The 72,089-nt window shown below is 40.8% G+C and overlaps 1 long non-coding RNA gene across 1 annotated transcript; it reads right to left on the reverse strand.

Moving 5' to 3' along the window:
* Nucleotides 1-9,229: 9,229 nt before the first annotated feature.
* On the reverse strand, nucleotides 9,230-31,824 carry LOC140847385 (uncharacterized). Its single transcript, XR_012127362.1, has 3 exons — nucleotides 31,579-31,824; nucleotides 17,094-17,231; nucleotides 9,230-9,427 (listed from the first exon to the last, which is right to left on the reverse strand). It is a non-coding gene; the product is annotated as an uncharacterized lncRNA (long non-coding RNA).
* Nucleotides 31,825-72,089: the final 40,265 nt, after the last annotated feature.

A 72,089-nucleotide genomic window follows, 5' to 3' on the forward strand; every position in this document is an offset into this window, starting at 1 on the left:
TATCTTTGTACAGGAGTCCACGGAGACCCCTTTCAGTGTAAGCAAATAGAACCCAGTAGGTACGGAGCACATTTGTAGCAGCAGAGCGCTGTTTCCTTGGAGGAACAGCCCTACCTGAGGAGGGGCGTTGTCCTATGGGACAGTCCCTCCCCTGTCAGTACATCCCTGTCCCTCCACATTGCCCATTCCGCCAGAGGAAGCTCCATCCCCACAGCTCTCTCCCCCTTTCTGCTCTCAGGGATTTGTCTCCAATTTTTTTCACCTACTTCTATAAAATTTGTCCGTAACTGAAATGTACCACGGTCTCCCTCCCTCACTACATGCCTTTTCTACATTTTTTTTTTTTTTTGCTTATTCTTTCTCACTTAAAACCCTGGGCTGGCAGGGAGGTGAGGTAGACCGGCAAATCCCAAGCCTCGCTCTGAAGCTCATTGCGCCACCTAGTGGCCGTGTGGTCCCTGGCAACTCACCGCAATGGCACTTTTTCAGTTGAAATCTCAGGGTCACCAATTTTGCCTAAGATGATGATTTAAGGATAAAGCGAAATGATCCATGTGAAATTGTTTTGTAAATTGTCGATTGCTAATTGCATGTTATGATAACCAGGAAACCTCTCTTTTATTGCCAGTTTGGGTTGGAATTTTCTTACGTGAAAACGTAAGCACCTTAGGCAGAGCTTCGAATTGATACATTTCTCTGTCTAATTTTCAGTCACTTCCACCACCCTTTCCATCTTTTGCCGTCCAGGGCTTACTTAGCTCGGACCACGATTCTGAAACACAGCCAAGTCCCTAAATGGCAAAGATAAACCAGCAAAGTGACTAACACTGAAAACTGGGAAAAACCACCTGGTGGCATGAGACGTAGCAGTAAATCCAAAGAAAAGGTAAATTTAAAGGATTTAAGACTTGAGGATCCAGACGACAAAACACCTGACTGTGACAATAGGCATGGGAAAGATAGTTCCGAACAGACCCTGTGGTGTGTCTAACACCAGCTCCAAAGTCCTTGTTTTCCTAAAGACATCGGACTGGAAAGTTATTTAGACTCAGCTGTGGATGTTCTGTAAAAGTAAGAAATGAATTTTTACTGAGGAAGAAGTACAATTTTGTAATTGTGTTCTGAATATGTTTTCTACCCTGAGATTCCTTACCCACCAGGGAAATAGATTCTTGTACTTTGAACAGCTGGCTGAGAGTGTGATGGAAAATTTATATAAAGCTGGGGCTCTGAGGAGACCTCAGGGGTAAAGTTGTATCCCCAAGCCTGTAGTTTTATCAATTTTTATCTCTTGTCTGCTGGTTATGGATGCAACTAGCCATGAATACAAAAAGCCTTCTGTTTGGAGGTGCTTCTGGCATTTCTCATAGGAAAATTTTCTTTTCGAAAAAATGTTCGTGGCACTGACCACTCACAAAGTTAGAATCTATCCAGTCATGGCTCTAGCCATTTAACCTCAGGTCAAAGGGGCATGCTTTTGAAGATGCCTCCTTATCACTTGTGCAATGATGCTTGCTGTTTGGCATCTGATCGTTCTGACCATGTGATTAGACTTGTTTTTAAGGACATCAACACCCCTGTCTGTGTTTGCAGCCATGCTCCATGCAGCCCTGGTCTCGGTTCTTCCAGGGGAACACAGTTGTGTTTTTAAATCACCTAGGAGCTTCCCCACGGGTGGGCTAGCAGTCAATCAATAATTTGGTTTCTGGTTTAATAGGTTGGGAACAGGATGATTAAGAGGTTGGTTTTTGTGTGTGTGTGTTTTTAATCAGAGGATCATAGCAAGTCATTTGCAAAGGCATCGGGTCTATCTTTCTTAAAGAGAAGTATAAATGTTTTCGGATAACAATACTATTAAGGTCTGCTTGGATAAAAATCCCATTTTCTGTCTGTATAGTAAATGTAATTTTGCTTAGAGTTCTGGCAGTAATTTTGGTATCTAGGCCCCCCACCCGGAAACATGTGAGCTGATGGAGTGTAAACATCTTAAAAATATTAATTTACCCTTAAACATCCACATCCTATGCTAACCTTAATGTTAGGTGACTTCAAATTATTTATCTTCAATCTGAACATGTGGAAAAGCATGAAAAGGACAAATAGTACAAAGATCAACTGGACGAGAACAAAACCACCTAGTACTTGCCAGACAATTTCTCTTGAGGATAATATCAGGTGATAATAGTTTCCACTATACCATCAGCCTGCTCTTCTCCTTCACGTATTAAAACGTGCCCTTGGGCCATCCAGGAATTTGTTCAACAGATGATATGTGGCCAGTATAGGAGAGGAAAAAAAAAACCACACAGTCACTATTCTCAATGAATGTACAGCCAAGCGGACAGCCTTAACTGTGCCTCACCTGTAAAGTGGGGATAATAGCTGCTTTAGCAGTGTTATACACAGCTAAAATAAAACAATATAAAATGTAACTAAATGAAATAGTGTGAATAAACAGAATATGCACTATGAAACTAGCATGACATCTTGTGAATTCATTAGCTTAACAAGCTTAACACTCCACAGCGTTGGGTATCACCGTGCCTGCGAGTGGGTGATGCACTGAAGAGACACAGCCGGTGTTCCGGAAGGGATCATGGATGGCAAGGGTAGGCATTTATTCTCTGCTGGGAGAATCTCTCCTTTGCTTGCATCTGTGAAGCTGTGATGTATTCGAAGTTAGTGAGCTAACATTATTTACACTGAACGAAGTTCCAGCTAGATGTAAAGGATTAAAGGTAAAACGAACTGACAGACCCCAGCAGAACGGGGAAAGGACTAGAAGAAAATAAAGGTGTATATTTTCACTCTTGGGGTGGGGAAAGCATTTCTAAAAATGACATAAACTCCAGGAGGAGATACATGAATAAGGATAAATTTGCCTTTATAAAAATGTAATGCTTCCAATTATCATTTAAATTTGAAAGAAGGATTAAACAATTTTCAGATAAGCAAAGGCTGAGAAAATTTACCTCCCACAAATCACCTCTACAGTGCATTTTGGAGGGACTGCTATAGATGGAAGTATTCCTAAGGCTAAACACCTGTCACCAGGGGAAATAAAACCACAGCAAAGAAAGTAGAACAATTCATTACTAAGGAGATGCAAAATCAAATGAACTACCCCCAAAGTCAATCAAGGGATAGAAAAAGAGTACAGAATGTGATACATAATATATAAAGAATGCAGGAGGAAGAAAAAGGAGGGAAAAAAAGAACCTTTAGGTTCTGTTTATAATAGCATACTAAGTGAGTTAAATTAGACTGTTAGACAGTAAGGGAATTGCCCTTGAACCTTTGGTAACCATGAATCTAAAGCCTGCAATGGCAATAAGTACATACCTATTGATAATCACCCTAAATGTAAATGGTCTGAATGCACCAATCAAAAGACAGAGAGTCACTGAATGGATAAAAAAAACAAGACCCATCTATATGCTGCCTACAGGAGACTCACTTCAAACCCAAAGACATACACAGACTGAAAGGGAAGGGGTGGAAAAAGATATTTCATGCAACTAATAGGGAGAAATGAGCAGGAGTTGCAGTACTTGTATCAGACAAAATAGACTTCAAAACAAGGAAAGTAACAAGAGACAAAGAAGGACATTATATAATGATAAAGGGGTCAGTCCAACAAGAGGATATAACCATTCTAAATATATATGCACCCAACACAGGAGTACCAGCATATGTGAAACAAATACTAACAGAATTAAAGGGGTAAATAGAATGCAATGCATTCATTTTAGGAGACTTCAACACACCACTCACTCCAAAGGACAGATCAACCAGACAGAAAAAAAGTAAGGACACAGAGGCAATGAAAAATGTATTAGAACAGATGGACCTAATGGACATCTACAGAACACTCCATCCAAAAGCAACAGTACACACATTCTTCTCAAGTGCACATGGAACATTTTCAAGAATAGATCATATACTAGGCCACAAAAAGAGCCTCAGTAAATTCAAAAAGATTGAAATTGTACCAACCAGCTTTTCAGACCACAGAGGTATGAAACTACAAATAAATTACACAAAGAAAATGAAAAAGCCCACAAACACATGGAGGCTTCATAACATTCTCCTAAATAATCAATGGATCAATGACCAAATTAAAACAGAGATCAAGCAATATATGGAGACAAATGACAACAATAATTCAACACTGTAAAATCTGGGGGACACAGCAAAGATGGTGCTAAGAGGGAAGTATATTGCAATACAGGCCTACCTCAGGAATGAAGAAAAATCCCATATGAACAGTCTAAACTCACAATTAATGAGACTAGAAAAAGAAGAACAAGTGAGGCCCAAAGTCAGTAGAAGGAGGGACATAATAAAGATCAGAGCAGAAATCAATAAAATCGAGAAGATTACAATAGAAAGAATTAATGAAAGCAGGAGCTGGTTCTTCGAGAAAATAAACAAAACAGATAGACCCCTAGCCAGACTTATCAAGAAAAAAAGAGTCTACACACATAAACAGAATCAGAAAAGAGAACGGAAAAATCACTATGGATACCACAGAAATACAAAGAATTATGAGAGAATACTGTGAAAAATTATATACTAAAAAACTGGATAACCTAGAAGAAATAGACAATTTTCTAGTAAAATGCAACCTCCCAAAGCTAACCCATGAAGAAACAGAAAATGTGAATAGACCAATTACCAGCAATGAAATTGAATTGGTAATCAAAAAACAACCTAAGAACAAAACTCCTGGACCAAATATTTTCACTGCTGAATTTTACCAAACATTTAGTGAAGACCTAATACCCATCCTCCTTAAAGTTTTCCAAAAAGTAGAAGAGGAGGGAATACTCCCAAACTCATTCTATGAGGCCAGCATCACTCTCATACCAAAACCAGGCAAAGACACAACAAAAAAAGAAAATTACAGACCAATATCCCTGAGGAACGTAGATGCAAAAATACTCAACAAAATATTAGCAAACTAAATTCAAAAATACATCAAAAAGATCATCTATCATGATCAAGTAGGATTTATGCCAGGGATGCAAGGATGGTACAACATTCGAAAATCCATCAACATCATCCACCACATCAACAAAAAGAAGGACAAAAACCACATGATCATCTCCATAGATGCTGAAAAAGCATTCAACAAAATTTAACATCCATTCATGATAAAAACTCTCAACAAAATGGGCATAGAGGGCAAGTACCTCAACATAATAAAGGCCATATATGACAAACCCACAGCCAACATCATACTGAACAGAAAGAAGCTGAAAGCTTTTCCTTTAAAGTCGGGAACAAGACAAGGATGCCCACTCTCCCTGCTTTTATTCAACATAGTTCTGGAGGTCCTTGCCACGTCAATCAGACAACACAAAGAAATACAAGGCATCCAGATTGGCAAGGAAGAAATTAAACTGTCCCTGTTTGAAGATGACATGATATTGTACATAAAAATCCCTAAAGAATTCACTCCAAAATGACTAGATCTAACATCTGAATTCAGCAAAGTTGCAAGATACAAAATTAATACACAGAAATCTATTGCTTTCCTATATACTAACGCTGAACTAGCAGAAAGAGAAATCACAAAAACAATTCCATTCACAATTGCATCAAAAAGAATAAAATACCTAGGAATAAACCTAACCAAGGAAGTGAAAGACCTATACTCTGGAAACTACAAGACACTCATGAGAGAAATTAAAGAAGATACCAATAAATGGAAACACATCCCATGCTCATGGATAGGAAGAATTAATATTGTCAAAATGGCCATCCTGCCTAAAGCAATCTACAGATTCAATGCAATCCCTATCAAAATACCAACAGCATTCTTCAACGAACTAGAGCAAATAGTTCTAAAATTCATATGGAACCACAAAAGACCCTGAATAGCCAAAGAAATCCTGAGATGGAAGAATATAGCAGGGTGTGGGGTGTGGGGGCTATATGCTCCCTGACTTTAAGCTCTACTACAAAGCCACAGTAATCAAGACAATTTGGTACTGGCACAAGAACAGACCCATAGACCAATGGAACAGACTAGAGAGCCCAGCTATAAACCCAAGCATATATGGTCCATTAATATATGATAAAGGGGCCATGGACATACAATGGGGAAATGATAGCTTCTTCAACAACTGGTGTTGGCAAAACTGGACAGCTACATGTAAGAGAATAAAACTGGGTTATTGTCTAACCTCATACATAAAAGCAAACTCAAAATGGATCAAAGACCTCAATGTAAGTCATGAAATCATTAAACTCTTAGAAGAAAACATAGTCAGAAATCTCTTGAATATAAACATGAGCAACTTTTTCCTGGACACATCACCTCAGGCAAGGGAAAAAACAAAATAAAAAATGAACAAATTGGACTACATTATGCTAAAAAGCCTCTTCACAGCAAAGGACACCATCAGCAGAACAAAAAGGCATCCTATAGTATGGGAGAATATATTTGTAAATGACATATCCTGTAAGGGGTTAACATCCAAAATACATAAGAACTCACACACCTCAACACCCAAAAAGCAAATAACCCTATTAAAAAATGGGTAGAGGATATGAACAGACACTTCTCCAAAGAAGAAATTCAGATGGCCAACAGGCACATGAAAAGATGCTCCACATCGCTAATTATCAGGGAAATGCAAATTAAAACCAAAATGAGATATCATTTCACACCAGTTAGAATGGCAAACATAGAAAAGACTAGGAACAACAAATGCTGGTGAGGATGCAGAGAAAGGGGAACCCTCCTACACTGCTGGTGGGAATGTAAACTAGTTCAGCCATTGTGGAAAGCAGTATAAAGGTTCCTCAAAAAACTAAAAATAGAAATACCATTTGACCCAGGAATTCCAGTCCTTGGAATTTACTCAAAGAATACAACTTCTCAGATTCAAAAAGACATATGCACCCCTATGTTTATCGCAGCACTATTTACAATAGCCAAGAAATGGAAGCAACCTAAGTGTCCATCAGAAGATGAATGGATAAAGAAGATGTGGTACATATACACAATGGAATATTATTCAGCCATAAGAAGAAAACAAATCCTACCATTTGCAACAACATGGATGGAGCTAGAGGGTATTATGCTCAGTGAAATAAGCCAGGCAGAGAAAGACAAGTACTAAATGATTTCACTCATTTGAGGAGTATAAGAACAAAGCAAAAACTGAAGGAACAAAACAGCAGCAGACTCACAGAACCCAAGAATGGACTAACAGTTACCAAAGGGAAAGGGCTGGGAAGGGTGGGTGGGAAGGGAGGGAGAAGGGGAATAAGGGGCATTACATTTAGCTCACATAAGGTTGCGGGGGCACAGGGAAGGCAGTATAACACAGAGAGGACAAGTAGTGACTCTAATGCATCTTACTACGCTGAAGGACAGTGACTGTAATGGGGTATGTGGTGGGGCCTTGATAATGGGGAGAATCTAGTAACCACAGTGTTGCTCATGTGATTTTATATTAATGATACCAAAATTTAAAAAATGTAATGCTTCCACATGTCAAAAAATTGGTTATGTTAAAAGACAAATGACAGGATAGGCAAAAAATATTTGCAACATATATAAAGACAAAGTTCTTTCAAATCAAGAAGGTAAAGACAGCCAACCCAACAGTAAAAACATCAAGGACATGAACAGAAATTCACAGAAGAAAACTCTAAGGTCCAATAACATTTGAAAAGATGGTTAAGCTCACTAACAATGAATAAATTGGAAATAACACTGAAGAAGTAGAAAGCCATCTATCAGAAGGAGACTTTAGCTTTATCTATAATGTTCTAACTTTCTGAATAGAATTACCTATGCATATTCTATAATTATAATAAATTTAACAAAAAGATGTTCATGGCATATTAAATGAATAACCAAGTTACAAAACCAAAAAAAAATAAAAGGTTGCCAAAGCTTAAAAAGTGAACTATACCCAATGGAAACTGAAGAATGGGGAACCATACACCCTCACATATTCTTGGAAGAAATGTAAATTCATATAACCTTTAGTAGTTCAAGTTGACAACATAAATAAACTCTTTGAGGCATAATCTTTGACAAAGAAATTACCCTTCAAGGTATTTATCCTAAAGTAATATTTGGAATGAAGCACATAGATTCTTGGATATTTACTGCTTCTATAGTAGACAAAATTTGGAATATATTCCAGATGTCCACCAATAGAGAGTTTGTTAAATAAATCATGGTACATCTAGTTTCAGGGTTTCTCCACCTCAGCACTATTGACCCTGGGGCCAAATCGTCTTGGTGGAGAGCCATCCTGGGCACCGTAGGATGCTGAGCAGCCTCCCTGGGCTCCACCTACTGGGTGCCACTAGCACCTTCTGCCCAATTGTGACAAACAAAAATGGCTCCAGACAATTTCAACTGTCCCCTGGGGAGCAAGGTTGCACCCCGCCCCACAGGCTGGGAACCAGTAGTTTAAGTGAATATAATGTGGTCTTTAAAGGTAGTATATGAGAGCCACACACGTGGACATGGAAAGACAAGCACAACATACTGTTACATTAGATAAGTGATTGCTGAATGTTCTGTACTTTATAAGCTGATTTGCATAGATAAAAATAATTTTGTATAATTATCTGTGTATAAGGCTAATATGTCCCTAGGGAAAAAAAAATCAAGAAAAGTACTGGTAAATCACTGGTCAGCAACAATGATCCTGAACCTCTAATCTTGGACATGAAAGACTGTTTAATACAAGCAAGTCATGTGACCTCTCCGATTCTCAGCATCTCTCATCTCTACACAATGTTTATTCAAATAATAAATGATTCGTGAGGAAGACATTCAGAGAAATGATAGAATCACTTTATGAAAATATTCTGTCTCTGAAAACAATCTAACTTTTGCTTTGAGGCTATTGCGTTTAAACTTTTGCAAAATAGATTCATAATGATTTGTCGAAGAATTTTTTGGAGTTTGAAATTCCAGTTTCTGAACCCATTAACCAGTATCTGGTTCACCCCTCTCCCCTGCCTTCTCCATGATCCCCTGGGCGGAACTTATGTTGTATTTACTTGGCATTTCTCTTTATTGCAATTCATTTATTTTTGCACTGACCTTTCTTTTTAAACAAAGAAAATATGACCTTGAAACTCTGGAGACACAAGCCATTTAAAACACGAAGGTCTCTGGTTGTTTTTTGTCTTACACTGATATCCATCTTACAGACTCTGAAGAACTTCCCAGGCTTTCATTGTTTAAAAATAGGCAATGATGATCAGAGGTCTTAGATTTTAAATGTCTAAAGCTCAGAGACTGATGAAGGTTGGGCAGCAAATATGAGTTGTCTCTAAATGAAAATAGAGAGGGTGACCACATTAGCTGTCTAATTCTCTGGGCCTTCAGTGTCAAGTGGAAGAATTTATTTGATTGAGAGCTTTCTGTAACAGGAGACCCCATCTGTGGTAGAAAGAACAAAATTAACTGTTATGCTTCATTTGTTTCAATTATTCACAAAACAGCATGTCTCTGAGATCAAACAGATTGCGTTCTTTTCTTCTTAACGCAGCTATAGCAAGTGTCGCTGAGGACAGGAAAACGTACTGTCTTGCAGGCCGGAGAGCCTATAGGAAACAGGGAGTGCATCGGTTTCTGGATTTTAACACAAATTAAGTAATATGATCATATTCAAAGGAGAAAATGTTCGACGGACATCACACAAACTTCTAGAAATATCGAATGTAGAAGAGGCATTGCTGGAAATGATGAAAAATTAGGATACTGGATGGAGGAAGATTAGACAAACACTCCAATTATGCTCAAACCAGGAGAGCTGTCTTCTGAATTACATGCCCTTTGTATAAGCAATTGGGAATTAATTTCAGAGTGCCTCCCTTCAGCGAGTTCTGTTATTTAATGCCAGTGGCAACTCTGAATCATTCCAAAGTAAGTTATAAAATAAGTCACAAACAGTAGTTTTTTACTGAGAGTAGCCCCTTGGATAATAAGCAACAGTAGAGGGTCTGATCGGACAGCCTGGCTGAAAGGCCACTCTGCCCTGTGAACAGCCGCATTCCGATCTTCACCTCCATCCCAGCCACTGCCCCACCCCGCGGCATTGAACTTCCTGTGCAACCCTGTCCACTCATTGTCCTGCAGCTCCTCATCTGCCCAGGGAGGCTTTGGGGTTTTCCACCTCTGGTTTTCCAGAAGTTCAACTCCATGTGTTAAACTCAAAATGTATGATCTGATGGTGGCACCCTGGTCTCTTCCCAGAGCTGCCCTGAGTTTATCATAATTCTTAAAATTCATCTGACACATCAGTGGAATTTTCATCAGCAGGAAAGGCTGAAATTCACCCTCTGGGCACAGAGGTAACAGATCAGCATTTTGCTGAACGCTCACTTTCACGGAATGGACAAAGTCGATTGTTCTTTCCTGCTCTCCATAAACCCACAGAGCTATGGTAAGCAGGCCCCACCTACAGTTAAATATTTAGTATCTCTTTGTTCATTTATTTCTTGTCCTTTTTGTTTTCTCCTATATGAAAACTTCAAAATCCACTAGAATACTTTAATTCTGAAGTTCTTTCCACTGGGAAGAGACAGTCATCTGTGTAGATTAATAAATAATGCACACAACTCTAAGGATATTTTCTACTAATCTTTAGCAAAGCATGAACTATTATCTCATCTGTGTTATAAACTTACAGAACTGATGAGCTCTGACCGTGGGGCCACATAACAAGGCATTTGACTCTATAAGACATTATTCTGTGTGAAGAGTTTCCACATTAATTTCTGAAATACGTGGGTTAGTGATATTTCATTAAGAAACTCTTAACGAATGCAAAGTGTTCACTGTCATGGAAGGATTTAGTGGGAACTTAATGGATTTATTCTATTACTTTACCCATTTAAGAAATATTCTTTAATTAGATGTTACTATTAATGGACCTATTACACACATTTCAAGGAGTCTCTCCAATTATTCAGAATTTCATCACTAAAATTTATCAAATCAGATGGAGAAAGCAAAGATGAAAACAGTTATATATTTAGATAAGCATCCTCAGCTCTAAGACATGCTACAACTGAACAACTAAGATCTAATAAGGAGGGGCGTTCCTCAAGTATATTTGAAAAATTGATCATCCAAATTTTTCTCTTATACACAAGAGTTCATTCATTTATTAAACAAACATGCTTATTACTAATAATGTGTGAGCTATAGTGATTTTTGTACAAAGCAGAATTTCAGAATCAAACAAAAGCAGAAATAGACAATCAGACCTGTAACTACACTAGGACTTGGTGTGTGCTAAAGTGAGAATGAGAATAGTGTGCCACGGAGCCCAGAAGGGAAGTTCACCTGACTCAAATGTGAAGACAGGATAAGGCTTTAGAGAGAAGGTGACATTTGAATTGCATCATAAAAGTTGACTTAATGCTAATCAGGCACATGAGAAGAAGCAGGTATCACAAGCAAAGAAAATACTGAAACATGGACCCCTGTGTGCTCAGGAGGCCCTGGAGCACAGGGGGAAATTGCAATAGCTGAAATTAATGCAGTGGCAGTGAGGATAAGGAGAAGAGGATGAATTAGAGAACTATTTCTGAGAGGTTGATGTGCCTCGGGTAACTGGTCATAGGCACAATGGGTGGACAGAGCAGTCTAGGGTATTTACCAGATTTCTGACTTGGCTGACAGTATGTATGGTGGTGCCTTCCACCCACATAGGAAATACAAGAGTAAGAATGGGTTTGTGCAGGTTGGGGTGTCAGGGACTATGATGAATACCATCTTAGACAGGCTTTTAGAGAAGCCTATAGGAAATCCAGATGTCCCAGGCAGCCAGATATTTGATACCCTGGAAAGAGAGCTATACTGAAGATACAGAGTCGAGATAGTTTTTATTTCACTGTGGGGTATCTCCTGATTATATCATGAAAGCAAGTTGTTAGGAGAGGTATGAATTTATTTTAGTTGTCAGAGAAAAAATTAGCTATTTTCAAAATTTGCATCTGGTATCATCATCTGCCATAAAGCATGTAGACCTGGTGTATAAGTGAAGCTTGATCTCCTGCACACACTCCTGAATCAGGAACTCCAGTATTCTGCCAAGGACTAGGCATTCCTGGAACGTGGGTTATGGAAGAGGATTTGCTTGGGGTTGGTATGATTGGAGAAAAACCAGTCCCAAGAAAGAAGTCAACAGGTGATCAAAAAACTGGGGTTAAAAAACAAATGATATACATGAATGTTCATAGCAGCCTTATTCACAATAGCCAAAAAGTGGAAATAACCCAAATGTTTCTCAACTGACGAATGTATAAATAGAATGAGGTATATCCATACAAAGGAATGTTATTCAGCAATAAAAAAGGAATAATGTCCTGATACATGCTATAGCATGGATGAACCTTGAAAACATGCTAAGTGAAGGAACCCAGTCATAAAAGACCACATACTGTATGATGACATTTATAGGAAATGTCCAGAATAGGCAAATTTATAGAGACAGAAAGTAGATTGGTGGTTGCCTAGGAGCTGGTGGGGGTAGGGATTGGGAAGAAATGAAGTGCCATTGCTAAAGGGTACAGGAATTCTTTTGCAAGTGATGAAATGTTCTAAAATTGATTACATGGTAGTGATAGTTGTACAGCTCTGTGAATGTACTAAAAGCCATTGAATTCTACACTTTAGGTGAATTGTATGGTATGCAAAGTATATTTCAATAACACTCTTATAGGAAATGAATTTTATAGTCTTATTTCACAAATAAGTTTCTGTAACTATTTTATGAGAGCCTACCAAAAAAAAGCAAATAATGTCCACATGACAAATTATTGAGGGAAAAAAAAAGTTGCAGATTAATGCATATCTTAGGAATACATTTTATCAAAGTGAACACCAAGGAAAGCCCAAAATATGTGTATTTCTGTTTCTGAAAGCATGTTAAAGTTATGGAAGGATAAACACATTCCTTTCAATAAAAAAACAGGAATGGAGGGAGAAAGAAGACTATTAACTTTTAAAATACATGTCTGGATATTTTTCTGTTCTTAAGGTGAGCAGGTTTAATACAAAAATGTATGAAGAACAAAAACGAATGGGGTACCAGGCCTTGAGCCTCCATACAAGGATGACAGCTCTGTCTCTCTCTTGCCTGTGTCCTTCATTGTCCACCCACTCTGATGCTCAACCCAAGATAGGTCAACTCAGCCCTTCCTGACCCAACCTTGTATCCAGGATAGGGATTCATCCAAGCTTAAAGATGGAGGCAGGGCTGGGGGGAAGAATGGATGGTAGATAGGTAGGTAGATAGAGAGGTGGATAGGAAGATAGATAAAAGCAATAATGGGGTATTTGGAGATACTTTTGTCAAGCACTTAGTCTGTGTCTGGAACTTTATATCCTTCCTCTAAGTTATATCCTCATGAAAAACTCAGGAAATAGGTATTCTTATCTCCATTAAACATACAGAGATGCTCCGACTCAGGAAAGTTGATTCAACCACAGTCACATCATTATGGAATTAGAAAGGCATGTCTCCCTGGCTCCTTCTAAAATCTCTTCAAGCTTTGTGTCCATTTGTCATGGAGATTTGAGTCCATCAGTATATTCAGAGAAGAGGGACAAATCTAGCCTCAAGAACTGAATCAAATTGTACAGGGGTAGTAGTGTCCTTTAACAATAAAGTGGGGTCCTGGCCAGAATCTTTGAGGAAGAAGCTTGGTAGAAACGCCTATGGGCTTGGGCCAACATGGGGGACTACAGAGTGGAAAGATCAAAGGCCAAGAGGGAAACAACCCAACTCTGAAATAGCCTAGAGTCCATGAGGATCTTGAGAAACAGGAAGTTTATCTTCAAGGGGCTGTACCTTTGGGAGGTGTCTGAGTACTTCTGATTTTTCTGAGGATATTGAGGCTTGGGCCCACTTTGCAGTAAAAGCAACTTCTCAGAAAAGTTTTTGAGAGTCCCACAGTCATGGCTGGAGTATCAGCGAGTGCCTGGTAAGCCAGGCAGCTTGGCTGGACAAAGGTCCTGAGGAAGAAACTACTGAAAAATGGAAGCTCCTGACTTTTATGGTCAGGAGCTCTAGAGACCTGAGAAAGGATGAAATTCAGATGATCAGGCTGCTCGTTAACCTCCAGACACTGCTATGCTTGTTGTCCTCTATGAAGGAGAAAAGAAACTAAAGCAAAGCACAGGGAAGCTTCTGTGAGGACCAGTGTTTCCTTCCTTCTATAGAGAAGAAAACCAAGCAGCAGGGCAGGTGCTGCCCCTGAGATGCTGAGACTAGCCCACTAACCACTGAGGAGAACTTCTGTCCTGTAGTAGCCACATTTCCTCTGAGAACAGCCAAGTGGGTGTCCTCAGTGGCAGGTGCCAGTGAGCATCTGTTGCTGGCCTGGAGGCTCAGAGGCAGGAAACCCTGGGAACCCCCACTTGCACAGAGCACACCTTCTCTCTCTGAAGCAGTGCTTCTCGGTGGTGCAATTCTGCCCCCTTCCCACCCCTGGGGATATTTGATTGTCTCGCCTGGAGGCGGGAATGCTACTGGCATGGCTGGTGGGTTGCCGGGTGTTGAGGCCAAGGATGCTGCTAACATCCTGCCGTGCACAGCAGAGCCCCACCACACATGCTAATCTAGGGCTGGGAAACCCTGCCCTAGAGGACAGTGTGCTGAGTCACTGACTCAGACAGCCCCCCACCACCCCGACCCGCTGGGAAAGAGGCGCGGGGGTCAGAGGCGGGGACAGATCCATGAGGGTAACAGCAAGTGTCAGGGGCACTGTCCTTTGGTGAAACAGGGTCCTCAAAATAGCCAAGATGGATCGATGAGGCCCTAAATTGGTTTCTATCTTAAATTACTGGTTCCATGTATTTCCTAGAAAAAGCAGTTATCTGGCTCATAGCTGGATCCAATAACTGAGACTCATGCCAGGAAATTTAGTGTAAGCCACCTTTCTTCCCATGCCTGCAACATCCTTAATCAACTATTACGATCATCAGGCTCCTCATAAGATGCTCGGACATCCATTTTTCTGGTTCCTAAGTAGACACAGAAATATGGAAAAGCTGAGGTGCTTCATTATTCAGCAACAAAATTGATTCACTGAGAGCCCACAAACATAACCACTTTAACTTAACAGGTGCATTAGTATAATTTGAACTGCATAATAGCAAAGCCAAAAAGCCACTTGGTCACTGACAGATAGAAAGAAAACCAAGAAATTTTAAAAAGAATCGCCTTCAAGAATGCAACCTAAACCTATGCTGGAGAAAGAAAATAATCCTACCAAGTAAAGATGCCTCTGATCAGTCTGGAAGACAGAGGGGACAGATCATTGAAGAGAAAGCACTACCAGATTTATGGGCATGTAGGGAGCTCAAAAGTATTCGCAAAGTCCAGACAGAATTTTATTCAAGTTGGTATAGTGAAGTAGAAGAAAGAATGAATACTTCAATCTTCACTTATCTCCTTCAGAAATAATGGGTTCACCTCGTGATAGTCTCCTGTAGACCTCAGGAGGGAGTTCATTTTGGAGGTATGTGTATATCATGCCAGGAACAGAAGACTCCTGACCTCTCATTGCAAAATAAAAGGTTGGGCCCCTCATTGGCCCTATTGTGTTTTCAAAGAAACACTCTTCAGAGAGGAGGGTGGGGAAGCAGCCACCCCTCCCCTGTCAAAGAAAAGCCATCATTTTACCCTTATGCATACAGAGAGAAAAGAAAGGAGTATTTGTTTCACTCCAACTAAGTAGCAGGCATTTAGAGTACAGACAATTCTCATTATTCACCGTAGGTACGTTAGCTGAAGTCACCATGGACATTGAACTAGTGAACACTGCACCAGTGCTCCTGGGAAACACAGGGTTAGGTTTCTGTGATCATCTGTTCACATTTTCGTCAACCGCTCAATACATAACCTTGTTTTATGTGTTTCTGTGTAAAGACATTTTATTTAATATATACTACTGATTCATTAATACTGAACTCACAACCAAGAACACTAACTCATGCTTTGAACAAAGCTTATCCAACACACATATTTTCTCTGTAAGGCACATCATAGCCTTCTTGAACTTAGGAAGACTAGACAGTTCTTCAGTCCTGTGCGTGTGGGTCATTTGAAACAATGAAATCACCAACAAAAAGTACAAAAATGCAAAAAACATGGCACTAAGTAGACCGGGAAAAGGACACTTGTTTTCAGTATGAGAGCTGGAACAGGAAGGCAGGGCGCCGGCTTGCTCAGCCTCAGCTGGGGATGTGTGCTTTGGGCAACTCAATTTTTTTTGCCATTCTGCACGTCTGTGAATGATTGAGAAAGGGACAGAAGTCTTGGTTCTGATTACGAACAAATTTAAGCAAGTAGGAAAATTCACAAATACAGAACTGTATATTACCCTGTTTAAACCTTACAGTGACCTTGCAAAGTAGGCAACGTAATCTCCATTTTATATAAAGACAGTAGGTTCAGAAAGGTTAAGTAAGTTGTCCAAGATTACCAAACGAATAAGTGATCAATTAGTTGAACAATTCTTGAGCTTCCATTGCACCATGCTAGGACGTAAAGTCCACTGAAGCTCATCCACTAGCAGCAGTGGAAAAGATCAGGGGACTTAGAAGTCAAGACACATTCAGGAGCTGTCCGCTCCTATTAAAACCCCTTCTCAAGTAATGCAGCTGAACACACCCTCTACTTACCCCCTTCATGTCCTCTTCTGTATCAAAAGGAGCAGCTCTGCGGGCACTGCCTTCTCCTAAGTGGGAAAGGTGAGGCCTAGCCCGAAAAGACTCCTTCACAAACACTGTAACTGTGGGGGCAGAAACGTGTTCCCCCTTAGCCAAACCTCCAAGTTACCTTATACAGTGACTCTGAAAATTTCCCTGTTATTAGAAAGAGCAGCTGACAGAAAGGTAAGCAATGTTCTCCTACTTAGGGCTTCCCCTGCCTCCTACAAACGGGCCAGTCCTCAGTCTGAAAATGGTATATTTACCCTGGTCTGACTTTTCTGAAACTTCCGTTGGGATTTGCAGATACCTCAGGGAGCATTTTCAAAGACCTTGAGTTTCCACACCCGATGGTTCAGTAGCCCAACAACTGCTTTACCTTGTATGTGGAGCTCAGCCTCTCCTGCTCTGAAGGTCAGTCCCTTGGTCTTCTGTCCTCTGCAACCTTCCCGTCATCTGTCCGCCCACTGCACTAACTCTCAGGCATGCAGAGCCCCCGGAGACCTCCTGCCGAATCCTGAGGGAAAAAGCAGGGAGCTGTCACTCTGACACTAGCTAGCATGCTCCTGGGCTCCAACCTGGCAAGAATCACTGCCCCTGTGCCCACCCTCCCTTCCTCCTCTCAGCGAGGCAACCACTGGGCCTCCTGGCCCCCAGCTTGCAAAGACTCACAGTTAACCAAAGCTGGACCCTCCCAGATCAGAACAATGGGGAACTTCAGGACAGCAGTCTGCAGCCCAAGCAGTCATCACTTGAAATGGCAAAGGAGAAGAATGCTAGAAGGCCTATGTTTGTGAGCACGTAAGGGAAACTCCAGGACTTTCCTGAGTTCTTCCTGGGGTAGCAGGAAGGACTTGAGGGAAGAATTGGTTTTGCCAATTATGGGGATGGGATGAAGAAACACTGCTTTAAAATTATTATTGAGACCCTATTTTATGACCAGGCCTCGTGAAACACAGAACACACATATTGGGTCAATAATATGTGCCCAAGTGCTCACAGAAGGGCATTCTGTTTACTAAGTCTGAATATGACACCCTTTCTTTCCTTCCCTCTGGAGAAGGCACGGCTGTGTACATCACTGCAGAGTTCTAGGAGTGATAGAGTCCCATGGGCACTGCTTGGGGATATCTTCAAGATTATAACACCCAGCCTTAGTTTCAGGGAATAGAAAATACTTAGTATTAGTCCATATTTGATGCCTACATTTCAAATGAGATTTCTTCTAACTTACAAAAGCATTAGTAGTAAAAAGGAAACTGGGGCTGACAGAGATGACAAATGAAAGGAGTAAATTCAAAAGAATTCTCAATGTCCTTCAGATGTTCTCATTTGACGCCTGGCTGAGTATAAGTTACACTTTTTATTATAAACTCCGTAATTTAGAGAGTACAAAGTTTCCATAAATGCCTAATGCATATCTTTAAGAATGTTTTGAAGCACCTTCAGTGAAAAATAAAACCCTTCAGAATGAACTGAATGAACCTTACTTTTTCAAACGTTGATGTTTCCAACTAGATCACTATCTAGAAATTTTGAGCTTAAAAAGCAGAAGGCTTAAGAAAAGAGGCTTATTTCTCACGTTTTAAAGAAATCCATTTGCTTCAAGAGTGGGAATAAAATGAAATATTTTTAAGTGAGCAGGGTTAAGTATCACATAATGGTTTTACCATAATACACAGTGGCTCCTCTTAGGTACCATCCTTTGAGGAAGTGCCATAATTGAGATCACAATAAAATAAGCTGGGTTTTGGGGTTTTTTTTGAGACTAAAGCAACTAACTTTAATGGCTCCCAAGGAGCCTTCATGCCTTTGAGTATCTGCCTGTGAGCTACTTAGTTCCATTTAAAGAGTTGTAATCAATAGAAAGAGACCTGTTCCCTTTTGTCAAAGCCAGATTGTAAACTTGCAAATAACACAGAGTGGCTGGTCAGGAGACAAATTGCATAAAGCTCTAACTCTGGCTTATTAGGGCCTTGTCTTACTTATGAATCAACCATGGTGCCTAGAGCAACATTTGCTCCTTACTGGTGCCTTATAATTCTTGCTGAATGAATTAATGAATGGGTGATTGCACTTGTGATAGTGGGGGTGGGCAGAGGAAGCAATGAATGACGGTCTCACCCATGATAACCCATAGGAACTTGTTGCTCAGTAAAGTTACTACTCCCTCCTTTGAATCTGGCCTTTTCAGAAAAATTCCAGTTCACCTCTTCACTTTCTTGTACTGCAGATTTATTGTCTCTTTTCTTAAGTGGATATACCAATAAGCCAGATTCAGTTTTTATCTGGGTGAAGGATACACCATACAGGAGGTAAGAATAGGGCCAGGAAATATGTTAAACTCTCTTCCTGTGGTAGCAGTGAAAAATCTCAGTATTGCCAAGTTATCTTAACCAAGCTGGTCATGTGTAGCTGTGGAATGTCATCATATGCTAGGATATTCTACCATGGTACCAATGTTTACTATACCTGAATACAGTGACACCGTTACCTTATCACTACAGGCCACAGGCGCTCAGGGAAGGAGTTTAAGACCAATCCTTCTATGGTGTCCTTATGTGCCATAAATCCAACCATAAGACTGGAGGTCCATCTTGACGTTTTCCCATTTCTAAGCTTTTAAGCTATGGTGGATAAAGTTCCTTGTGCTCTTCTAATTATGATGGCTAACCCTTGGAGGGGATTCTACAAGCCAAGAGAAGAGCATTGCTGCTACCCACCCCCCACCCCCATGGATTCAGCAGACATTTGGGGCCCCTTGTATGTGACTGGTTGTGAGCTGGGAGCTAAGGATACAGATGTATAAGCTATGGGACCCACTCATAAGCCCTTTTAGTCTGGGAATCATAAACATCTGCGTAAGTAAATAACTGTATAAAGACAGACATAAGCTGTGATAAATGCATGTACAGTGTACAGACAGACCCAAAAGAGACCATCATCAATTCTGCCCAGAAGATTAAGGAAAGGCTTCACAGAAGAGATGAAATTGAACCAAGCCTGAGTAATGAGTTGGTAGCAAAGTAGCTCGACCCCTTACAGTGAAGTGGTATTTTTCAAACTTGAACAATGAAATGATAGAAAAAAATGGTTTGGCCTCCAGAATCTACTTGCCATATTTTTTTATTTGAGTGATATTTTTAAATGCCCACTCATAAACCTGTGTATAAAATCCTTATGTTTTTATTCTATTATAAAAGCAAAACAAATTCACAAAATACATATGATCAAAGCTACAATACCAATGGAATACAAATCAGCCACATTTCAGTTACTGTAATGGATGGTGGTGCTTTGCTGAAACCAAGTTGCTGACGTTGCACCTTCGGTTTCTCTGGCTTATCAAACAGATATGCGCAAAAGTAATAAACTTAAAAACAAAATAGTACCAAAGAGCTTATGATGAGAAACTGCAGTTGCCTCCCCTAGGAGAAACCACTATTTCTAATTTTGTTTCTCTGATAGAGACTGGTTTATTTCTCAATGATTTGCTTATATTGATGTATTATGTATGTATCAACCTTAAGCATTCTGGATCTATTTCTTGATTTTTAGATGTGGACTTAACCCACTTATCTGCTTCTTGCTTCCCCTCTGTATTGTCCCTAATAGAGGGACAAGAGTCTTTACCTCCGCAACATTCAAGAGCATTTTAAGTCTCCATGTCTGGAACTATCAAACATACGCCCTTCCTCTTCTCTCTCATTTTGTTCGACAAAGACAGTACTACCCCATTCTGACGTCTGTGTCTCCTCCGTACGTGTCATCTCCCAGCCATTGTCAAATACCTTTCTTTGCATGATAGCATTTATATCCTGACTTGTAACCATAGTTAAGTTTCTTGTGATTTGTCTATGGGTTGATCCTAATGGTTAAAACCCGAGAAGCTTTCCTAATATCGGTTTGGCCAAATATTGTTCACCCAAGAACCAAATGATATTCTCTGGAGGCAGACGGCTGAAATCCCAGCTCTGCTTGTACCATCTCTGTAAACTCGGGTAAGCAACCTCCCTGTGCTTCTGTTACCTCATCTGAAAGAATAGGGAATAATAACTTCACCTACCTCATAGGGCTGCTGTGAGTACCTAAGTGAATCAGTATATGTAAACGCAGAGTACCGTACCTAGTAACTCAATAAGCATCAGCTGTTATTACAATACATTTCTTTCCCATGCCTTTCAGAGGAGAATGTCCCTAGTATCACGTTTAAGTTGATTTATCTTCTCTTATATATTTGACTAATGTCCTTTCCCTTCTGTGTCATCTCCAAATCGTTCCCATTCTTTCTTCTGCTGAGTCCCTTTATATCTGGACAGTTTTCTCAGAGAGTCCTCCATCCTCGGGCCCCTCTCCTCCGAGCTGAGCTCACACCTTGTTGGCTGCAGATTTCTCTTCCCCATCACCGTGGAACTCCTTTCCACATCTCCTCATTCTTAGATCCTCTATTTCCTCTGTTCCTTGTCTTCCTATCTCTTGGCTTATTTCACCATATTTTCCCATCTAATATCAACCTCTCCGCCACTACCAAAACGTGGCATGTCAGATCACACAAACAATTTTGGCCAATAGCCATAAGCAGTGACTTTACTAACTGGTTGACTGATGAAGTTTCTAGTTCTATGAGTAACTTGGTTTTTCTTAATTTCTAAAAAATTTATATTATTGATTCTATTTTATCTTTTTTTAAAAAATATATCCTTCCAAGTAATTTCCCAAGGAAAAAATGCATAGGTGCCCAACTTTCTGAAAGTCCATTCTATCCTCACACTGGTTTCATAGCACCTCTATTTATGGGATTTTAGGTGAAAATCACTTTTCCTCAGAATGTTGAAATTCCTCCTTTAACAGCTTTTAGTAGGGTGCCCATGTGTCCCAGTGTACCTATGATAGTCATGGCTGATTCCTGTTACCCCAGAGACTGATCCACGTGTCAAGGGTGAGATTTCCTGGGTTGGACAATAAATGATATGGTCCTTGTAGCATTTAGCGTCCGAAGTTGCTGATGAAAAGAAAGATGGTGGTTTAATTCTTGTTCCATTCTAGGTAACATGCGTTTTCTTCTATAAAGTGTTTAGACTTTTCTTTTTATCCTCAGTGTTCTAAAAAAAAATCATAGGCCGTGTAGTGTTGTTCTTTTATTGTGATGGCCACCTGGTTGTCCCTTTCAGTTTGAAGCCATTTTCTTATTCAGCTATAGCAAATTCCCTTTCCTAATTTCCTTGAAAACTTCCTCCTCTCTATTTTCTCTATCCCCATTTTCTTTAATTCCTAAGTTTCTGATTTAGGTGTCTGAGAGGATGTTTGGGCCACTTACCCAAACAGGGGATACAAAGGGAAGAGCCGATGTAGTAGTAAGGAAGCCAGTTTTGGACAAACTCTTTGCCTGTGGGACATCGAGGTACGGATCAAGATTACATGTTCTCTTTTCAGAAAGTCTTCCTTTCCCTTTATCTATAATTCTAAGAATTAGGCGTATGTCTTATTTGTTGTGTTGTGGGGATTGAAACATTTCACTCGGGAAATTATCTGGGGAAAGTATGTTTATCAAAACTCCCATGAGTCAAAATATGGCTTCTCAATGATGCCAAAGGTCTCAGTGTAGGTTACCATTTTCCAGTCCCTGGAAAGAACATCCATTGACAGACAGGGAGGAGTTCATACGGATTTCAAAGGCAGAAAACTGATAGCTAGGGGATTAGAACCGAGCAAGATGTTTTAAAAGCAGGTCTCTTCCACCCTTTTCCTTTTCTTTTCTAGTTTCTCCCTTCTTAATCACACATTACCTGAGCATTTCAGCTCTCAGATTCCAGGGTAACTTATAAGGCTTGGAGTATGGTATAAAAATACTCCAAGACCATTAGACATTTCCAGTTGACTATGCCACTTGAGAGAGAGAAGAGGCTTGAGAAAATGGAGTTAAAATGCCTCTCCTGAAACTCTCCTGGAATCCTGTGGCCGCCACTGTACAAAATGTTTCCTTTTAGTGCAGGAAATGGGAGCCTTGGGGCACCTGGCAGTTGGTTGTTTAGCTCATTTAGTCATTTAGCCCACAGGCAGTTTAGGATGGTTCCTAAGGGATTCTCCTTAGTTTTTCCCACCTTTATTTCTTTGACACAGTGTCAGCAGACATACATGCTAGTGTTTAAGTGGTTCCAATGTGGCCAAGGAATCTATGTATGGGTATTAGGAGGCCTTAAAGAATGGGCTGATTCAAGAGACTGCTGAGAATCAAAAGTAGGATACTAATAGCAGAACACCACCTATCTTGCATGAGACTAAACTGCTGACCCACAATAAAGACTTAGAAGTCAAAGTGGTACCTAGAGAAGATATGATTTCCTGCGAGTGATGGAAAATCCTCTTACCATTGATCCGCAAGCATCAGCAATACTATGGTGAACACTATGGTGAATTTCCCAGATGCCCCTTCAGGAATGAAGGACTTACACCTCCAGCTGCTGGGAGCCCTCATCAGGGACTCCCTCAGCTCAATCTAGCAGACCAGGCCAAGCTCAGGCAACTTTGCTTTCCAGAGCAACTTCATCAATGATGAACAATGCAGGGGACATAAGGCCTAGGCCGTGGGACGTCCCTGGACAAGTCTGAAGGGCCACTCCAGCTCTAATGTCTACAAGGGATGAGATGATGCCTTTGTTTAGAGTGCATCCCAGCTCGACTTCTCCCTGGCCCAACCCTGCTTCCTTCCTCTCCCTTCCATCGGGGCTTATCCTAATCACTCCCTTATAAATGCACGGCCCTTAACTCCAAGTACCATCCTGTACCATGTAACCCAGCTTGTAACAAATGGGAAGAGCCTAAGTGCAAGTTCCTTGCCAAAAGGCGTCATGATACCTCCAAATCTACAGGAGCCACTTCTAGATGTTTGTGGTGCTGCAAAGTTTACATAGCACTTTCATCACGTTAGTCTCAAATCTCCTCTGTGAGTTAGGGATAACTTCATCTCCATTTTATGGATCAGAAATGTGAATCTCAGATGAGTTAAGTGACTGGCACATGGCTCAAATCACTAAAACATTAGTGGGCATCCTAATGACAGTGATGCAAAGAGTGGCCTTTAGGCCTCTAGGTTGGAAGCTGCTAAGTTTTTTTTGTTAATTAAGGTATCAGTGATTGACATACACTTTTATGAAGTGTATTTTCACATGAAAAATGATGTGGTTACTACATTCATCCATATTATTGAGTCTCTCCCACACACCCCATTGCAGTCACTGTCCAGCAGTGTAGTAAAATGCCACAGTCACTACTTGTCTTCTCTGTGCTACATTGTCTTCTGCATGATCCCCCCACACCATGTGAACTGATCATAATACCCCTCAATCACCTTCTCCCTTCCTCCCCACCTGCTCTCCCCCACCCTGCCCCTTTGGTAACTGCTAGTCCCTTCTTGGAGTCTGTGAGTCTGCTGCTGTTTTGTTCCTTCAGTTTTGCTTTGTTCTTATACTCCACAAATGAGGGAAATCATTTGGCACTTGTCTTTCTCTGCCTGGCTTATTTCACTGAGCATAATACCCTCTAGCTCCACCCATGTTGTTGCAAATGGTAGGATTTGTTTTCTTCTTATGGCTGAATAATATTCCATTGTGTATATGTACCACATCTTCTTTATCCATTCATCTACTGATGGACACTTAGGTTGCTTCCATATCTTGGCTATTGTAAATAGTGCTGTGATGAACACAGTGGTGGGAGCTGCTAAGCTTGACTGTTCCCTCCTATACAAACTGATACACAGTTTCCTACTGCTGCCATAACAAGTCACCACAAACCTAGTAGCTTAAGACAGCACAGATTAATTATCTCACAGTTCTGTAGGTCATCAGTCCTGGTGGCCTTAGCTGGTATCCCAGCTTCATATTTCACAAGGCCAAAATCAAAGTGTTGACAGATTGGTTCTTTTGTGGAGACTCTAGGAAAAGTCCATTTACAAGCTTAATCAAGTTGTTGGCTGAATTCAGTTCTTCATGGTTGTAGGACCAAGGTCCCTATTTCTCTGCTGGGTGTCACCTGGGGCCAGTCTTTGCTCCCAGAGGCTGCCCACATTCTTTCTTATATTCCCCATGTGCACCCCCACCCCCACACCACCACCACCAGCATCAGCATCAGCAAGCCAAGTCCTTCTCATGCCTCAAATCTCTACAACTTTGCTTCCACTGCATCTCTCTGAATGCATCCTTCTGCCTTCTTCTTCTACCACATCTCTCTTCCAACTCTGGCCAGAGAAACTTCTTTGCTTCTAAGAGCTCATGTGATTAGATTGGACCCATTTGAGTAATCCAGGGCAATTTCTCTATTTTAAGGTCCAGTGACCAGAATTACACTGGCAAAATCCCTGCACTGCAATATCTACTGTTTGGTTGAATAACTAGGGAATGGAAATCTTGGGAGGACATGTTGGAATTCTCCCTACCACATTTCATGACTTGTGTCTCTAAAGCAGATGGCAGCCCCAGGGCCCAGTGAGTAGGCTGTGTCTGATACATTTGAGGTTGCTATCTTTGATCATTGCCACTGAAATGAAGCACCATGAAAAACCAACAAAATTACACCACATTCTTTACCCTCAGCCTCCATCTCCTTGCCCACCCTATGGTCCAAATATCACTGACAGTTCTTTACGGGCAGGGATTCCCAAATGCTCCTAATGATACATTCACCTGGTTCCCAGGATTTTCCTCTCTAAATCCTGACTTGGTGAATCTTATCCTAAGGGAAGATGGAGATACTCTGTCATAAGTGTCATACACTCAGGCCCTTTCCTGCCACCAGACGTTTGCATTTGCTGTTCCCTCTGCTTGAGCTACACCTCCTCCCGGCTCTTGGCAGGTCCAGCTCCTTCCCATCCCTCAGGCCTGTTTCCACCTTCTCTTCTCAAAAGGACGTCCCTGAACCACCCTATGTACTTGAGATTGCTTCTCCCTGGTTCTATTTCAGTCCTTGTTTTCATTTCCTATACAGTGTTGATCATAATCTGCACATATTTTATTAAAGAGTTTACTTATTTCTTATCGACCTAGTTTCCTGTCTACCTAGTTTAGGCACCAGCATGTCATACTGAGCAAGGCAAGGACCATTTTGCAATCTCTCTCTTATGCTGAGCGCACTGCTTGATGTTCAACTGGTGTTCACTGAATGAATGAATGAACGAACTGCAGCAAACTCAACAAGCACGGTGTCACACTCCAATAAAAGCCAAAGTCTACAAGGACAAAAAACATTCCCCATTTTCTCATTCTGTGAAAAACTAAAATATTTTTGTGCAATTTGAACAGATTTTGGAGATGTGGATGCAACTGTCAGTTAACTGAGCAAAGATCTGTGTAACACCAATATTTCAAATATTAAGGAAGACAGAAACCATTTTATTCCATGAGCACTTATTGATAATAATCATGTGATAGCAATCATCAAAGTTCTCTGCTTAAATATGTACCCAAATGTGTATAGACTTTTGCATAAATGCTAGTGGATAATCTAAACTTTGGGCTAAAAACTACTTCAAGTGTTCCTCAATTGGTTACTGTAAGTGCTGGGTCTAAGTCCTGTCCTTTGGGGAGCTAAGGGCCCCTGAAACTGCTTTGCTTATGTATGTTTCAGATCGGATTCACGAATCAGTATGCAAAGTGAGGGGCTCCTGCTTCTTCTCCAGACCATAAATCTCTTCTCCATCTTTCTCTGTCCACTGTGCCCCAGGAGGCTGACTTCTATAGACTGCATCACGCAAACCTCTGTACCTCTGGCTTCTGGCTTGGGCTTAGCTAATAGGAGTCACCTGGAGAGTGATGGACGCACAGGAGATTTAAATAAGGTCAAAGTACTGATTCCCCCCGGCTCCCTTCCAGCTGCCTACCATTCCTCCACGATGACAGTTCCCATGGGGCCCCTCTTCAGTGGTTCCAGCTCTCACTTGCCTGCTAGCTGTTTTCTCTTTTGCCTCATCAGGCCTAAGGGTGCTAACAGCTTCCTGATGTTGCTATACTGTGGCACCCCTACATCCCTTAGTGATTCCCTTAACTCTACCCATACTTCTAAATAAAAAGATCACTAAAAAGATCTCTTCAACATTCCCCACTGACTGTATTGTTTTCCTTGGGGACTCTGACCTATACATTCATTTCCCTTAACCCAATTTCCCATTTCACCTGTGTGATGACAAGACTAGAGAAGCTGAGAGGGCATCTTCTGCTCCTGCCTATCTATAATTTATGACCATCCATGAGGCTAGGTAAATTTCCTCCACCAGTTTTTTCTCTTTCTTCATATTTCTGGTGTTTCAAAAGACTGAAAATGGCAAAATAGAAGTTCACAATTGGACAGGGATTTTCTTTTCTGCTCAGTTGAAAAATCTAGCTAAGACTTGAAAGCTAATTTGAATTTTTTTTTAAATGACGAAGCCAACCTTGAGTACTTACATTTGAAAGCTTAATTGTTCCGCTTTTGAGCATTTTCATTGATTTGTGAGTGATAGTAAATCATTTGAGTGGACTATTTTGCTTATAAAGTGCTTCATTTGGCTGTATTTCAAGAAATGCAACGTGCCAAAGCAATACTTATAATATGAATGGTTCAGAAAACAAACAAGGAGCTAATAAGCTCTCAGTCTTTGAATCACTGTAAAAGGGTCCTAAGCGCTTGAACAAAGCTCACCTAATGAGTATTTACCATTTTGCCTATAACTGCAAAGGGGCCACTTTCATAAATGGTTTGCAAAATACCCAATGTCTCTCTATGCTGCTGAACTTTCGTACAGATAAATGCGGTATTGTGTGGAAAATGGTTGGGATCTTAGGTGGACAGGTGACACTAGTGTTGTGGAAGCAGTGGACCAGGTTCTATTCCTAGTTATGACACATTTGAGAAATCACAAGTCATTGTGACTTTCGACAAGTCATTTCACCTATCCGTGCTTCAGCTTTCTCATTCTTAAAACAATAATAAAACCTTCCAACTTTAAAAGAAATGAGGAAATGTATCAGTTTGTGTTCCCTCCAAAGCAGAGCCCGAGACAAGCACTAGAGTGCAGGCTCTCTGTTTGGGTGGTAAGCCCCGTAGAGCAGGAATGAGCAGGAAGAACGAGAAAAATACAAGAAAAAGCTTCCTGAATGAGCTTGTTATCACCATGAGAAACTCGAGCTCAAATCCAGTGGACTCACTGACCCTCCATGTAGATTGATCCTGGGAGTCATTTCTCAGAAGGAAGTGGTAAAGGGTGGTGGCGAAAACATTTATCTAGGAACTCTCACTTGTGGAAGGTGGTCACCGGATGCCAACTCCCTCACACTTCCAGGTGTGTCTCCCAGAGAGTAAAAGGGCCTCTGGGCCCCAGGGCAGAAAAGACAAGCAATGCTGTGTGTCCTTGAGGTTGGATACTTTTAGGGTGCATGAAACTGTCCACCTCAGTGCTGCTGAGATGAGAGGATGCAACATGGGACAGAAAGGTGTCTGTTACAAGAAATATACTTTACATGTTTTTTGTTCATGGCCTGAACTAAGGCAGTTGTGGTGGCGGTAGAGGGGGTACTAAGATTTCAAGAGACACCTGAGATAGAAATGACAAGGCTTGTGACTAGCCAAATAGAAAAATCTAGAATGAACTTGGTACTTCTACCATGGAATCCTGGGTAGATAATTAAGTTGATCACTGCAGTGGTAAATATGATGCCAGGACTGTTTGGCTGATGGAAAATAAAGAGATCGGTGTTAGGCCATACTTGGTTGAGGATAAGGAATCTGTTCGCTTTCTAGCTTCCACAGCGTTCAGCAAGGCAAGGCTGTCACCATCACAATGTCACTACAGGCTAGTAAGTGGGAAACTAGCGGAGCTCCCTTTTCAGCAGCGCAGTAAGTAGGCAGTAAGATGGATCAATGAATGGATTTCACACGGGGTGATGGCAGGGCTGGATGTCCTTAGTCCTCTCCATGGCTCATATTTCCTTCCCCATGGAGGGATAGCCACCGGTGGGGTCCTTCGGGCCTCGCCGTCTGAGAATGAGTACCCTGTTTGGTACAGGATTATAAAAGGAGCTTTCACAACTCTGCTCCTCTCTCCTTCTGTCTTCAGTTGGTCTGCCTGCAGAGAGTGTAGGTTTTTTATTTCTCTCAACCCCACCTGTGTACCAGAGGCTTGTGGTTTTCCAAGGATGCTAGTGATGTGGTACAGTAAGTCTGACTGATTCTGGAGACCAGTGTTAAGAAGCCCACTTGTTCACAAATATCAACCACATTGTCCAATACCCTAACATTGGGTATCTGTGTGAGTTTACAGCACAGGTACTAAAGAGTGATGCTATTAGGGTTCCCTGAACTCCTACAAATGAAGGCCATTCAACTAGAAATAACCACCAAAGTCCTGCCCACAAACTGCAGCTCATTCCAGAAAGACCTTTGTGATAAACAGAGAGACTTAATAATAACTTTGGAATAGGCTAGGTTTCAGAAATGAAATAAGAAAGTGCACATTTCCAGGAATTTAACAAAGGGATAAGCCAGAAATATGGGCCAAGCTTTGACCTTGAATGACCCCAACTGAGCAAACATTCAATTATGTATGTAATCATAATGCATAAAAGGAATACACTGGAATCTTGGAAATACAATGAGAGAACACAATTAAGTATTTCCTTTTGGAATAGAATGTCTTTATATGACACACTGATCTAATTTACCAGAAAGGACAGCATTTTCTGGCTATTTCTCTTTCAGGGTCAGAGTCAGTTTTCCCTGTTACCAAGCATCTTGGCAGAATTAATCTCTTTGTTCTTCAAAGGGCCTTAAGAAAATTAATCCAGCTCCCTTATTTTTTGCTCCCTCTAAACCAGGGTGGACAAAGGCTTTCATAAAGGGCCAGATAGTATTTTGGGTGCAGAAGGTCTCCGTCACAACTCAGCCCTGCCCTTGTAGCACTGAAAGCAGCCAAAGGCAGTAGGTAAGTGAGTGAGCCCAGCTGTGTGCTGAGCATAAGAACACTTGGTTTCCAAAGTCACTGGGCCAGATTTGACCTGTAGGCTGTAATTTTCCCAGTCCCTGTTGCACCCCAGGGCTACTGAAAATGTAGTCCATGGACCAGCGTCCAACTAAAAACAAATGTTTGTCATGAGTCCACATTGAGAGAGGTACAGAAATTGACAGTAAGCATTAACAACCTTGCACTGCAATTAGACATCATCAACCCCCAAGTACCTGAATTTTTTTAGTAATACACTTTTACTATATTTAACAAAAGTATCAGCTGCTGATGAATTGGAAACAAGACACCTGATCTTGAGCCAGACCGTCAAGAGAAGCAAGACTCTAAATTCCATGCTCATCCTCATTTTACAGACAGGTAAAGAGACTCCGAAACCGAGCTGTTCAGTGTCATCCAGTCCGTTAGTGGAAGAACCAGAATATGAACCAAGGCTTCCTTAGGCCTGGTCCGGTGATGTTCCCCCGTACAGTACAAATTTCACGGTCTATGTTAAGGACTTCATGCCTTAAAAATTTTCCTGCAAGGCCACAGCTATAGCTCTGAGCCCTTTCATCTGCTCCAAAGATTAGATGACGCCATGCCAAGTGATGTTCTTTTAACATAGAGAATAGAAGCCTTCAGCTTCTGAAGTCCTAAATCTGTGTCTGGTATTACCTGGGCCCAGGCTGTTGCTCCAGTCTGCCTGTTCTCAATTATTTAATTAAGATTCTGTAACTTCCAGGGTAAAAAGCAATGAGACAATAAAAATTAAGTCCAGTATCCTTTTTCATCTCTACCCATGCAAAGCTGCTGGGTTATGAAGATGGTCCCATGGTTCTCAAACAAATAGCCACATAATTCCACATATTCTGCCACCCTCCTATTCCCTACCACCCACCTAGAAGATTTTGAACCTTCTACATAGAAACAAATAGCTACTTATATACCCAAAAAGAGTCCAGATAGCTATTAAGAGTACAGTGAGTAAGTAATGAGGGGCAAATGCCTTGTCTCTTGGAAAATGGAGCAGCTGACACAATTTGCGGAGGCCTGTAAAAGCCTGAAAATCTAAACAATGCCAAAGATTCATCAACTGTGTCGGCAAGACCAGCTTACAGAATGGTTACTGAAAAGTGAGCAAAAAATATTGACAGAAATGAAGATGACACCTGCTAACATAATTCAGCCTGTGGGGGAAAAAGGCCACCCCATGGTAGGTCAAGGATCTGTTTCAGACACCATGGTTTCAATTTCATTTAGAGTACATTCTGAACATTCACAACAGTCTTGATTTCGGATTCCACTGAGTTAACATCATTGGTGAATGATTTCAGAGGTGGGCTAAAGTTTCCTTCTTCTGAATAAACTCTGCATAGACTGGAGATAATATTAGACTCTCCTTCAGCACGTGATGCTTACAGACTTTATTTCTGCTTCTACATCATTGTTCTCTGTCCCTTAAAATGGAGTCTTGAAGAGCCTTTGCTAAGAAATATGGTGAGTTTGTTTTATTTTGTTTCTAGATATCTGCATGAAACAAAAGACATAATTCATATGTTCTAATGGTTCTGATGGGCCTTTTAATTAGTCCAGGGTAACACTGATGGGGACTTGGAGAACCACTGTGTTGTTAATCTATGTAGGGCAATGAAAACATTCAGGCTGACATTCATTCAAAAATGCTCACGAAGAGGGAATGTAAAATGGTACGGCTCTATGGACAGCCGGATGGAGGTTCCTCATGTGAGTGGAATAATACAGTCTGTATGTAACTGGCTTATTTCCATTATATAACCTAAACAAGACTGAACCACGACCTTAAAAATTGTTCACCTGATAAATTGTGTGTGTGTTTTCACCACAACTTTAAAAATTAACTTAAAAAAGTACTCACTGATCATTTCCTGTGTCATCATGGAGGCTGGAGAGGCAGTGCCGTAACAGGAAGACAGCGTGGACTCCGACACTGGCAGACCAAGGTTCACACCCAGCCCTGCCCTCTGCCAGCTCTGCTGTGTCAGGCAAGTTAAGGTTCTAAGCTGTGGCTGTCTCACATGTGATAGCTCAGCTTGTAAGATCGGGGATCAGAGCAGAAGTTATCATCACTGTAAAGCTTCTAGAATGCTCAGAAAATAATGGCTCTGATGATGACAATGATGGTGATGAAGGTAGGATGTTGCACCATTCTACAGGAGAGGAAAAGAATAAAAGAGAATCCCCAATCTTAAGTGCCTTTTAGTGATATTTAGGTTTTTCTGATTTATTTCTATCTAGAAGATAAGGGGAACCCTCCAGTTTTCCTTACACTGCTGTAGGAAGCCAGGCCAAGTGGCTAACTTAGCCCCTTATTTTACAACAGAGTCATTTCAACAAAGAGCCCATGACCTCCTGTTATTCCAAAGCCTTATTTCCCAGAAGCAAAATAACCTTCTCAAATAATGACCTGCACCCGGCTGCCACTAAGCTGGGTGGGCGTCGGCTATGAAAGAGGCAGTCCGCGTGCAAGAGCCAGGAGGAAAGCGCTCCACACCACATTTCATCCATTCTGTCCTTGGAATTCATCTCCATGCGCATAATGTTAGCTGTCCTACAGCCCAGGTGTTTTATGACTGGTAGTCATAGATTACAACGCCATGTATCACAGTTACCCCAGCACTTGTCAGCCGTGTGGATTATTTTTAGGGCCTTCCTTTTGAAATTTTTATCTTAGGAAACACTTCTCATGGGGGATCATGATTTGGGCTGTAAAGAACTCTCCATACAGTGTACTGCATTTGCATGAAATGTGATTGAGCAGAAAATAAAAAGGGCCAGATAGCTAAAGAGTGGTGGAGGGCTTTCACCTTAAGTGATCAATAAACACAAAGTTCTTAAACAGGCTTCAGATTTTGATTCTCTAGACCAGAAGCTGGCAAATGTTTTTGTAAAGAGCTAGACAGTAAATATTTCAGGCTTTCCGGGCCACACTGCCTCTGTCACAACTATTCAGCTCTGATGTTGCAGCATGAAAGCAGCCACAGACAATACATAAATAAATTAGTGTGGCTGTATTTATGGGCACTGCCTTTATAGACACTGAAATGTGTTCCAATAAAGCTGTATTTATGGGCACTGAGATGTGAACTTCAAATAATTTCCACTTACCATGAAATACTTTCCTCCTGTTGGTTTTTTCTACCATTTAAAAGTGTAAAAAAAATCATTTTTTCTTACCTGCAGGCTGTACAAAAATAGGCCACAGGCCAGATTTGACCTGTGAGCTATAGTTTGCTGACCCCTGACCTAGGTAAACTGTCCTTTGGAATGTTGTCAATACCAAGAGAGGTCCTAAATGTCCACAAAATAAAATCCAAGCATCTTAGCCTAGCATGTTGAGGCTTTTGTTATTTGAGGCACTCCTTTCCCTAGTCAGCTCATGTCCTTCCCGTTCAGAGCCTTTTTTGTATGTATGTGATACATATGTTAATGTCATATACCATCAGGGTATTTTTGTCTATATTCTAGCCAGATGGTCATCTCTGTGAGGACAGAAATGTGCTTCATTCATGGCTGTGTATATTCACAAAGCTGATTCTTAACACAATGCTTTCTGTATAGCAGGTGTTCAATAAATGTTTGTCGATGAATGGATTTATTAATGCATCCAGACACAGTATCTGAGCAGCTTTAAAATGTGCTACCACACCTCTGTCCTTGTTCCCATTGAGCCCTGATGGGGAGGGGTTGGGGAAAAGGTTTCCTCTGGAAAGAGGACAATTCCTGACATGCTGCCAAATATTTTAGACCACGTGCCCTTGGAGCCCTTATGCTGGCAGCAGGCAGGCAGAACTTCCACGGCTCCTGAGATGAGGGTCACATCACAAAGGAATATTTCATAGAATCTTAGCAATTAGAGCTTTAAGTCACCTTGGAAATCACCTGATCCCACCAATCCTTGTAAAATGAGATGGCAGAGCTCAGAGAGAACAGAACCCCCTGAAACCTCTTTGGAGTCAAGGCTGGGATAGAGCTGTGGGTCAGCTTGTTCAACTCCACTTTGTTGAATATACATTTTTATTCCTTATGGAGAAATAAGTAGAAGTAGAATTCCTGGGACAAGAGTAAGGTGTGTGTTTAACTGTATGAGAAAATGAAACTGTTTTCCCAAGTGTTTGACCTGTGGGCTATAGTTCTACCTGTAAATTCACATTTCCACAAGTAAAACACAAGAGAATTCACTCTCACCACATCTTCACCAACACTTGGTGTGGTGCGTGTTTTTCATTTTAGCAATACTGATGGGTAGTGGTACTCCCTGGAACCATATCAGAGGTTCCAGGGAGCTCCTCACACATTTTTAGTTTGCATTTAATTTGCATTTTCCTGTTCACTGATAATGTTGAAAACCGTTCATGTGCTGATTGACCATCGTATAGCATCCTCAGCAAAGTGTCTGCTCAAGTCATTTTCCCCCTCTTTATGGAGCTCTGTGTCTTTTCACTGGGCTATAGGAGTTCTGGAGCCTGCCATATTTTAAAGAGAGCCTTGCAAATGGTTTTTAGAACATTTGACCAGAATAAATGTATTTTGGTTCACAGTATTTCATTAATGCCTCACCAATATATACTATTTATACCCCACATCATATTCCTAAGCAGTGATACAACTTACACTTCTTTGTTTGCTAAACTGACATACTTTCAACTTGTAGCTGAAATGCTCAATTTCTGCCTGATTTCCACAAAAGCCACAATATTTCAAACCAATATATGAAAGTAGATGTGGAGTAAATTGAATTTCTCATATTGTCATCAGGCCTGTTGACCAAACACTATTTGATTCACAAAGCTCTTCCCAGGGAGATGGGTCAGTGTTTATTTTCCTGGGTTTTGCCTCTTCTAAATCAAATCAACCAACCAACAGGCCTTTCTTGAGTGCTCTAAGTCATCTCTGTAAGACATTTCATGCATTACGTATTAAATTCCAGTCCACAAATCAAATTCCTTTTCTTTGACCTAAGGTTTATTTGCTTTTTTTTTTGACAGCCTGTTTTAAGCCTCTTCATCATTTTTAGCAGCAAGATACCCAATTCGGAAAGCAAATTATTTCCCTGAAACTTGACATCATCATAATTCCAGTACAAGTAACAATAGTAAAGATAACCCTAATAAAACCCTAAATTTTTATAATTCATACCATGTGCATTCAATTCAGTTATATCTTACTAATACTCCATAGGGTGGAAATCACTTTTCTGTTTCACTGATAAGGAATAGTTTCAAGGAGTAAGGAAACTCATCTGAGGTCATGTAGCTGTTGACTAGTAAGGAGAAAATCTGAACCCTTGTCTCATAAAAGAGCCCACCGGTCTTTCCACATTGTGAGGAATATTTTCCAAAATGAAAGTCTACTCCAAAACAAGACATGAAACAGGAAATGGAACTCCTGCCAAGTGCTGCTATAAAGCCAGTAGCCTGGGAATTTGGTTCCTTTTTCAGTCCAGGCACAAATATTTTAACAACATATTCTCACTATTTAAAAAGAAAAGTCAAAGAATCAGAAAAGCACAAAGAAGAAATTAAAAATCAGTTGAAGTCACAGCACAGTTAACTACCTGGAACATTTAAACATTCTTCCAAATTGCTTGCTCCCAATTTCCCCTCCACTTTGCCTCTCATGGCCCACACACATGCATGCACCCCCTGCCCTATATGAGATATTGGTATCATGCACCTATATACTTTTATTGCCAATGGTCCTCCACCAGTCTTCTCAGAGGTTCCGGAGAGCACCTCACTCACGCTGGGGAGTACATTCCACTCCAGTGCCTCTGATACCTGGCCAACCTGCTGCCTCCCCTGTTATGGACTATTGAGAGCTGGATCCTGGATCTGCAGGGCACTGCTTTCTTAGTCAGGTGACTGCTACTGCTTCCTTACTTGAAATTTTCACAAGAGAACACTTTAGCCCACCACTATCTCCATCACAAGTGAGGGATACACACTCTTCCATATCTCTCACCAGCATATCTCAAACCAGGCTAAGCCTTTTCACAGGACTTTCCTGTAAAGCTGGAAATAATCAAAAGAAAGTAAAAAACAGGATCTTTTGACAGTAGTACCCAAATGGAGACCCATCTTTAGGGTCCCACAAGAGGGGAATTCTCAACCTTGTTCCCAGCCTCCACGTGGAAGATTAACCACCATCCCTAGGAGCTCATGGGGCTGCACATATCATCCTGACCCTATATTCCAGAAAAAGAGGGACTCCTTACTCCATTATAGTGGCCACCTGACCGGGCCTCATGCTACATATCAAACTGACCTTTTCACAGGATGATCAAGAGGGAGAATGGCATGCTATCTAGATACAAGGACTTATTCAACCAAGGATGTGGTCCAATCTTACGGCCTCAAAAGAGATAAGATGACACCTATTAATGGAAAAGCTCATTAGGCATTGATCATGACAAGAGGAATGCATCCACAGATTGCCCCCAGGCCCTAACAAAATCTGAACCCTTGTCTCATTAAAGAGCCCACCAGACTTAAGCAGCCCATCCCATGCTTGTTTGAAACCAGCTCCCCACCATCAATGACACAAAATCCAAAGGCAACTTACCACAATGAACCTGACTCCTGTGCCACCAGAGAATTCCACTCATGACTTGCCTTATTCGGTTGATTTCCTCCTTTTTGCCCTGTATCTCACCTTCTTAATTTCTATTCCAAGACATGATGACATCAAACCTGAATGACATAGCTGTCATTTTACAGGCAAACAACAAACTGAGTTATATAAGAACTACTTTGATTTTTTACTATTTATCATATAAGTTCAATTCCCATCATCATGTAAGTTCATTTCCCAAAGATCCCAACACTCGGTCTTAAATAATATCACACGGAAGAACAAAGAACTCAACAGCCCGTTTGTGGCTTGCTTCACCAAACTTCTCAGCTGAGTTTTCTTTTTAACACTTCCTCACTGGGAATTAAATACACACATTACATACATATGTTATTTTACTTAAATGGTATCATACTACAAAGCAATCAATCTACCAGCATGTGAAGAAATATGACATCATAACCAGCTTCATCCTTTCTAGGAATTTTAAAGTTTTTTCCAATATTTGCATATCAATCATTTAAAATACAATTACCCTAAGTCAAAAAAACAAAAGAAGATATTAGGTCAAGGAGGAGGAGAAAATCATGACAGAAAGATTGTCATGACAGAAAATCATGACAGGAAAGAGTCCTAGCCTCCCACCTGAGTCAATTTCCTTTAAAAAACATTCCAGGGAACCTGGAACCCATGTTCACTGGTGGTGGGAATGAAAAATGGTGTGGCCACTATGGAAAACAGTATGAAGGTTCCTTGAATAATTAAAAATAGAACAACTATGCGATCCAGCAGTCCTGCTTCTGGGTATATCTCCAAAATGAATTGAAATCAAGATCTCAAAGAGATTGAGCACTCATTGTAGCACTATTTGTAATAGCTATGATGGGGAAACAACCTAAATGTCCATCAACAAACAAAGAAAATGTGGTATGGACATACAAGTCTCAGCAAAGGGATGAAACAGGAGGCTATTAGATTACAACGGCAAACTGTAAGCAAACTGAAACCCAAGCCAGAGTCAATTCCTGTAAATGCCTTGAGGTTAAGAAATCAAGACTTAAGAACCACCAATCACAAACAGCCAACTAGACCTTCCCAAATAAGGTAACCACTTAAGCTGTAGCCAAATAGTTTCCTTGCTTTGCTACAGCGCCTGCTCTATAAAAGCCTTTCCCTTGGCTCCAGCTGGTGGCACCCCGGCCACTTTAACTCTGATGCTGTCTAATGTAAATTGATGTTTGCTCAACTAAAATCTTCACGAATTTAATGTGTCCCTGTTTAGCTTTTAACAGCCTTAAAAAACAAGGAAAGTCTGCAATAGGTAACAACATGGACAGACCTGGAGGACATCATGCAAAGTGACATAAGCCAGCTGCAGAAAGACAAGTACCACACGATTCCATTCCTATGAGGTATCTAAAATAGTCAAATTCATAAAATCAAAGCCTGGAATGGTGGCTGCCAGGAGTTGGGAGGAGAGAAAATTGGGGAGTTATTAATCAAAAGACATAAAATGTCAGTTAAGATGAAGATCTAGAGATCTGCTGTACATGGTCATGTATGTATGGTCAACAATATTCTATTGCACACTTGAAATTTGTTAAGAGGATAGATCTCATATAAAAGTATTCTTACCACAATAAAATAAAAATTTAAAAATTTCCAGGAAACCTGACCCAATCATTTCTGCTTACCGCTCACTGAGGCTTCCTCATCTTCAAGGAACACTGAACAATTTATTTGAGTCTGGGCACATTAGTGCTCCCAGGAAAAGGGGGGTCTGTTAGTAAGACAGGAACACCAGGCAACAAGAGGTGGCTGCCCTTAATTTCTTTTCATGCACTTGATCTGTCAGAGAGATGTTATGCTCTGCCACTATTATTACATTGTGTCATAGTTCCTAATATTATGTTAATTGGGATATAACGATTTCTGACAGTTACATCTTTGCTGTGGATTTTACCCTTCATTGTTTTAAAGTGACCTTTCCTGTCCTAGTTAAAGCCTTTTAATCTCTAATTAAATCCTTGTTTGCTTTGTATTTGCCTACTGTATTTCCCACATTCTTTTATGTCTAATCCTTCTGATTCTCATGCATAAGTTTCTCTGATATTCAGCATATATTTGTATACAGTTTTCTTGTACAGAGTATGCACTTTTGTTTTTAAATACCTGTCTCAGAGCTCTAATATACAGATGTACTCTTTTCCTTTGTATGATAAGACAAATGTTTGCTTATAAATCTTTTCATGGTATTTATATTTTAAACACTTTTTTGACATTTCCTTCATTTTTTCTTTTTTTTATGTAATTGCTGGTTTTGTCATCTCAGCTCCTGTCTGGTAAATTTATAGTTCTGTATCTTATTTTAAATTATGATTTCGACTAACATACACACAGATCACCTAATTAAAATATGTTAATTTTTAAATGGAAATGGAGCACCTATTAACAGTTTTATGGGCAAGGAGAGAAAATTCTGACCCCCCCCTCACCTCCCAGTTTTGTGACTGCTTCTGTGATTTTTAACCCAATCACCTTTATGAAAATTGTTTGTTTATATCATTGTATCAGCTGCAAACTAGAGGCTCTCAAACAATGGCTTAAACCAATAACATTCCTCATTCTTGCTGAAGCTATCTCCCACCTGCAGCCTGCCCTGGTCTGGTCCTCTGAACCTTCTCTCTCATATCCAAGAATCGTGCACCAGCCTCACATACAGAAAAGCTACTGTTCCTCCAAAGTCTTCTCAACATTGACTAATTTTATTACACCTGGTCATTGTTCCCCAGAGACAAGACTTGGCAAACATTAGGTTCTTTCCTAGTTCCCATGTCAGCTTTTGAATTAAAATTGTGTTGTGTACATTTTTGTATGTATAGATTGGAAGGTAGAAATATGTACATACTTATTCTAATGCATTTTCTAAAATCATCCCCAATTTACTTCTTATACAGTAATGTATCATTATTGTTAAAAATTTGGAAAATACTAAAATCATAGAGAAAAATCAAATCATTTTTGTGTGTATATTTCTTTCCATTGTATTATATTTGTGTGAGGGAAGTAGGGGGCGGAATGTTTGGTTTTTGCATTCTGTTTTTGTTTCCAAAATTGTGACCATAATTTGTAACATCTTTTTTCACTTAATTCAATATGAACATTTCCTATGTCATCATATAGTCTTTCAAAATACTTAAAAGCTACATAAGGTTTTATTATATAGAGGTACCATAATTTATATAACTACTTCCTGTTTTTAAATATTTCTTTTCTTCCTAATTCTTTGCCATTAATAAGTAAGTAGCGCTACAGTGAATATTGTTTTCCATAGCCTCTGCTCACATCCCAGTTACATCCTTAGGATATATCCCTGGGAAATGAATATCTAGTTTTTTGTTGTTCATTTCCAGTCTGCCCTCCAGAAAGGTTGACAAATGTGCACTCCTAACCTCTATTTTGTTACTATTTACCCACACCCGTAACACTACCAAATATCATGTGTTAGGGGGGAAAATTGCATTTTGGATAGGCAAAAGAATTCCCCATTATTGCACAAATGACACCGATAGCACTCAGCTACAAATGATGTATATGTTTGCCATTGTATTTGTTTTCTAATTTTTTTCTAGTGCCTCCATTTTTCTATGGAGATTTTGTTTCATTGATGTGTTTCTTTGGTCTATTGCACCTTCACTCTCCATTCATCCAAACTGCATGTTGGAAGAGAAATTTCAGTATTTTAGTCTATAATCTAAAGAGGAAAAAGGCAATCAATTTTTCAGCAGCAACTTTTCTTATTCTCTTCCAGAGCCAGAGGCACATTACCATGAAAACTGTGTTGTCTTTATGAAAGTAAAATGTGTGTTCCATCAATGGACACAAGGGAGAAGCTAATTAGCTTGCACTAGAAAACTATATTTAATCTTCTTGGATAAAATTATATGAACTAAACTCAATCAGTTCAGATTTGCTCAGCAACTCCTTGTGAAGTTTTTAACCACGTAAGTTTGTTCTTCCTTATCTTTATCAAAAGAAATGCCTACGTGGACAGGGATTGATTTGGGAAATGAAATCTTACACCTTCAAACAGGAAAGATATTAAAAATATTTCATAACTAGTCAGGCATGAGAACTGACTGATCAAGATGGATACCAGCTATAAAGAATGTTTCCGACCCCATGGGTGCGCAGCAGCTAAAAAAGAGTCCTGCCAATGAGATGACTTCTCTCAGAATGAGCCATATCTAGGGGCCTTAGCTCCTTTCTTCTTTTAACTCCTAGGATTCTTCTTTCAGTTGGTATTCTACCATCAGTTCAAAAGCCCCTCAGTATAGTCAAAGAAAAATAATTGCAATTGGTAGGGAAGAAACTAAAAGGGGTGGAAATAGAGAATATAATTTCAGAAAGGCATCCTAATTCAATAAATGTCTAAATTGAGAATTTAAGTGTATAATTACTATACAGGTTTACACAGAGCCCATTATCTAGAGACAAGAGAACCAATTCGAGGATTAGAGGTTCTGCGTAAAGGTTAACTAAGAGTTGGCTAAGAACGTAAGCCCATAAAACCTATTGGTTTCCTAATTTTAAAAAAAGAAACATCTCAGAATGTCAAAAGAAATCCTAATATTGCAAATAAACCAAAACAAATGAAGCTAAGTGTATACCAAATTGGCAATATAACCAGAGAAATTAATTCTAGTGTCTCTAAAACACGGTATTTTGACTTTGTAGCCCCAGGGCATCCATGATAAGGAAAAAAGAAATGCAAAAAAAATCTTAAATTTCATTCAGTACTTTTATGACTAATGGGATAATACTGTCTTGTTATTTTGAACCCATTTTTGTATATTAACGAATAAAGTAAATAAATGATTAAATACAAGAGTTTTCAGTGTAAAGGAAAAGTGCCATAAATTTAAAACCAAGTAAGTAAGAATACTGTAAAAATCAATATAAACTTGGTGTGTGTGTGCGTGTTCTAAGGCTGGCCACTGATAGCGGCTGGAAGCAGTAACATGCCAGAAACTGTGATTCCTGAATGCCATACACTACTGCAAAGAAGCAGGGCTCTTTAGGCAAAGAGTTGTTTCTAGGTATGGGATAGGGGAAATGCTAGGTGAACATGAGACAGCCTGTTGAGCCAGAAAGCAAGAAGTACTCAGCGACTAATGACATTGAGTCAAAAGGAGCTAGCTCAAAGACGTTCCTGCTAGCCAAACATGCAGCCAGGCATCAAACAGTGTCATAAGGGTATATATCTGAAGAATGCAAACTGATTTTCATAATATTCTAATCAAAATTAGCTGGCAAGTTTATAAACCTCTGCTGCAGTAATGAAAATCACACGTCTTCCAAAAAACATGACAACCACTGATAGAAACACATGAACTATATTAACATCCATGAGTTTCTAAGAGGACAATAAAACACACATTTGCCATCACTGGAGGAGCTTATTACACCTACCCCTTACTTTGGAATTTGTATTGAAGAAAAAGAAACTGATTTATCCTTATTTGGGATAGGTATTATATGTTGCAGTAATCAAATTGACACAGCTGATGAGAAAGCTCTTTCTCAAACTAGAATGACAGCTGATAAATGTAGAACAAATGATAGATTTAGAAAACCACCAATTGGTAGCCTCTTATGTAGTCCTTCATTAGGGCAAGGATTACCCACAGATGTTAAGAGCATTAGTAAATTGTTGATGGGGAACTGGATAATCACTTGGTATCAAAAAATCGGGCCCAGAGGTTACAAACTGCTTGCCAGAGGGAAAATATATCTCTGCAAGGGAGGAATCAGGCTGTCACCACATTAACCCAGCAATCAATCAGCATTTCAAATAATAATTCAACGATCAGACTTTATGAGCCCCCTAAGGTGATGTGGTAGGAATACATACCACACCTTATGAAGTGTTCCTTAAAATAAATTTTTAATGTGAATGAATTCAAGCCTAAAGATCTGACTTCCATTTTACAGGAAATACAAGGAACAATGGGACATGTAAAATGACCCCACGAGGCAAAACCTGAAAAAGTCCAGCAAGTGAAACTATTACGGAACTTGTTTTTGAAGCTGACCTTCATCTTGGGTCCCACTGATTGTCAAAGGCTTTGGACAAACGCGAACAGTCGTCGCACAGTGTAGGCTGAACTCACAGCAGAAGGCTGTACAGCAGGATGTGCGCACTGCAGAAAGCATCATCGGTCATATTACAAGAGCGACCCCCTGTCATAAGTGGGCTTACAAGCAGAGGCAATCTGGAAATCCTGGACTCCAGAAAGGGGCAAACAAGTGTTATGTTGTTGGACCTGTCTACTGAGCGCATTGGGGGAGGTTGAGGCCACGTGCAACACCATCTGCTGGGGGAGGGAGAGCTGCAATCCCAGCGGGCAGAAAACCAGGCAAGAGCCACCAAGTGCCTTCAACAGACATTTCCACATGTCTCCTTGGGAGATAATCCCCTGTGGGGACTTCTGTCCGATCTCTTCAGCAGGTCAGTGGAGGGGGAAAGAGAGAGAGATGGGACTCCCAGTTTGTGGTTCCATGTATCCATCCTAACAGGCAAAACCTGAACCGAAAAATCAACAACTCTTCTGAGCTCCCTAGAGCAGTAAGGTCACAGGCCAAGCTGCTGCCTGACAAAGTAGAGAGACTGCCAAGCGAATACAGAGAATCACAATTTACCAGAGCACAAATTTAGGAGCTGCAGCCTCGCCGGCAACCAGTGTCACCGCAGGAAAACCAGAACTGTAATTGGCCAATCGCTGGAGGCTCCTCATAGACTAATCTGGGAGTTAAAAACTCTGAGGGACCCAGTCATAGGGGGCTCCACAATTGTCTTGCTAATGGGTTTCAGCCCTGGGCAAGTTGACAGCAAAATGTTCTTTGGGGTGAAAGGGTTTATTACCTGGCTTGTTCTCCTGGTTGTAGGTCGAGCACTAGCATCTCTGCCTCCTCCCAGAGGACTGGGCCGAGCTCTCTATATAGTGCAATGATAGTTTCTTGCCTAAAGGTGTGGAAGCGGTAGCCTAGCAACAGGCCAGTTTCATCATCAGGTGCTTTAAGTTCAGTGAGGATCCTGGCCATAGGAACCCCAACTTCCCCACAATGGGGCTGTTGTATGTTGTTCATGGATGCCTAGCTGTGCAGGAAAACATGAAACATGGACTGGGAGGGTGTGCATGCCTCTGTGCCGGCAGCAGGCTCTGGAGAGGGTGGGAGATGGGACTAGAAAGGAGGACAGAGGGGATTTCATCTTCATCTGTAATCTGCTTTTTAGATATGTGCAAGCACAAAAATAGAAATAGCACACAGAATACCAAGTGTGCTCATTCTTGTTAGTTGGTACACAGATATTTCTCTTATTTTTCTCTCTCTCTTTTTGCCTTCTGTGTTTAAAGTGAAGGTTCCTGTGACCAGGATTCTCACCTGGCCCTGGTCGGCTAGCTCACTACACATGTGTGGGCAATGTGTTGTTATTGACTCTATATAAAGAGCCCTGCCCAGTGTTCTTGGTGACACGGTGGCATGGCTGCAAGGCTGCAGGACAGCAGAGGCTGGAGTGGTGGCAGCACTGAGGACAGAGGCCCAGAGGATGACTGTGTGGCAGAGGGGCCCAGAGGCAGAGACCAGCTTGCTGCATGCAGACTCAGAGTGGACGGGATTTTAGTGATTGATCTGCCCCATGGAAATAAAGTTGGGTATAACCCTTTCACCCCAAGAATGTTCTACTGTCATTTCTTTGGTCACATGGAATCCATAGTGAACTTGCCTGGGGCTGAAACCCATTGATAAGACACCTTCCTTTCAAAATACAAGCATAAAAACCAAAGCAATGGACATTAAAAGGAGGGTGATCATATTGAAATTGTTTAGAACCAACCCTGGGTTAAAACTTACCCTCAAAACTCATCAACTCAGTCTGTCTTTCCAAACCCAGGAACATCTTGATTCATTACTGCAGACGTAGTGTCTTCAAGAATTTTTAAATAGGTATTGAAAATTGACATATATATATATATATATTCATAAAGGTTTAATGAATAAATCAAGCCTGCAGGTTTAATTATATATTTCAGTTAATATATCAATATGTGATAAAATATTTTAATTACATTTATATTTATTTCTTGCCAATGGGCTTCAGCCCTGGGAAAGTTCACTATGGATTCAGTGAGATCAAAGAATGACAATGGAACGTTCTTGGGGTGAAAGGGTTTACACCCAACTTTATTCCCACAGTGGCAGGTCCATCACTAGAATCCCATCCACTCAGAGTGAGTCTGCAGGCAGCAAGCTGGTCTCTGCCTCTGGGCCTTTCTGCCCCTGCAGCCATCTCAGTCTCTGTCCTCGGTGCTGCCACCACTGCAGTCTCTGCTCTCCTGCAGCAGTACAGCCCTGCTGCTGTGCAGCCCTGAGCACTGGGTGGAGCTCTTTCTATAGAGTCAATAAGAATGCATTTCCAACACGTGTGTAGTGAGCTAGTCAACCAGGGCCAGGTGAGAATCCTGGCCATAGGAACCTTCACTTTATCCGCAACTTAATTATATATAAATATAAAAGACTAGAGTTTATTATCATTTCCTACTGAGTACTAAATGATTGCAAGCAAGCTGAAGACTTTAATTAACATGTCAGTACAAGTCTATGCAGGACCTCTATTAATAAATGTGCTAATTGGATAGCCCTGTTGAGAACCTTCATTCATTTGGAATTAACTGTAGCATACATTATTTCCAATAGGAGATTGAATATTTGGACAGCACTTTTAGCTTTGTTTTAAAACATTATCAAGATATTGAAAAGTAAGATTCCTTCTATCCTAGGCCCCCATTAACCCTCCCAAGAAAGAAAACATCAGGTTTTTTCCAGAATTTTTCTATGCAGATTCACTGTTAGATTTCTCCGCTTATGATTATCCACCTGGCTTTGTCACTTTTACTTTTTGTTTGGTTTGATTTTTAACTTTTTATTTGAACATTTTTAGCTTTAGTTGAGTCATATACTTTCAATTTTCCTGTTTTACCCATGAGACTACTAAGGTGCAGAAGGCAGGGTGGATCTAAAACTCAGAATTAAGGTTTGCAATATTGGTTGTCCAATTGCTCCCAGTTGCTGAGGGCAGAAATGATCTGCTAGAATTTAGGGACCAACTTTGTCAACATGGTACCGGCTTATCCTCCAGTCTATGGCATGACTTGGAGACGTTATAAAGAAGGAACTCTACTTGAACTAAGCCTTAAAAATTGGGGGATAGGTATGATCTGAATTAGCAGAGAAAACCAGGAAGGGCCATCCAGGAAAACTAACATATGGGGGATATGAATGTTAATATTTAACAAGTGACTAAATAATTAACTTCAAAAATGTGATTCACTGGCTTTTTTAATTGTTTAGGAATAGTGGCCCCAGACTTTCATGTCCATCTCTAACAGATGTGAGCAGATCTAACCCATCCTTAACAGATCAAATCCATTCCGGCTAGCCAAAAAAACCTGAAGTCCACATCTTCTTCCTGAGATGCAAATTCCCAACATGTGAAGACATGAGTTACTGGAAAGAATTAGTGAAATTGTTTGGTATCTTTATCTGGGTGATGGTTCCATGAGTATACACACATGTCAGAATTAATGGAGCTGTACATTAAGATGTGTGCATTTTATTGTATGTATCTTAATTTACAATTTTTTTAAAACTAAGGAACAAAGAAAAATATACAATGCTATGTCAGTGGTACAATTAAGTACTTACCTAAACAGTATTTTTTATAGATGTTTCAATTTTATTAAAATCTAGTTATTAGTTACTGGTCAATTGCATACATAATTTATATAAATACAACTTTCAATAAAAACAATTTTCTCTGAAAAAAGACATGGGATGGTATGAGTAGTTGAAGGTAGAGATAATAAAATGTGAAACTGAGTCCTTCCTATTTTGAACTTCTCAAGTGAAATTAGAGTCTTCACGTAGAATCTCCTCAATAAATAGGGTCTAAAAGTTTAAATGAAATTAGCAGGTTAAAGTCCTTCACAATGCAATCAGTCTTATCAATTATAGCGGCAGCAGCCCTGAGCACCTTGTGAAGAATTGCCAATAAAAATACTAAAATAAGCTTTGCACAAGATGGGAGCATCATCACATCTGTTTTCAAAATTACTGTGCTGTAATTGTGGAATCTCATTATAGATGGTAAAAACCATATTCGTTCACCTGGGATAAGAGCATGTGATTTTAAATAGCATCACTTCAGAAACGACGACTGTGAATCCATGCTAATTATACTGTTATGCTGTGCGTGCCATAAAGAGAGAATTTTTACCATGATTTGTACCAGTAAGGATGTTTATGGCTATGAGCAGCAATGAAGCCTACCTCAAACTGACTTACGCAGGAAGGTAATGTAAAATAACAGAAGGTAGGATGAGCTTCAGGGATTCACTAGTGCCATTACGGACTTGAGTTTTTCTGTTTCTCCCCTCTGAGATTTGAAATTTGCAAAAAAAAAAAAAAAAGAACTTCTTCCTTCTCAAGGCTGTAAGGTTGGCTTGCTCCTGAGGCATGCCTGCTCTGTGATTGCAGATGGCCAGCAGTTATCTACCCCCATCCAACCTTGCTCATGTCTATCAAATAAGGGAAGGCTTCTCCCAGATCTCTCCTAAGACTGAGGAGGCTTCTTTCCCAAATACTCTGGGCAAGTTTCTCCTAATGTCTGTCTTTGGTCCAAACTGGCTAAGGCCTGTTAGCCCTGAACTGATTACTAGCAACAGGGGTGGAATTTCCATGATTAGAATGGAGACAACGTGGCTGGGGTGCAATGGATTCTGGAAAATTAACTACAATATCCACCCTACCATAATATTTTTTAGTTCAATATCAAACCTTCTTAGGACATCAAGGAAGCCCTCTCTGAAAAACTGAAATAATCCCCAGAAATACAGTTTAATTCAGCCGAGTCTGTCTCCATCAGCACTAGAAGAGGGAGTATCTGCCATTCCATCATGTTTCATGGTCCCAGAGATTTTTGTGACAAAATAGGCCATGCCCTGAGAAGTAGCCGCTTAAGAAAACTTCTGTACATAGGTTCTCTGACCTTATTCTCTCTCTTTTTGTTTGAAATTTGCAAAAAGGAAGGAGTAGCGTCTTCCTAAACTAGACTCCTCGGTACATAAGCTTTCTCTCCACTCTGGTGTCCAGCAATACCACGTCCTTCACCTTCACCATGATCCGCTCTGTCCAGGTATACAAGTAGATTTTATGGTAACTTTGGAAAATTTGGGGTTCAAAATAATAACTTCTTGTTGGCTGGTTGCTGTATACAGTTAGGCTAATTTACAGATACAGTCCTAATTTGGGCCAAGATTACAAATCCTTAAGACAATGCATCTCCAACTTTAGTGTTCCTGATGTTGTTAAAATGCAGGTTCTGGTACAATAAGTCCTCAGAAAGGATTATACTAATGCCAGCAAGGGGACCTCCAGGACAGCATGCTGAGATGATGGCTCACTAGGACAAGGGCAGGAAGAACAAAATAAGCCTTCTAGGGAGCGGAGCTGCAACTTGGTATCATATTCTTAGAGAAGATGGAGGGTCAAAGTGGGCCTATGGAATCTGCTCTCTGTTGTCCAGAAGACTTAGGCCAGCCTACTGTTCTTCCCACACAGCTTCCTTCTGATGTAACAGATGATCTCAGCTGCCCAGGCTACTGAGACTTATTGCTCTCTTGCATTTCCCAATCTGGATCTTAAGTAACATACTGATTCACAACACTGCAATTAGACAACCGATGTGCCAGATCCTGCGCACACTTTCACCTGACCTAAATTCACTGTAACAGTCAACTTGCTTGTATACGTACCTGCCAAGCTCTGGAGTCCCTGTGAGGGATGATACCCACCTGCTCCTGTCTTCCATGTGACACTCTGAGTCACATATCTGACCTCACAAGAGTAGGTTTGAATGACAAAACCAGAAGGCACATCCCTTAAGTGTATCTTCTCTGCTCTCCCTCTGAGACAGATACACACGCTCATGATGTTTGTGAGATCTAGAGGGACTCTCTGCTGCGACAATGCCCCTTGCTGGAGGGGCCCCCAGAACTAAGCCGGTGGATTCCTGCTTCCCCTTCTTAGACCAGTGTTAGGGAGAATGACTGACAGAGAATGATTCTATTTCTGTCATCTCGTTCAGTGCCTCTCCCAAAATAAGCATTTCCTTTTGAGCATTGCTGAAACCCATTCATCCAATTTCTGCTTGAACTCTTCTGAGGCAGCCCTTTCCTTTTTTTTTTTTTTGACAGCTCTATATTTTGGAAGTTCTGTATTCGTAGCTGAGAACAGGTATCACTGCATCAGTTCCTCACTTTGGCTTTGGTGCTAATTTTTTTCATTCCTCTTCCCCTTAGAAATCCTTCAGAAAGTTAAAGGCAGGAACCACTTCCCCTGAGGTTTTTCTTTCCCCAGTGAAACATGACTGGTTCCTTTAATGATTGCAAACTTCACATGATTTCTGTACTTTATTATCTTAGCAGCTCTTGCATGTTTCTGTCTTACCAATTTCCATCTGGACACTGTTTGCCCAAGACTTCACCCAATAAAGTTGAAACATTAGAGCAAGTCCCTCCTTGGATGTGAACACTGTATTAGATGTTAACCCAGAATAAGAATCATCTGCTTGTTTGCTTGCTTGCTTGAGCAGCCAGTTCACAGCATGGAGTTTTATGGCATTTAGGTCAACTAGAACATCTAGAGCTTTTTGGGTTTCCACAGAAACAGCCATTAAATCAGCCATCTCTCATCCCAGGACAAAAACATGGCACTTAGAATCAGAAGATGTAATCAAGTTTCTGGCTTTCACCATTCACCAACCTTAAATTAGTCAGTGTCCTGTCTAGGCCTCTATTTTTCACCTGGAATATGGGACTGTTCAAAAGATCCACCTTTACCTAACTGATGGGGTTCTTTGGAAAATCAATTGGGACAACACATGTCAGATACTTTTCTTGATTGAAAAGCAATATCAGTTTTAGTAATGCTCAGTTATTATTCCATGCCTGTGTTAAGCCATTAATCCAGCACCCATTCCATTATCCCATTAATCCAATAGCTATTTCATTTTTGAAGCTACTACATCTACAGTATGTCCTGGGTTTGGAAAGACAGACTGAGTTAATGAGTTCTGAGCCTAAGTCTTAACCCAGGGTCTGTTCTAAACAATTCCAATATGATTATTCTCATTTTAATGTCCGTTGCTTTGGCTTTTATGCTTGTATTTTGAAAAGCAGGCAAAAAGAGAGAGAGAAAAAACAAGAAACATCTGTGTACCAACCAACAAGAATGAGCACACTTGGAATTTTTTGTGCTGTTTCTGTTTTTGTGTTTTCACATATCTAAAAAGTAGAAGACTACAGATGAAGTCGAAATCCCCTGTCCCCCTTTCTAGTCCCATCTCCCACCCTCTCCAGAGCCCGCTGCCGGCACAGAGGCATGCACACCCTCCCAGTCTGTGTTTCATGTTTTCCTGCACAGCTAGACATCTATGAACAACATATAACAGCCCCATATGTGTCTAAAACAACACGAAGGCGATCATAATACTGTGTGTGTCTTACTGCAAAGTGCTCTATTTACTCAATGCCATGTTTTGAAGATCTGTGTTGAAACACATAGTTTCTGTATTCATTCTTTTTTAAACTAAATACAGTGACATACAATATTATATTGGTTTCAGGTGTATCCTGAACCATAGAGATCCAACAATTATTACATTACAAAATGTTCACCACGGTAAGTGTACATACACGTATTCATTCTAACCAGTGTGTTCAACATATGCACATAGTATAATGTATTTATAGATTCCTCGGCCAGTAATCGGGGTGTTTCCCAGTTATTTTATAATTACAAATGATACTACCGTGCATATAGTCCTAGAGCTCTCCTGATGCTCCTATGGCGGGCCTTCCTCTGGGATTTATCCCTCAGTGTGGAATCATGGAGTTCCGGGCCATTTTTAATAATAAACACTGTCAAATTTCTCTCCAAAGTGGGTATGCCCATTTTCACTCCCACCAGCAGTGATGAAAGTTACTTCTACCCCACATCTTTTCTAACACTTGGTGTTGATGAGTTTGAAATAGCACCTCATTTTATTTTCCAAGGGTGAGCTTCTGTTATATATATTTATTCAGCATTGATGTTTCTTTCCTGTTCTTTAAATCGCCTGTTCTTATCTGTATTCGTTTCCTAACACTGCTGTAGCAAATCACCAGAAACTTAGCGGCTTAAAACCACACAAACTTATCTCATAGTTCGGAAGGTTAGAATTTCCAACATGGGGCTCACTGAGCTAACATCAAGATGATGCCAGGCAGTGCTTCTGGAAGCATCAGGGAAGAATCCATTTCCTTGCTGTGTTGCAGGACATTTAGCAACACCCCCGGCCTCTAACCATAGAGCCAATAGAACTCCCCTCCTCCTCCCACCTGCCACCAGTTGTGACAACCAAAAATGTCTTTAGACATTGCAAAGGTCCCTTAGGGGTGCCTAAGGGGTGGGAGGTGCAAAATTACCCCTGGTTGAGGACACTCAATCTGGAGCTTTCTACTCTGAGTCAGTCTCCTTTTCCTCCTATAATACTAACTGAAGGTTCTGCCAGAGGTAGAGCTGGATACAAAGACGGCAAAGAAAGATCCTGAATTATCCAGAAGTTTGAGTCATGTAAGTTAGACAACTACACCTGAGATCTGAAATCTTAGCAAAACGAGACAACCTGGCAAAAAAGGCATAAAGGCATAAAAAAGTTAAAAAAATGTGTTTATATCTAGATCACATTATATTTGAGAACATGAAAGGAGGTAGTTCTGGTTGTAATATGCTTGGAAATAAGGCTTCTGCTCATGTTTACTAGGTTATTTATAGGTGTACATTATTTCAATATGTCATATATACAATCAAAATGAAAACCTCTCTTCTATTTTAATCTCCTCTCATTTTATGTTAAAAAGAAACCACAGTTATGAGGCAGAGTGGACTAAAATAGGTTCTCTCAGATTTCACCATGACCCTGAAAATTATCTGAGAAAATAATTGAGATGTGAACAACAATTTCCATACGATTGTAGAATATTTCTATAGGCTTCACAGTTTTTCCTTTTTCAAAAGTCCCAAACCTCAGCTTGGTGTTTATTATTAAATTGCTCTGAAGATCCAGGATGCTTGCAGTTAGAATTCTGACTTCTGTCCATTCATTTCCTCCCACATTTGAAAAGATCTGAAGGACCTAGATTGTGTCTCCCAGATAAATCTTTCTTGTCTTGCTCACACTGATGTAATATTTTATGATGGTAAGATGTGTGCCGATAAGCCACAGCCAGTGTAGTCACACACACCGCTCGTGAATTCTTTTGCCATTCCTGTCGATCACAGACACGAATTAACCTGCGGCAGGGAGGCAGGGCGCCCATAAGGATGGGAGAGCGGGGAGAAGAGCCCTGGGAAGGGTCACAGGCCTTGGCTTACGGATGAAGCTGGCAACTCCAGCTGCCCTTGCTTTCCACTCTTGAGGAATGAGGGAAGAACTTAGGCCACAGAAAGGCATGGATTCCATCCCGTTAGGCTGCGCGCACAGCCCTGCCTCAGGACAGGAACGCAGACGGCAAATCCACCCAGATGTACCTTCTCTGAGAACCAGAGAAGCCCTGACACTGGGGAGGGGATGAAGGAGCTCGGGGAGCAGGCATCTCTCTGAAGAGCCTTTGGTTTTCCAAATGACAAAGGGCACAGGGGCCTCTCTGAAATGTTGGCTCCAAGGTTGAAATTTAAACAAAAGTCACTGGCAGAAAGCATAACTCTCACAAGGCCAATTTATAGCATCTAGTCAGAGCAATAATGTTTAATACATATTAAATATTAATTATAGCTGATTTTCCCAGGCCTTCTGTCCATTTCATTGCCTGATAAAATTACCCATTTTTTGATGTCCAGAGGGCCAATTACAATATGATGTGTTGAATGCTGCAAGAAGGTTCCACGTAGGGGGCAGGAAGAAAAGAGACCATCATGCATTAGAGAAGGTTCAAATATACATATATTTTTATTATGGATTATTTTAATTTTATCATGTAAGTTGCTGTAACTTACGTTGTGATTTTTAAATAGACTTTACATTTAGAGCAGTTTAAGTTTAGAGAAAAATTGAGAAGGCACAGAGAGCTCCCATATATCCTACATTGACACACCATAATCACCCAAATCCATCATTTACATGGGAGTGTACCCTTGGTGTTGTACAATCTATGGGTTTGGACAAATGTATGACATATATCCACCATTACAGTATCATACAGGGTATTTTCACTGCCTTAAAAATCCTCTGTGCCCCACCTACTCATCTTCCTCCCTATAACTTTGCCTTTTCCAGAATGTCATACAGTTGGAACCATATAATATGTAGCCTTTTCAGATGGGCTTCTTTCACTTAGTAATACACATTTCTGTGTCTTTTCATAGCTTAATAGTTCATTTCTTTTCAGTACTGAATAATATCCCATTGTCCGCATGGAACACAGTTCATTCATTTACTGAAGGACATCTTGATTGCTTCCAAGTTTTGGCAGTTACAAGTAAAGCTGTTTTAAACATCCGTGTGTGGTTTTCTGTGTGGACATAAGTTTCCAGCTCTTCGGGGTAAATATACCACAGAGTGCAATTGCTGAATCATATGGTAAGCATGTGTTTCCTTTTCTAAGAAACCACCCAACTGTCTTGCAAAGCGGCTGTGCCACGCTGCATTCCCACCAGCAATGAATGAGAGCTCCTGTCGTTCCCCATCCTCACTAGCAGGCAGTGTTGTCAGTGGTCCAGATTTTGGCCATTCTAGTAAGTCTGTAATGGTGTCTCATTGCTGTTTTAATTTGCATTCCCCTTACAACATATGTGGAGTAGGTTTTGGTTAAAATATATTTCAGCATGGAGGGCGATTAACAGTAGTAGGGAGAGGCTGGTCTTGGGAAGGAGCATGGGGCAGAACTGAAGGACCACAACTGCCCTGCAGGAGGCTGGCTTCATCTGGAGGGGAGGAGTCACTGAAGGGATGAGGGTAGAGGTAGGGATTGGAGCAACATGATCAGACTTGTCTCTCAAAACAGTCATGGCTGCATGCAGAGCATGAACTGACCAGTCAGAATATAGGACTCCAGGTAAGAGATGATGGAAGACATGGAAGGGGGTCTGGAATTAAGTGAATGGATTCCAGAGGTCTTTGGAGGAGGAATAGAAGGGACTTGGACTGATACTGTCTCCCCACAGCCTTCCGTGACAGCCCGTGCTGGTGGGACATCAGGCCTCCTTCTTCTGTGCTCGCCGGAACCCCGCCTGTGCTTCTACGGTCAGGCCTGCTGCAGTAGCCAACAGCGGGGAGTGGAGTGGGAGGGCAGAGGCACAGAACGGGAGTCAGAGTGCCCGGTTTTCAGTTCCAATTCCACTACTCATCAGCTCGGCTACGTTAGGCAAATTGCTTAACTTTTTCCATTGTATCTCCAATCCTGTATCTATAAAATGGGAATTCTGTTTACCTTATACATTAAAGTTGGTTTGAGACTCAAATGTGATAGTGTATAAAAGTGATATAAAATAATATACAACTACATTCTGCTATTACTGTTTTCGTGTTCATCACTTACCTCCCCCAGTTACACGCACACACACATACACACATGCACAGACACATGCACAGATACATTACATGGAAAAGCACAGCGTGACATAAAAGAAAATGATGTGAACGCAGAGTCCAAGGCCTAACCTTGCACCTGGCTGGATCTCTGACACTGGACAAGTCACACTCCCCTTGAGTCTTGATTAATAATAACAGCTAATATTTCCTATGTGGAATTAAAGCTAACATTTTCTAAATAGAACAAAACAGAACTGCTGTGCATGCACTAACTTATTTAATCCATATAACCTTATAAGACAGGTACTGCTATTATTCTTCCCACTTTATAAATGAGGACACTGAATACAGAGAAAGTAATATGCTCAAGGCTACACAGTTAAGAAGAGGTGGAGCTGGGGTTCGACCCCAGCAGTCTGTTTCAAGAGCTCACCTCCTTAACTGCTCTGGGTCCCTTGCAGCTCTGAGGGTATGAGTCCGTGTTAGCACCTTGCAGTGTTATTTGCCCTGCAAGGTACTAAGGATATTTCACTCTTTTTTAAAGAATGGATTATTTGCATTCTCCATTTGCATCGTTAGCTGTCTTTGGAAATTTGGCAATGTGTACATTTATTTCATTAATTTCTCTTCCTATCAGTATTTCAGGGCTAGACCAACCCTCCTAAGACACGCTATGAGTCACCCTTCCCTATTTCAAATGACTTGATGCTCGGTGACTTCAGCTATTTCTCTAGGGAGCCTCAGTCCACATTTCATATTCCAGTAATTCTTTAAATGAAAGTCATTTCTAAAACCATTCACTCAATTTCCTTTATTGCTTCCTTGTGGGCACCAGTTTTATTAGTTTTATTTGGCCCTTCCTACTTGTCCTTAAATACGATCACATGACCTCCGTCAGCAGCTCTTCATCTTGGTAATCCACAGCATTCCTCAATCCCTGTTCTAATATCTAAAGGTAAATAGGAAAAGTAAACTTGACTTTAATGAATTTTTCATTTAAGGAATATTTATTTTTTCATGCTCTGTCACATGCACAAAATACACTGAATTCAGAGACCTTGCCAAGCTCTTTAACAACGTACATCTTGCAGTGTTCTCCCTCCCTCTCCCCACCCCTCTCTTTCTCTCACACATACACACACCTATTAAATTCTTTCTCCCTCATCAGGGACCAGTGAAAGATTTTCTAAAACTCAACAGGCACCTCTGACATTGCACCCTTGTGCTCACTCACAGCTTCAGCCATGGCGGAAACCACAGGGGACCTATCTGGAAGTCTTCCTGGTGGGAGGTGTACAGCCCTGAACCTATTTATAAATAGTCTATCTTCCAACTGGGCATAATTTTATAGGGAAGAAACAGTTACAAAGTGTCTAACAGTCATTTCAAAGACAATGTTTAGATAGTATCTAAACCCAGCAGTTCTCAACCTGAGGTGATTTAGCACCCACAGGGAACTTGCAATATCTGCAGACGTTATTTGTCACTACTAGGGGGAGGGCAGGAGGGGACTACTGGCTTCTAGTGGGTGGAGACCAGAGGTGTTGCTAAACGTTCCACGATGCCCAGGAAGCTCCCCACAGCAAAGAAATCTAGCCCAAAATGTCAACAGAGCTGAACTTGAGAAACTTTCAAAACCTCTGTCAATATTTAATACAATTCAGCTTCCTAAAAACATGCTCTCCTAACAGTCACATAACATTTTAGTCTGCAGACAACCTTGATCCACTAGTTTCCCTCGAAAGTCATTCATTCTGGAAATAAAAGCATGGATCCATTGAGTTACAAAGACAAGCCAGGCCCAAACCTTCGGTAACCGGCAAAATCAGCAATCCACCGCCCATTTTTTAAGTGTTTCCAAAAATTCTTCATTTTTAAAACCAAATAAGGCAACTTTAAAAAGCAAGCCAACTTTCTTCTTGTAATTTAATTTCCTGTTCTGAGAATTTCAAGTTTCTAAGACTTACTGTCATCTAATCTCACCTCTGCCTTCATTTTGTTTCCTATGAGAGGCTCTGTGATCTCAGCCTCCTTGAGTTTCTAAATGAGAGACTCTAATGTTCTGACAGATGACGTAGCCTCAAAGTGCACCTCCAGACGCGATGCACATCTGAATAATTAGAGCGACGTGATGCTGGAAAGGGTTGTATCCTTTTAGTCCTCATACAGAAAAATGGTATTTATTCTTATCAACCTCATTTCCACAGTGAGTCACGACTGGAAGCCACTGGCACCCTCTCGGTCACTCACGGCCCCAGCCTTCCAAACCCAGCCTAATGGCCCTTCTTTCCTCAGCTCAGTGCCACCAGGGACTGTTGGCTCACCCCAAAATCAATCCTCTCAGCTACTCTCTAACTTTCTTTTAGTAAATTTAGAATATTATGATGAGCCCTTCTAACCCCTCTCTGGGATAATGTCCAGGAGCCACTTTGCCTAAACAAAGTCATTGATTTTAATGGAACCAATGAGAGCCCATTTGTATATAGCATGGCATCCTGACAAAGACGGGAAAATGCTGGGACTCATTTGTCCCAAATTCTATCTCTAATTATAATAACAACTCTGCAACCAAAGCGATCTTTTAAAGAAGCGAATCACATCATGTTATTCCCAGGTCAAACCTCTTACATAGTTTTCCATTCCTGTTAGGATAAGATCCCAAATCTGCTGTCCAGCCCGTGAAGCTTTTTTTAGGCCCTGCCTCTCTCACCAGCCTTGGTGCGCTCCCTTCCCATTGAGTCCTCGGCTCCCTCTTCTGGAGCTCTTGAAATACTCCTCCCTCTTCCTGGAAAGTTCATATTCTCCCACCTGACCCCTTCCTTTGCTTAGCCAACCTCTTTTCACGTTTCAGATCTTGGCTTCATTTCCTTAAAGAAATCTTCTCTGCTTGAATAATGTCTGCTAAATATTCCACTTTCATATGACCAAGTCCAATGTCAAAAGGTGAGGATATGTACTATGATAAGGAGAAGGCACGAGAATGGACATAGGGGAGGGGGAAGAAAGCAATCGCCACATTCCTCTTCCAGGTGTGTACGGGTGGCGCCTGGGCATGTGCCCATGCCCGTCTGGACACGAGCAGCCCATTTATAGAGCTGAGAAGTTGTCTCAGGGGTCTCACCTATGCTTGTCCTCCACCCGAAGCCCCATCACACCAGGGCCAGGGCCAGGTCTTAGTGCTGTCCTGAGCAGGGAGGCAGTCGCACACCTCAGAAAGTGAAGAACAGCTGTCCTGGGGCCAATCCAGATATGCTCAACTAACCATAGGCAAAGCCGACCAAAAATGAAATGTGCTCAGTAAAGGCCAATCCACAACCACAAAAACGATTGAGCACCCCTCTCATGATCAGCATGAGCCACTGACTGCTCCCTCTTCACCGATGACCATCAAGACTTGCTTTAATCCTCCCCCTCCTCCTAGACAAACATTATTGAGATACCCAGTCCCCAAATCGTCCCAGCTGTTGAGAACAGGCAAGATAGAAGAGGCCCTGATTTCTTAAATTCTCCTTAGAGGATTGAGCACAAGCCTGAGCCTTCTAAGGAGGCCCTCCCAGGTCCCTGTCATTGGGACGACTGTAGTTCCTCTGGGAGATGGTATTTCTTTTGCCAACAAGCTCAATAAAGATGACTTCATCTGAGTACAGGGGTGGTATTGGGGTGTGTGCTCAGTGGGCCTCAACTCACTCCTTTTGCTAATTATTCCCTATTCAAGGGGTGCAGTGCTCTGACATAGGCCTGGTTTGAAACACTGAATTTCAAGCACAGCTCAGCAGCATAAAGGAGGCTTCAATAATATCACCAAGTGAATCCACGATTACCCAGGCCAGGCAGCGTGGTAGGTACTAGATGGATGCAGGAAGCAGTCACTGATCAGACACAGTGGTGCTCTTCTGTAAGTCCTGTATGGAATGGTCAGTAACATATCAGAGAGACTGAATTTATTCTTCCATTAGTGCCTAGACTCCAGCAAGATCAGGAAAGTTTCCATAGGATAAAATAGGGTTTTTTTCCCCCAACATTAGCTCCTTATCAGACTCAAACCTGCACAGAGTAAGCAAAACCAGTTCTCACAGGGACCCACGGACTCATTAGTGTGGCCCCAATTCCTGGTTCATTTACCTTCTGCATTTTTCTCAATAAGTATTTTATACTTCCATACATAGCATTGCTTTCATTTGCAGTCACTGAAGACTGGAAATGAGCAGTAAATTTTCACTTCTATCAATTTTCCAGATGCCATCAAAATCATACACTATCATATTACTAGAACACACATGCACCCCATCACAGAAATACCATTGATCATAGTATTATCAGTAATTGGTATACTCTCTTGAAACAAAGTATTATTTGGAAAGAATATAGATATGTATTCAGCATCAGCCTGAATACTTCACCAGTTAAGAAATGTTAAATCTTATTGAAATATTTCCCCAGGTATTTAACCAAAATAGCTGTAGAAGCAACAACCTACTTTTTCAACATATCTTAATCCTTCAATTCTATAAATGAAGATGACTGCGTTTACTCAGATGAGGAAGCGGGTAGGTGAGTGACTTTCCAATATGGACTAAGCTTCTATGAATGTTGCCATAGAGGCCTAGGCTCCAGTTTTCCCACTTGGCTTTGCCTTCTTCCTTTCATAATTAAAGAGATAATTATGCAAATGCAATAGGTATTAGACTGTATGCAAATCCTCCTGTCTCTGGGCTCACGGCCTGTTTGTATTTCCCCCCTCTCTTGGATGGCCAGCAGACACTCCTGGCCAGTGACATTCATAAGGAGATATGTGTTCATTCCTTCCAGGAGAGAGGCTTTGAGCTGCCCCTGCAGACCCTGTGACATCTCCCCACGTGCCCTGGTAACCGGTGAAGCTTTAGTGTGCAGGTTTCTGTCAAGTTCATTTATAAGCTCAGTGCTTTCCAACTCAAAATTCCAACAAGAAATTTTAAAAAGAAGTTGAAAGCCCAAGCCTAAAATTCATATGAAAGTGAAAACGTATTAAAGAGAACCAAGAGAATTTTAGCAAGACATGGAGCAGACCCACCCGCCAACTCATGATGCATGTGTATGCTAATGACAGAAATAAACATTCACTAAATCATGGAATTTTTAGGTCAGTTCCTCTTCATAGCATAAGCAACACCAAGCAGAGGTGGGCATTTTTACTATTTTAAAAAAAAAGGCTTTTTTTCAAACAATACAAGACACTATAGAGCTGCACTGTCCAACGCAGGAACCACTGGTCATATGTGGCTATTCACATTAAAAATTAAGTAAAATGAAAGATTCGGTGCCTCTGGCATACTAGCCACATTTCAAGTGCTCAACAGCCGCATGTCACTAACAGCTACTCAAGGGGACAGCACAGATACAGAACATTTCCCTCATCATAGAAAGTTCTAGTGGACAGCACAGAAGGGTTAAATAGCGAAGTCCTCCAATCGCTACCCCTTCACCAACCGCTCCTACAGATTGTCATGCGTCATTTCCGCCCTCCTTCTCTCTTTATTTTTTCTATGGTTCTACATTATAAATACCATATATCTGCATATATACACGTACACACTGCTTGGTGACTTGCCTTTTTAATTCAGCTAACATGTCCTGGACATCATTCCGTGTAAGTAAATATACATACCCTCGATTCCTACTTCATGGCTGAACAATATTGCTTTTAGGGAATTGTCATACTGCATTTAATTATTTTTCTCCTGCTGGACATTTAGGTGGTTTCTAGAAGTAACCATGCTTAGCATATTGACATGGACCCTTGTACTTCTTTGAGATTCCTAATTCATGCCATTGTATTTTTTATATATTTTTTCCCTATTTTGACATAAAATATGGTTTTTTTAAAATATGGTATGTATCATGTTGTGATTTCTCCTTTTCCATTTAAATAACAGTGAAGGTTGGAGATTATCTTACATCATTTGTATTCTCCTAAATCTTTTCTATTAATTCCATAATTCTGATTTTACATTTAGCTCTTGAATTCAACTGAAATCTATTTCTTAGTACAAAAAGTAACCAACTTAAATAAATATATATAAAATACAATGGTGTGAATTAGGGATCTCAAGTATTGGTTTTTTAAAAAAATAGCGAATTCTATCTATTTTATTCTCTGACTAGTCCATCTCTGCCTGGAAAATTTAGTCATCCACTAGTCACAAATAAACATGCATCAACTTTTGAATTCCCTTTTCTGTTTCTTTAGTCCATTTTGTTAGTTTTAAATACTATTGTGTCTCATTTGAAGCGCTGTGGCTCATAGAGTACTTACAAAATATTTTGTTTCTGATGTGCCAAGTTATCCTCACTAGCCTTTTTTTAATGTCTCTTGGTTCTTTTTAATACATTTTCACTTTGATATGAATTTTCAGGTTGGATTGTCAACTTCCTTTTAAAATTGCTGGTTGGAATTCTGAATTGGAAAACACTGACCTTATAGATGAACTTGATAAAAGCTTACATCTTCATGTCACTGCATTTCACCATCCAGAAACATGACAGAACCATATTTTTCAGATATTATTCCATATCCTTAAGTACATATTACTTTTTTAAGTTTCTTCATCTAAATCTTACAAATGGTATAAGACTTAGTCCTGGCTTTGTTTTTTTATATGTATTTGCTAGTGTTGATATTGTGAACATAATCTTTTTAAAATTCCATTTTCAAAGAGGTTACTGCTGCTATAAGAAGGCTATTAATGTTTATATTTTCATTTTATATCTCCTTAATTATATTAGCATTACTCATAATTTCAATCATTTTTCAGAGAAATCTTCTGGCTCTTCAAAGCAGATTATCAGTATTATCTTTAGGTAAAGACGCTTCTCTGATATTTATGCCTCTACATCTTTTTCCTGTCTTCCTGCTTTGGCAGTACAGTGCTGAAAATGGGCATTTTGTATTCTTTATGGATTTAATAAAAATGTTTCTTACATTTATCTATTAAGCACAAGAGAAATCCATCTTAAATTATCAAGTGATTTTTCAGAATGCATGAGATGATTACTAGATTTGACTCCTTCACTCTGTTGCTGTCATAAATGACATACATAAATAACCAAATTTTAAGCCTTCCATGCATTCCTTGGACAAACCCTACTTAATTATTATGTAATACTGATTGAATATGCTGCTGGATTTCAAATGCTATATTTATTTAGAGCTCCTGTATTGAGTTCAAAGGTGAGGTTGGCCAAATGCTGTGTGTGTGTGTGTGTGTGTGTGTGTGTGTGTGTGGTAGTTTTGTTATTTTCCTATCAGTATTATACTAGCCTCAGTGAGTTTTGAGGATTTTCATATTCTTATACGCTCTACAATAGTTCACAAAGCATGGAAGCTGTCAGAGCTTGAAGGTTGGGAGAAATTACTCAAAAAATGGCACCGGACTGTAACATTTCTATTTATGTCTTCTTTATTTTTCTTGACATCAGACTTATCAAAGGCTAGACTTATGGGTGATCTTTTAAAAGAATCAGGTTTGTAGAGAAGACAGATAGTGACTCTGTGGCATCTTACTACGCTGATGGACAGTGACTGTAGTGGGGTGGGGGTGGGGGACTTGACAGCGGTGAATGTAGTAACCACAATGTTTTTCATGCGAAAGCTTCATAAGAGTGTATATCAATGACACCTTCATAAAAAAAAGAATCAGGTTTATGTTCTATTGATCAACTCAATAATTTTTACAAAAATACCATTAACATCTGCTTTTCCATTACATTTGTTTCTACTTCTTTTTAAGGTCTTTCTTTTGTCCTTCTATTGGGCTTTACTGCTAATTTCATTTGCTCTACTTCTCTAGATGTATTTATAAATGTGTATTTATCTTCCAGCACATTTTTGGCTATACCCCACATGTTTCGTTTTGAGTAGGGCTCTCATCAACCTTGATTGACTTTACAATTCACTTTCCTTTCCTCTTCATTGCAAGAGTAATTTGGGTTATTTTAGCTTTAACTTTGTCACTAATTTCTAATTATATTAGCTTGTGATCAGAAAATATAGCCTGGGATTTCTGCTTTAGAGAATTTGTTGTCATATGTGTTCGGAAATATTATTTTTAGTCTGTTGGTTATGAAAGTACATGAAGTTAAGCCTCATAAATGTGCAATTAAAAGCTCAACTATATACTAGTGCTTTTGTGTTTTTGATATCAGTTCCTGGCAAGTTGTGTTAAATTCTACCAATATGTTTGGGAATTTGTTATTCTGTATGTCTATTGGTTTTTCTTTCATTTATTTCAAAATTCTGTTGTTCTTAGCTGTTATGTCTTTGTAAATAAATGTATTGTCCATATGAACTATCTCTTTTTCTCTTTTACTAATTTTGGCTTCACTTTTAACAATATTAATATTTCTGCTCTTTTCTTTTGTTTTAGCATTTCATGATGTATCTTTTCCATCCTTTACTTTTCATTTTTCTGTTATTTAATTTTAAGGTTATTTCTTAAAAACAGCATATAGTTGGATTTTTTGAATTGTTCAACCAATTTTTTTACTTTTTCTCTTTTTTAAAAGGTGTATTTAACCTATCTACATTTAATGCAATTTTTTTTGTTTTGTAGTTATCTCCCTTAGCAATTTGTTTATTTTTTAAAGTATCATTGATATACAATCTTATGAAGGTTTCACATGAACAACATTGTGTTTTCAACATTTACCCATATAATCAAGTCCTCCCCCTCCCCCCCCATTGCAGTCATTGTCCATCAGCAAAGTAAGATGCTACAGAGTCACTACTTGTCTTCTCCGTGCTATGCTGCCTTCCCTGTGACCTACCTATATTGTAATTGTGAATTACAGTGCCCCTTAATCCCCTTCTCCCTCCCTCCCCACCCACCTCCCCAACCCCTTCCCTTTGGTAACCACTAGTTCCTTTTCAGTGTCTGTGAGTCTGCTGCTATTTTGTTCCTTCAGTTTTGTTTTGTTCTTATACTCCACAAATGAGGGAAATCATTTGGTACTTGTCTTTCTCTGCCTGGCTTATTTCACTGAGCATAATACCCTCTAGCTCCATCCATGTTGCTGCAAATGGCAGGATTTCTTTTCTTTTTATGGCTGAATAATATTCCATAGTATATATGTATACCAATCTTCTTTATCCATTCATCTATTGATGGGCAATTAGGTTGCTTCCATATCTTGGCTATTGTAAATATGCTGCAATAAACATAGGGGTGCATGTGTCTTTTTGAATCAGGGATCTTGTTTTCCTTGGATAAATTCCTAGGAGTGGAATTCCTGGATCAATGGTATTTCTATTTTCAGTTTGAGGAACCTCCATATTGCTTTCCACAATGGTTGAACTAGTCTATATTCCCACCAGCAGTGTAGGAGGGTTCCCCTTTCTCCACATCCTTGCCAGCATTTGTTGTTTCTTGTCTTTTGGATGTTGGCCATCCTAACTGGTGTAAGGTGATATCTCATTGTGGTTTTAATTTGCATTTCCCTGATGATTAGTGATGTGGAGCATCTATTCATGTACCTGTTGGCCATCTGACTTTCATCTTTGGAGAAGTGTCTGTTCAGATCCTCCACCCATTTTTAACCAGATTAGTTGTTTTTTGGGTGTTGAGGCATGTGAGTTCTTTATATACTTTGGAAATTAACCCCTTATGGGATAAGTCATTTACAAATATATTCTCCCATACTGTAGGATGCCTTTTCATTCTGCTGATGGTATCCTTTGCTATACGGAAGCTTTTTAGCATGATGTAGTCCCATTTGTTCATTTTTTATTTTGTTTCCCTTGCCTGAGGAGATGCGTTCAGGAAAAAGCTGCTCATGTTTATATCCAAGAGATTTTGCCTATGTTGTCTTCTAAGAGTTTTATGGTTTCATGACTTACATTCAGGTCTTTGATCCATTTTGAATTTACTTTTGTGTGGGGTTAGACAATAATCCAGTTTCATTCTCTTACATGTAGCTGTCCAGTTTTGCCAACACCAGCTGTTGAAGAGGCTGTCATTTCCCCATTGTATGTCCATGGCTCCTTTATTGTATATTGATTGACCATATATGGGTTTGTATCTGGGCTCTCTATTCTGTTCCATTGATCTATGGATCTGTTCTTGTGCCAGTACCAAATTGTTTTTGATTACTGTAGCTTTGAAGTAGAGCTTGAAGTTAGGAAGCATAATCCCCCCAGCTTTGTTCTTCCTTCTTAGGATTGCTTTGGGTATTCAGGGTCTTTTGTGGTTCCATATGAATTTTAGAACTACTTGCTCTAGTTTGTTGAAGAATGCTGTTGGTATTTTGATAGGGATTGCACTGAATCTGTAGATTGCTTTAGGCAGAATGGCCATTTTGACAATATTAATTCTTCCTATCCATGCACACAGGATATATTTCGACTTAGTGGTGTCTTCTTCATTTAATGCAGTTATTAATATTCTTGAATTTATACATGCCCTCTTATTTAATATTTCTATTTATCATGACTTTCCCCTTGTTTCTTCCTTTTATTTCCTTGCCTATTGCTATGTGATTGACTACTTTTTGTTCCACTTAATTTTCTCCTAGTAACCTAGAAGTAGTCATCATTTTTCAATTTTGCTACTTGATACTCTTAAATTTTTAACAAAACCTTATTTAAAATTATAGTCTTTTAGTTGTATTCAAAAGTAATATCAGTAGCTAAGTCCTCCTCCTGAATAAGACAAAATCTCACTTCCTTGTGTCCCTTTTATCTCTCTTTTAACATGTAGGATTTCAGATCCTGGATTATATTATTATTAGGATTATCATTATCATGTTTCTTTTGCATCTATAGTCATGCACAATGATCAATAGCTTTTTCTGGTTTTTTGTTTCCGACTGCTACACTTATGCCACATCTCCCTATTTTGCCTTATATTTCCACCCTCCCAGCATCCGTTTTTCAGTAACGCTTCCAAAGTGCCACCGTGAGTCGCTGTACATCGAAAAACATCTTTATTTTTCTTTACACTGGAATGATAGTTTTCTAGTGTATAGTACTCAAACTTTAAAATCATTTCTCTCAAGTTTTTAAAAATATGTAACAAGAAGGAAGGGAAGAAGATGGACAATATTTATCCAGGTTGGGCCACCCTGACAGCCACTTTCAATATGCTCATTACTAATGTGGAGGTAGTGGTTTGCCCATTTTATGTACATACGTGGAAACCAAAGCTCAGAAAGATGTTCTTCTGCCAGTTACATGGCAAATGGGTGACAGAGATGTTTTCAGCCCAATGTCATTGGACCTCAAAGCCCATGTTCACATATTCTCCAATAGAAATATGTGAGCCACATATGTGAATCTTCTGGCACTCAAATTTTTTTAAGTACAAAGGTAAAAATTCATCTTAATAACACATTTTATTTGGTGCAATATATCCCAAGTGTTATTTTGACATGTAATCAGTATCAAAAAATTAATGAAGACGATACTTGGCTTGCTTTCTTCTAAGTCTCTGAAATCTGGCACCTTTAATTACCTTTACAGTATGTGTCAATTTGAACTGGCCCCAGTTCATGATTTCCATGGCTGCATGTGGCTAGTAGCCACTGTTAGGGGCAGCCCAGCTCTACACCTGCTGCTTTGAAAGCAAATACTTTCTTTGCTAAATACCAGTAGGAAAGGGTCCTATTGGGGGTGATTTTTTTCCAGCCCATTTTGACATAAGGAAGTCTGGCTCTTCCTGGAAATAATTTTATGGCTGGTTTTTGCTGATCGCAGATATACAACTAAACCCCGCTTGGTCCTCATCGTGACTATGTTGCACAGCCTGTCCTCCTGATCTATACAGCCAGAAGCCAGTGGTGTCTTCTTAAAGCCAACTGTTAATCCATTCAAAAGACAGATAAAATATTTCCCCCGTTTGATGCCAGGTGCATGTATATTTTCATACACGCCTGCCTTCCTTTTTCACGCAAATACCTGGCCCCAGCTTAGACAAGGCTTTTTATCACTCTTAGGAGAGCCCTGGGGCTGGGTGACCATCAGCTAACCTTCCTTTCCTCAGCCCCCAAGAGTGTTATGAAAAGGAAACAACACACACACAGCAATTATTTTAATACTCTGAAGCAGCCAACATTTCATGTTCTCTTCTGCCAGCACTTCCACCAAAAATTAATCTCACTGGCCCCTCATACCAGCTCCCTGGAGCCCCATAACTCCAGCAGTATAAACAACTTAGAAACTGGAGTTATAAATAATAAAGGATACCCTCTCACAATGGCTCATGTCACGGGTTGACAGGCTGGGATAGCGGGGACCGGATAGCAGCATGTGGGAGCTCCGAATTACAGTTTGCCTCGCATGACAGGCAGCAGAACACAGCTGTTAAAGGCCTGGCCAGAAACCCTTGGGATCAGCACGTCACGGCTCTGTCTTAGTTCAGAGTTGCAGAATCTTGGACAAGTCACCTAATCTCTCTACCTCTTGTTTCCTTCATTTTAATATGAGGATCATGCCTGCTCCAGGGGGCTGTTGGGAAAGTTAAAGGATATGATGTACATAAAGGTTCATTATATCTCCCCCAGTAAAAGGTAGCTGAAAAGTATTTTTAAATAATTTACATTTTATTTTTTCAGCTTAACTTTGGTATAACTGATGAATGAAATTGTATATATTTCAAGCATACAATGTGATGATTCGACATACATGTACTTTGTGAAATGATTACCACAATCAAGTTCATTGACATACCTGTCACCTCACATGGTTACCATGGTGGAGGGGACACCCAAGGTCTCCTCTCTTAAATTTGCCAAGTACACAGCTCAAGAAACACAGTTTCAAGTGTTGTTAACCGGGGCCACCACACTGTACATTAGATCTCCAGGCTTAGTCATCGCAGAAATGAAGCCTTGTACCCTTTACCCAGCATCTCCCCAACTCTCCCACCCACTCCAACCCCTAGCACCATTCTATTTTCTTCTATGAATTCAGCTTTTTATAAAATATTAGATTCTATATATAAGAGGTCACATGGTATTTGTCTTTCTCTGGCTAATTTCACTTTTTACATTATGCATGTAATTTTTAAAATATGTTGATAATAAAGCAATTACTTTCAGGCTTAGATTCAATTGCTGGCTCTCTTGCTTACTCGGTTTGACACCTTGGATGTGATCCTTACTTTTCTGCTACTCAGCTTCCTTGACTCTAACCTGACAGAGTCAAGGTCTTGGTCTCACAAGGTTGTTGTTAGAATTGAACAAGGCAACCTAGGTAAAGTACTTGGTACAATATGAGCCGTACATTGAGTGCCCCGTAAATCATAGCTCTTGTTAGAATGGATTGATATGACGTTACATTGATGCTATTTCCATCATAATGTTTTAAGAAGCAAAGGTTAATTCTAATTGACACTCCTGGTGGAGTGTGCATACAACACCTCAGCATACCTCAAACTCTTAAAGATACAATATCCATAGTCAACTGGTGACCTTTGGACATAAATGCATTTCATTTATTTTGAAAGGAACTCATTTGGATACTGGCAGAGGACACAGACCTGCAAGCCAGCCTGGCTGGAAAGGTGCCTAGTGCAACACTGTGCACCACAGCAGCAATCAAGCGGTCTGCTGGAGCTGTCCGTCCACCCGGCATGCCCTGTCCATGTTCTCCATCCTCACCTCCTATCATTTGTCCCTATCATGTCCAGTCTCTGAGCGGCCTCTGCTCACATCACTCAGGTGCATTCCATCCTGACCCTTCAGCTCCTTATACAAGCTTAACCCCTCTGCTCACTGCCTGACTCCAGTGGCCATTAGTACCATATGGGCTTTGGATGGGTTTTCCTTCAGCCTTCTTATTGACCAAATGGTATTTATTTCCTCAAATCAAAGAATGGGCCCCTTATTACCTGGGCATCAGGAAAGCAAGATGAGGAGGCTACAGAACCCAAGAGCTCTCATCTCTTTGACTTAAATTTGTGCAGCAAATGAGCAAAAGCTGGATGTGGCAACTGATTTAAATCTATCTATACAGTGTGCCCTGTTTTCTGTTGCCCCCAGAATCTCAACAAAAAAAAAAACCCAATGCCATTAGCCATGCAAATGCCTCTAGCAGAGGCGCAGCTTGTTAGAGGACAGTGACAGCAGGACGTACATAAAACGCCTGATGAAAGGCAGGCTCCTCAAAACAGAGGGCTTCCCCCCGGGAAATTAGGGCTGGCAAGCTCAGAAGCACACTCCATATGTCTTGTCTGCCATCATCAGCTGCAGCCACCTGTGACTAGATAGCCCCGCCTTCTAACGCGCCCCAGGGCTGGGCTCTGCTCAGCTGTTCACTTCTTGCTTCACATCTCCCCTCTTGTACTCTCATTTTTGCACTCTCTTCTGCTCTTTGTTCATTGAATTATTCATTCAACAAACATCTCCCTGGCACTGTGAGAGACCATGTTCTGCCCATTTCTCGAAAAGATCTTGCTGTTCTACCTGCATCAATATCATGTAGGCTAATAATTGAAGTGCATATTTCTGGGCTCCTCTTCAGCTCTTTTGAATGAAACTGTGTCATGTGCAGGAGCTTGAGGGCTTGAACTTGGGACAAACCCTCCATGTGGGACTGTGATACTTTGCTGAGTGTGTCAAGCATTGACATGAAATTCCCTTCTGCTCTGTCCGCCTTTCTCCTACAGCAGCACCAATCAGGTCAACACAGCACCCAGGCCTCCTACCACCGGTTAGACGAGGAAACACCAGCTGCTTTCACAGATACACAGCCCACATGTTGTGGCTTAACACGGTAATCGTTTACTCCTCACTCAACAAAAAAAATTCAGTGCTGTGTAACTAATCCTGCAGCTTTCCTCAAAGTGGGGATTAAGGGCCCAGACCCTTCTTTCCTGTGGCTGCATATTTTCAAGGGGTAGCTCCCTAAATGTCTTCCACAGGGTGCCCTCCATTCCAACCTACCAGAGGAAAAGTAAGGCGGACCACACCTGGGGGTTTTCATGAGCCTGGATGTGGCATTTCTCACTTCTGTCTACATTCCCCTGGTCACATTCAGTTACAGGGCCACAACTAACCTCAAAGAATGCTGGGAAGTGGTCTAGCCATGTGCACAGAGAGCAGAGCATTTTGAAGAAAAGTTATCAGTCTCTACTTCATACAGCTCATTCAAAAAAAAAAAAAAGGTATTTCTGTCAGCACCAGTCAACAGTAGCCATAAGCCCACAGACTGGAAGGAGGTATCCAGAGACTTGAGAATTTCTATTAAAATGGGCTGCTGCTTGCATGACCCCTGGAAAAGAACAGAAATCAATCTATTTAACCCCTACTCTCTCCACCTAAGCACCACAGGCTACTGCAACCATGCTGGGCCCTAAAGGTGCATTGTAGTCTAATTGTAAAGCTCAGGACCAGAAACCTCAGGTGTCTTCCAGATGGCTTGCAAAAATTTTCCAGCTGGAAGCCTAACCAGAGTTGATTGATATGCTAGGACAGAATATTCTTGACATATGGGAGCACTGCATTGAGGCTTGGCCTCTAAAAGCATACAACCAAGGGCATGTTACGCTGATAGAGATCCCATAGCGAGTCCACAGCCAGAACCTTGCAGGCCATGATAAAACGAGCAGATACAGTAACACAGAAAAGCCAGGATTCATTACTAGAGCCCCTTCCTTCTGGGCTGTAGAAGGATTAGCGGAGAAGTGAGATCCACTGAGCTCCTGGGACTCAGTCATTTTTTAAAAAGAGAGAAACCTGCCCCAGGTGGCTCTTAACCAAGAGATGGACATTTGATAACAGTGAGAAAGGCACCAGGGTGCTACTGTTTGATGACATTACGAACTGGAGTCTTCTGGGAGCAGGCTGGTTAAATTTTCACTGGACTCAAAAAGAAGCTACAGCTCCATTCTGGCAAGAAACGGGGAAGTGGGCTTTGTTTAAACCCCAGCAGAGCCGAGAGCTTGCTCAGTGGTGGTAATGACAACCACCAAGCAAAAGCATATGGCAAGGATAATCAGGAGTGGACGAGTGAGCGGGAAGAGTGGGACAGGGCAGGGGAAGCACCCCCATCAGGGTGCCACATTGAAACCACTGCTGTGCAAAATGGGGGTTCCGTCCACCAGAGAAGCAGGAAAAATGACCACCATAAAGATGGACGGTTGGAGCATTTATAGGTTAGCTTACTTCCCTCAGAGTGGGGGTAGCCCCTGAGGGCACATTCCTCAGATTCCTGGGCTCTACTTGTCCAAGCACCTACTGAGCTTCTGGGGTGTCCAGTGAGACCCTGTAGCCACACGCAGAAAAGTGTGTGCTAGCGGTGAGACCTGCTAAGTGCAGGCTGTGTCCAGATTTGCAAGGAACGGTCCATCTCAGCTGCAGCTGAAATGAGAGGGTGGCCCAGCGGCTATGACACAGGTTCCCCGGCATCTTCCTTAAGAGATCAGCCGAAAGCTTCCCTTCTCCTGAACTTCATCACTGGTTTCTCTGAAAACGAGCAGCCATCTCTGTTTTCTCACCTACCATTTGATTTCAACCCACTGGGATCAAACTGGAAGCTCAATGAAGCTGAGTTGCTGTTTGATTTATCCCAAGATGGTTGGATAAATGGGTCATGGATTCTGTGGTGGGAAAAGGGATCAGAGGTGATTAAGGGCGGCACTCACGACAAGTTTGCTTGACTTCTCGATCTGCCGTGTGCCTGGCCTGAGTCCCAACACCATCTCCCACAACCCTGTAAAAATGTGTGTTCTAACTTCTCTCCTGCTATTTTCATTGTCCCAACATGGCCTTTCCTTTCCATAGGGCAAGTCAGAGCACCTCTAACTCTGACTTTGGATGAGGGTCACCCAGCCACTGCCCCACATGAGTTATGACTGCATTCAAGTTCTTTATGTGGATAGGAGCTAAAAACAATACTAATTAGGAGGAGGATGGCATATATCAGTATACAATATATTATGATTGATATACAATTGATCAATATTCATTGATAATGTATTAATATTTTAATATAAGATTAATTGAACAAAGAAGCTCCAAGTGTGGGTGCTTTTCCTGGGTGGTTCTAGACCCTTCCTATAGTCTTCCCTGATCTTGGCTGTTCCATTTTATCCACAGGAAGGATGAAAGCAGGATAGGAATGAGTAATTCCATGAAACAATCCAAAGTCCGGAGCAGAGTCATGTTTGGAAAATATGTCAGAGCAGACAAATGGCACCCCTTTCCTTCCCTTCTCTACCTGGCCACTGTGCTCCTCCTGCAGACCCTCCTCTCTGCAAGCCTGACAGTAGCAGGCACTTACGGGCACCATCCTCTGCACCAGCGTTTCTCACCCTTGGCCTTACTCCTATCGTGGGCCAGCTTTCTGTGTTGGGGGGAGTGGGTCCTGGGCATCTCAGGATGTTTTGCGGCAGCCCTGGCCTCTGCCCACGAACCACCAGGAGCAACTAGTTGTGACAACCAAAAATATCTCCAGACATGGTGAAATGTGTCCCTGGGAGGGGCTGACTATCCCCCCAGCTGAAGACACCTGCAGGCCGAGAAGTCAGAGAGCCCCAAAGGACCCCAGTGGATACCATGGCTCTGTGCACGGTGCAGAACTGGCTGCGAGGTTAAATGTTGGATATCGGCACTGAACCAAGACCATTGTCAGATGAGGTTAGAGCCCAAACCCACACATAACTGAAACAGAACCAAGGGGCACCTAGTTCTCAGCATAGGGGGATGGTGGAGCAGGCCTTTTTTCTTTATTTAAATGGAGCCTTCAGCAGAAAGCATTTCTGAATAGCAAGCCCCACACACAGATCTCTTTGGTAACCTGACAGGCAAATATCAGCAGAGGTGCCAGCTTCCTGCTGTGTTCACACATCTCCTTAAGCTTTCATTTCACCCTCAGCAGTAACAAGCTGATGCCAGTTCATTCATGACCTGCTAATGGGGTGCATTCTCATACTTATCTGCTTTCTCATTGTCAGTGGCCTCTTTGGGAACACTCCCTGATGGCCCTCCAATCATTTCCCATCCCTTTCGAGAACATTAGGCATTAATTCAAGCTTGTCAAATCTTCTATGATATATTCCATTCAGGAGCTAATACCTCATCAACCTTACCTGGCACGGGAAAATTCAATTTCTCAAGATACCAGCTGTTATCCT

This window comes from Manis javanica, chromosome X, assembly GCF_040802235.1.
Source record: "Manis javanica isolate MJ-LG chromosome X, MJ_LKY, whole genome shotgun sequence".
In the NCBI taxonomy this organism is placed as follows: Eukaryota; Metazoa; Chordata; class Mammalia; order Pholidota; family Manidae; genus Manis; species Manis javanica.